Here is a 71,625-nt window from a genome sequence, read left to right as displayed (position 1 = left end):
AAAAGAACTACATATCCCACCTTCAATCTGATTGTGGCTCACAGAAAGGTAGACCACATTAACCATGTTGCCAAAAGATTCTGGAATTGGACCTTTCAAGTGGTTCCTTGAGAGATCAAGGAACTCAAGGTTGCTACTAACATTAAACAACCATGGGTATATTGCAGAAGAAGTGAGATAGTTACCAGACAGATCTAGGTCGGTGAGAGATGTAGAAGAGTTGACGAGGGAAAGAAATGAAGAAAAGGCACTTGGAAGATCACAATCTTTCATGGTCAATGATCCAAGGAAAGGAAGCTGGTTAACTACTTGCGACCAATCACTAGCCTTACTTAGGTTAGTGAAACTGAGATCAAGGTATTTTAAAGAAGTAAGATGGGAAAGCCACTCAAGGTTTCCAACACTCACTAATTTTGGATTGACAAAGTCACCACCCAGAGAAAGAATCTCCAACTTCGAAAGGTTTCCTAGCTGAGAAGGAATTGGTCCTCTAAAATTGGCAAGAGAGAGATCAAGGTGAGTCAGATTTTTGAGAGAACCAATGAAGTCGGGAATGAGAGTTCCATTAAAATCATTTTGACTGAGATCTAAAACACTCAAATGCTGCAGTTTAAGCAATGAAGGACTAATTGTACCTGCCACAAGCCAGAAATAGCCGCTAAGCTGGAGCATTTCCACGTAGCCTGTAAGGCTGTTGCACAAGACACCCATCCATGCACAACAATCCTTTCCGTCCCATGAAGATAGGCCCTCAAAGCCCGCCCGGTCTACAACTTGAAGGCTTTGCTTAAAGTCGAGAAGCGCTTGCCTTTCACTCTCTTTGCACATTATCGCGTCGTTAGCTGTTGTGGTTTCCCCTTGAAGAAGAAGACAAAACACTGCAACAAATAAAACTAGCAGGAGAAGCTGGGACCTTCCACCTGACATCATAACCATATCATCAAGCAACACCAGATTGCCTAAATTATGACAATGACAGTGTGATTGTGTTGTGTTTTTTTTGTTGAGACTGAGAGCTCAGGCAATGCCCTCCTTAAATAAAGCTGGCCTGCAAGTGTAAAACTGTGGAAGTTGTTTTTAATTTACCAAATAGTCTTTAGACCGTGTGGAATTCGATGTCACCGTCTTAGTCAAGATTTTATTTTCTTTTCTTCTGAGATTATATATATTTATAAGTAAAAATTAGAATTATTGCTTAGTCATTATAAACATGGACCCACACATGATAGGACCCTTCTTCGATATTTGAGATGAAGTTTCATGAGCACAAATTAGCTTTCTTGGGGGTAATTAAGTAAAAGAGTAGAAAATATAATAATATACAAATTAATCACATATTTTTCTCGATTTCCAGAAACATAATCATCTATTATGAAGAGACATCCAAGATATTATTTGCATTTTGGTTAGTTTTATATATAATGAATCATTATCCCTTTTTTGACCCTATTAAATTAATCTTTAAGTGGCGACTAGACTTGCCTTTTGGTTTTCTATGAATAATTAATTTGACTCCACTGAGTCCATTGGTAACTGTTTAAGAATATACTTATATTTTTTACTTTTTCTAAACAAATAAAGGAAATAGTGAAAAAAAGAAACAATAATAAGGTTACTTGTCATGAGTCAACTTTGTTGTTGTAAAGTGCAGGTCCGAAAACCCGTCCGCTAGATGTGATGTGATTTGGGAGTCGCCACCAATGTTTTTCTTAGGTGTGATTGGCCACTCTATTTTGTCTTGCTTCACGAAATCGTAAATTAATTTTAGATCTGTCGAAAGAACGATAAACTGGTCTACGTATCCTTTAGATTTGGGTTCGGGAGTACGGTTACCTACGGGAAAGGGTTAGCACCCCATGGAACGGTACCATTTAATCATATATTATCCTAACCCATTAATTTTACTCTTATGTTTTCTTAATTATTATTTATTTATTTCATCTTTTATTAGAATATTTTATTTTATTTTTACAGGTTTAACATGCACATGATGTACTTGTGAAATGCATGGCATAAAATTGGGATAATGCCAAACGAAAATCTTTTATTGAGTGTACTTTCTGAATATGCCCATTATACTGGTGAGATCCGGAAGTATTCTCACCTAAGGAAATACCTTAGCAACTCGCCTTTGCAAGTTTACTTGGCAAATCCCATCATCAGGATAGTTGTTTGTGAGTAAAAAATAGTGTTTTCATGAATGTAAATCCCAATACGGGTAAAAGCCTTTTATTAAAGATATTTTTCCAAATCCTCCTATCACACTGGTGGGATCCAGAGGTACTTTCACACCTAAGGAGTTTATCGAAGAAACTCGCCTTCTCAAGCTTCCTCGAAAAGTCCTATCATCGAAACTTATACCAGTATATAGAATATATCTATATGCCATGACATTTAACAATGCAACCATGATACATGATACACTCGTAAACACTAAGTTAGTTTCTTATCTTTCACAAAATTTACTACTTTTCTTTGTATGTGTATTTACAATAAACAAATATTTTACATTTACTTATTATTTTTGTATAACCATTTCTATTTCGTTATATATTTTACTACATCGATACTTATTTATTTTACTCTATGAAACTTCCCCGAAATCAAATTTTTGGACCAAGTATTTTTCATTATCTATAATTGTTGTTATTTTATGCATATGTATTTTATCCGTTTTTGAGTTATTATGATTTAAAAAAGTTATTGCCATCCTTAATTCATTGTTTCTTTTGTTCGTATATTTTGATTAATTGGTGATTAAATATGTATAGTTCTTTTTATTTGTTTAAAATCAAGATCATCAGAATTTCGAATTAAGACCGTTCCATCGTATTGGTGGAGTCTCTATCGAAATCCTTAATCTAAGGAAATTCACTCGGAATTGCGACCTCTCGCGTTCTGAACAAACATCCCATCATCGGTCTCGATCCCTAAACGATTATTACATTTTTCTATATCAATTTTTTTGTTGTTATTATTATTTATTATGATTTTCTTAATTATCATTATTACTATTTTTGTTCATTATTTTTATTTCATTTTTGTTGTTTGCTTTGTTACATACACATACATTTTTTATTAATTTTTATCATTATTGACTATTCATTTTTTTCTTTACTGTTTTACCATTCTTATATATATATATATATATTCAGCCTTAGTTAATCTACTTGTTTCCTATTTATATAAATCTCGCCTATTTAAATCCCTATTTTGTAAATAAATATTTATTTAAGTTTTAGTTCACCTAACATGTTTGAAACCATTTTTTATTTTTTTTAATATTCCTACCCTGCCACTAAATAATTCTTCTAAACATTTTATTTCATACTAGTTAGATTAATCATGTATTTATGATAACATATTTAAAAATAAAACAACCTAATATCTTAGCCCAAGCAAATTCACAAATGGGCCAAAGAGAAGTTATACCTTTCTTGGGCTAAAATAGGCCCAAGGCAATAAGCTCGCCCCACAAGTCTCTGCTCTTCAGTCAAAACACACTGTTTGGTGCTTGAATGGCCACCTCTCAGGGCCTAAAACGGCATTGTTTAACACACCTCCATAGGTTAAGTATATAAGGTCCCTTTTTTTTTTTTAACTTTCACCCTTCCTTTTCTCTCTGACCGTCCCTCTCCTTTCTCTCTACTCTTCTTTCCCTTTTTTCCTTTCTCTTCCTCTTCTTAGGCCAATCTCTCTTTTTTCTCTCCTTCTCCCTTTGCCTGCAACCTTTTTCCTCCTCTTTCTCTTTTTTCTTTTCTCTATCATTCTTTCCCTCTCTCTCTGCTGGCGTCCTCTTTTTTCTACAAACCAGATCTAGATTTTCAGGGTCCTTTCTCCCCAAATCTTTTCCCCACCGGATCTGGGTTTGGCCGAACCGGGGTCTTAACCCAAACCTCCCCTTTTCCTTCTTTATGAAAATCCCAAAGACCCCAACCTTAAAACCACTCTTAACTCAAAAAGAAAACCAAGCCCTTCTCACTGTGGCTCGGGTTGCATGGTTCTTTTTTTTTTTTTTAATTGTGACTTTTCTCTTGATTATGGCTTTCTGTTGTGATTTTGTTTTTTTTTTTTAGTGCTTGTGGTTAAGTATTTTTGGCTAGTAGAACTTAGGAGTTTTTGTTTTTGAAGATCTGTGCTTGAAAAAGATGAGATTTTTTGAAACGTTTTCTGCTCCCCTCTCCCTTCTGTTTGTTTTTGGTCCCTTTTTAAGAGTTGGATTGTCCAAAGATTTGGACAATCCATAAGTGAAATCATGCTCTTTTGAGCATGCTTTCACTAGACTCTAGCACAATTGTGGGCTGCTTGCCGGAGGTGGCTATCCTTGCCTAAACCCGATGGCTTTTTTAGGGGCATTAAATGCCCTATAATGATTAATGGGGGAAGTGTGCTCAGTCTTTTCCTTCTTCTTGTTTAAATATATTTCTTATTTTATTTTTTATTTATTTTATTTTTATCTTATTTTATTTATTTATTATTTTTTTTATTTTTGGTGAATAGGTGTCTACACTTGTATAGGTCTCTGGTAAGGTAGAATTGCATAGGAAATTAAGTCTTTTATACCCATAAGAAAGATGCCCCTCTTTCAAACATTGTAATAGCATTTGATGATAGTTCTAGAAATACTTAATAAGCCTTTAGGGGGAAGACCTTTAGAAAAAGAATGTCCCTATCTCAAATATTGTAATGGCTATTGATGGAATATTTGTAAAACTTCATCATCTCTTTATAAGGGGTGAGCAGTTGGTGAATTATTGGGCTACCTCACTAGTAAAGGTACGTTTGTAGTGAGTCATATAGGGTTGCCCTTATGGCCCGACGATGGAGTGTCCCAGTTTCTTTATACTTATTTCGATATTAATTAAACATTTTGCTCTATGTGGCTTTAGTGGTTACGTATATAGCATTCGTTATGCCCTAAGATTTGTGATGTTGCATGCCTTAATCTAATTTATGGCTATTATTGATGTTTGTTCAAATCTAAACAAGTTATTGCCTAGCTTACTAAAAGTGTCTACTCAAGCGTTGCTCGGACTGTCGCATATGTAAACAAGGAAGTGTAGTTAATGATAGTTGGTATCAGAGCACAAGCAAGACGTGCTAAGTAAAAAAGCAAACATGGTGACCACGTGGAGTGCACTAAAGGGCCATTAGAGAAATGATGAGTTAGAGGCCATGGTAGTTGCAATAAAAGCTCAAATGGTCCCACATGAGTAGATAAATGAAATTAAGACAGCCCAACAAGGTTTGTCTAAAATGATAAATACCTTGAGTGATGAGACCAAGGATGCATTAAGCACTCTCCAAGGCAAGCTTGGAGAATTAAAAGCTTAGGTAAACCTCTCGATTATTGCTGTAGGCATTAACAATGCAAACTCAGGAGATCGAGGGAAAAGGGCTAAAGTGCAAGAGCCCAAGCGATAAGAAAGGGCTAGAGATGCAAAGGAGTTGGAGAACTTCCTTTTTTATATTGAACAGTACTTTTGAGCTTTGTGTACTAAGTCAAAGAAAGACAAGGTGGCCATAGCTACAATGTATCTTACAAGGGATGCCAAATTATGGTGGCGTTCCAAATTTGTCAAAAGCAAGTGTTGCATACAAACATGGGCGGACCTGAAGTGAGAACTGAAAAATTAGTTTTTCCCTAAGAATGTGGAGTACATGTCTTGACGAAAGTTGCGAGAGCTGGCGCAAACTAGGTTAGTACGAGAATTTGTGAGGAATTTCTCTACCTTAATGTTAGATATTAGGGACATGACCAAGAAAAATAAGTTGTTTTATTTTCTCAAGGGTCTAAAGTCATAGGCGATGACAAAGTTACAACGCTAGAAGGTACAGGACATGACTCAGCAATGTTGGCTACTAAGCGTCTTATTGATTATAGTGATAACTCATATAAACAAAAGGAACCTCCATCAAAAACTAGTAGCTTGAGCTCCAACAGTGGGACAAAATTCCTAAAAGTTAGCAGACCCTCGAGTGGGGGAAGATAAAAGAGACTACTTGCTCGAGACACACCACAACCAAGAACAACTAAGTCATGGGGCTTTAAACCTCGAGCCCTAATATCTTGTTTTCTCTGCAATGAACTTCATCGGGTAGCTGAGTGCTCGATGACTCTTAGTACGATATGTACGACTAATGTAAATGCACCTTGAGCCCAAACCCTAATTAAGGAAGTCAAAGGGAAGCCGACACGTATGGGTTTTATTCGGTGCCTTAGTGCACTGCAACCATAATTAAAAAAGATGAAGAAAGAACTACAACGAGCTCTCATATATGTGGATGTGTAAGTTAATGATAAAAAGACCAAAGTAATGCTCAACACAAGGGCCTCTGATACCTTTATCACCCCAAGAGAGGCAAAGAGATATGGTCTCAAGTTTAACAAAGACTTTAGGCAGATAAAAGTAGTCAACTCACCAACTTCAACTATTATAAAGAACTCTAAAGATGTGAAGGTTAAGCTTGGTTATTGGGAAGGGAAGGTGAACAAGATTATAGCCATTATATATGACTTTGATTTTGTCTTAAGTTTGGATTTTATGACGAAAGAACATGCCATTTCATTCCCCACTACGAGTTGTCTAATGATTTTCAGGGAGCAACCATATGTGGTACGGGCTACAATTCTATTGAAGAGTGGGAAGAGAATTATATCAACTATCCAATTCAAGAAAGGGATCAAGAAAGGAGAGCCCTCCTATGTGGCCATGCCCATCTACAAAGACGGAGATAGTATAAACCCAATACCCAAGGGAGTGAAGCTGGTTTTGGAAGAATTTTAGAATATGATGCCAGAATAGCTACCTAAGGTCCTCCCACCTTTACAAGCTGTTGACCATGAGATAGAATTACTCCCAAGAGTCAAGCCACCTATAAACGAGTCATACAAAATGGCTCCCTAAAGTTAGTAAAGTTAAGGAAGCAATTAAGTGAGCCAATACAAGCTAGATTCATTCGACCATTAGAGGCACCTTTTAAGGCCCCAATATTTTTTTCAGAAAAAGCAATATGGGAGTTTATGGTTATGCGTTTGGATTACCAAGGCCTAAACAAAGTCACAGTCAAGAATAAATATCCAATTTGACTTATAGCATATCTCTTTGACCAATTGATCATGCAAAATACTTTTCCAAATTGGATTTGAGATCGATCTATCATCAACTAAGAGTTGTGGGCGGGAATGAACAAAAAATCACCTGCGTGACGCGATATGGTGCATTTGAATTTCTTGTTATGCCTTTTAGACTAACCAATGCTCCTGCCACCTTTTACACATTGATGAATCAAGTTTTCCATGATTATCTAGATAAGTTCATGGTAACCTACTTGGATGATATTGTGGTGTACAGTTCAACCTTAGAAGGACATTAAAGGCAGTTGCAACAAGTTTTCCAAAGGTTACGCGACAACCAGTTGTATGTAAACAAAGAGAAATGTGCATTCGTTCAAATTTGAATTCAATTCCTTGGTCACATCATCGAATAAGGGCACATTCGGATGGATGTATAGAAGATGAAGGCCATCAAAGAATGAGCTAGCCCTAAGAATACAATAGAGCTTCATTCATTCTTAGGCCTAGCCAATTATTATCGAAAATTTGTAGAGGGATATTCAAAAAGGATGATAGTACTCACTGAATTGCTAAAAAGGGACAAAAGTGAAGTTGGACATCATAGTGCCAAGAAACTTTTGAAGACCTAAAAACTATGATGATAATGGATCTTTTTTCGGCACTTCTCTATATTGAAAAGCCTTTCGAGATACAAACGGATGCATCAAACTTTGCCCTTAGAGGAGTATTGTTATAAGAAGAACACTTGATTTCATTTGAAAGTCAAAAACTAAACAACGCTGAAATGAGATACATGGCATAGGAAAAGAAACTACTGGTAGTGATTCATTGCTTATCGGCATGGTGACACTACTTGCTAGAATTGCAATTCATAGTAAAAACTAACAACATTACTATGAGTCATTTTCTCATGCAGCTAAAACTTACGGCTAAGCAAATAAGATGACAAGAGTTCCTAGTAGAGTTTGATTTCTCCTTCAAGCACAAAGTTGAAAAGGTGAATTATGTGGCAGATGCCCTCAACAGGAAGGCTAAGTTTGCAACTCTTAAGGTGATAACGCCAATGACAACTAGCAAAGTGACCACAAATATCCGAAATCTTATGGAAAAAGTATTACATTGAGATCATCAAGCAATCGCCATCATGAAGTTGGTAGAAAGTGAGAAGTCCAAATATTTTTTGGTGAAAAACGAGTTTCTACTAATAAAGGACCACCAATCTTTGCCTAAGAGTAAGGGAGCTGAAGCTTAAGTTGATGCAAGAATGCCATGATACTCCTTGGGCTGGACATCTAAACTGGTAGCAGACTGTTGCATTATGGAAATAAGGATATTACTAGCTTTATATGCGGCAAAATATGATGGATTATGCCAAGACAGGTCTCATTTGCCAACAGAACAAAGTGGAGAGATAGAAGTCGATAGGGATGCTTGAACCGTTACCAGTACTGAGCAAGCCGTGGGAAAGTAGTTCTCTTGATGTCATAGTAGGGCTTCCTAAAGTGGGAGATATGACAACAATTCTAGTGGCAATGGATCATTTTTCAAAGTATGCTACATTTATCCCAGTACAGAAGTTTGGTACTGCAGAAGAAACAACTCGCATGGTTTTTAAACATGTGGTGAAGTATTGGGGTGTACCTAAGAGCATTATTAGTGACAGAGACCCACGGTTTGCTGGTTTCTTTTGGAAAGAGCTTTTCAAGCTATTGAGGTTGGAACTTAACATCTCTTCTAGTTATCATCCATAAACCGATGGTCAGATCGAATGCTTCAATGCACTATTAGATGAATATTTACTATACTTTGTGTAGGTAATCTAGAAGAATTGGAAAATTTCATCGATGTGGCTTAGTTATGTTTCAATTCATAGAAGAGTTCCACCATGAATAAAAAAAACCCCTTCAAGGTCGTCATAGGGTAACAACCTAAACTTCCTTACACCTCAGTGGAGATCTATAATGGAAAGAGCCTTGGAGCATTCAACTCTGCTAAGGAGTGGAGACAAAATATAAATTTTTCTCAAGCTTTTCTAGAGAAAGCCTCTAATCGCATAAAAAATGGGCAGACAAAAGTTACAAAGAACAACATTTCAAAATAAGGGACCTGGTGCTAGTGAAATTGACCTGAACAACTAGTATAAAAGGCTCATGCAAATTACGGCCAAGGTAGGGAAGACCTCTTACAAGATTGATCCACCCAAGTAGATGAGAATGCATTCAATGTTTCACTTCAGTAACTAGAAATTGTTCCATGCAAATCCAACAGATGCAAGCAAGAGTCAAGCCACGAGAGTTACCATCACCACCAAGCCACCATTACAACGCCGAGTAGAGGAGATTCTTGCATAGAGGACTATCATCATCACCAATGACCAACATAGAAATATTTGGTGAAATGGAAAAATCTAGGGACGGATGAAATTACTTGAGAGAAGGAAGCTAACCTCCGCGCATTCAAACATAAGATTGAAGAACTCCAAGTCAACTGGTCAATGAAGATGTCAATAGATTGAGTGGGGCAAGATGTCATGAAACAACCTTGTATAAGGCTCTAACAGGGTAAAATTGCATAAGAGATTAAGTCTTTTGTACCCATAAGGGAGATGTCCCCCTTTCAAACATTATAATGGTTTTTGGTGATAGTTCTAGAAATACTTGTTTAATCTTTAAGGGGTAAACCCTTAAGGGAATGCCCCCATCTCAAACATTATAATGGTTATTGGTGGAATACTTGTAAAACTTCGTAATCTCTTTATAGGGGGTAAGCAGTCAGCGGATTGTTGGGCTGCCTCTAAGGTAAAGGTATATTTGTAGTGAGTCATCTAGGGCTGCCCCCATTGCTTGACGATGGAGTGTCTTAGTTCCTTTGTACTTATTTCGATATTAATAAAACATTTTTCTCTATGTGGCTCTAGTGGTTATATATATGGCATTCGTTAAGCCCTATGATTTGCGATGTTGTGTGCCTTAATCTAATTTTTGGCTATTGTTGATGTTTGTTCAGATCTAAACAAGTTATTGGTTGCCTTGTGTGGAAGCATTCACTCAAGTGCAACACAAACTATCGCATACTTAAAAGAAAAAGAGTAGTTTGTGACATTACTGAATGGCAAAGTTTTTTCTTATCTCTGAGTAATTTCCTATATAGCAAGGATTTGTGTCACTGTCTTAGTGTGGAACTATATGAATCCCACATCAAAGAGAATATATATTTTTAGTGGGTAAAGCCATAAGTCCCACATCGAAAAGAAGTTCCTAACAAGGAGCCAAGGGAATATGTTATGGTCGTAAAGGATAGCCATGAATCTCACATTGACTGTGTATTAAAGTAATATTGGACATTTACGAGTTTACATCACCTTCAACTTGTAAAGTGCCTTTTGTGGGACAAAACCATTAGACTAGCGAATCAAATTGGGTAATACCTCACAGAAGTTGGTGTAAAGTGGAGCAACGTTTGCCTCTCACTCTCTTGTAAACCACGGTCTTTAGACTTTAACACTTTACTAATTATGTTTTTAGTGCTAATAAAAAATACTTAATTTACCATTAAACTCTTCATATCTACCGATAATTACCTTTTGACGACCAGTACTAACTAAGAATGGGCTTTTTTTTTCTATGAAAAACCTTACTGTTCGTGTTTTTAGTGCTAATAAAAAATACTTAATTTACCATTAAAGTCTTCATCTACCAATAATTACCTTTTGATGACCAACACTAAGGAATGGGCCTTTTTTGCTTTGAAATTTTTTTCTTCACCATTATTTTCTTCTTCAATCTCTTACAATGCCAAATTACGAGGCATCAGAAAGTAATTAGTTAATTAGTTTTTCTTTGTGAGGTCCATTAAAAAAAAAAACTGACTTGTCTAACACAATGTGATCACAACAATTTCCACGAGTCCATTGGTAAGTCTTTAAGAATATACTTATAATATTATTAACTCCATTTATGTTAAAATTCCTAAAGGAGTAGAACAGAGGAATAAGGAAAAGATCGAGAAGCCACTGTGAAGGAAAATTGATTCATTCTCTACTGAACTCTGTCATTACAAGGGTATTTATACAAGTAGTCGTTTAACCAACTAACTAGCTGATTAACCACTTTAACTAACTAAAACAGTAAAAGTAACTATTAAACAAAAATAGTAAAACTAAACTTTACAATTTGTATAGTAATAAAATTACACGTGTGCAATTTTTTTTCTCATCACTCTAACAGATCTTCAGCTCCTTTAATATTCAACCACAGTCAAACTCTAATCTACCTTAAATATCAATTTCACCTTCAGCTTCCAATACTAACTCTCAAGATGAACTGTCTATGTTATGCACATTCATCTTGCTGAGAAGTCTTTAAAAGCTCTTTGGCTGCAAGGCTTTTGTAAGTAAATCTGCAACTTGTAGTGTTATTGAATTATGAATAGGAATGATCAATCCAGATTTTACTTTGTCACGGATGAAATGACCATCCATTTCTATGTGCTTTGTTCTTTCATGTAAAATTGGATTTTTACATATATGAATAGCTGATCGACTGTTTCTATAAAGCTTTATGGATGTAGAATGCTCAACCCCAACATCTGCAAGTAAATACTTCATCCACATTATTTCACAGCATGTCATAGCCATGGAATGATACTTTGCTTCTGTTGAACTTCTAGCAACAACTGACTGCTTTTTAGACTTCTAGCTTACTAATGATTCGCTAATGAAAACACAAAAACCAGTTATTGATCCGCGTGTGTTTGGACAACCAGCCCAATCACTACTAAATATGCAGACAATTGAAAATCAGACTTTGATTTCAAAAGAATGCCTTGCCCTGGAAAACCCTTCAAATACTTCAAAACCCTATATGCTGCCATCAAATGAACATGTCTAGGTTTATCCATAAGTTGAGAAAGTGTTTGAACTGCATATGAAATATCTGGTCTTGTGAAGGTTACGTATAAAAGCTTGCCAATAAGCTGTTGTTATACAATAACATCAGTCTGTGATATCTAACATCCCACATCTAATATGACTGTGATTGTTAAGACCTATATAACAATCAAGCCCACCACTACTAACAACTATTAACAACTTGAGCTTAAGCTTTTGAGGGCCATGTGGTTTAGGCCCAAAAAGTTACTGAGTTAGTTGTTGGACTTGAGTCTGGTGAGATCTTGGTCCTGTGAATGTGATGTGTGGCCTTGATGAGGACATCAAAGATTTGAGTGGGTGGGATTGTGATATCCAACATCCCACATCTAATATGAATGTGATTGTTAATACCTATATAACAATCCAAGCCCACCACTACTAACAATTTGAGCTTAAACTTCTAAGGGTCATGTGGTTTAGGCCTAAAAAGTTACTGAGTCAGTGGTTGGACTTGAGTCTGGTGAGATCTTGGTCCTGTGAATGTGATGTGTGGCCTTGATGAGGACATCAAGGATTTGAGTGGGCGGAATTGTGATATCCAACATCCCACATCCCACATCTGATATGAATGTGATTGTTAAGACCTATATAACAATCCAAGCCCACCACTACTAACAACTACTAACAACTTGAACTTAAGCTTTTGAGGGCCACATGGTTTAGGCCCAAAAAAGTTGCAGAGCTAGTGGTTGGACTTGGGTCATTACACAGTCAATTTTTCTTCAACAGCTGCTACGTCAAATTTATGATTATAGTCTCTATGTGTAGACACTGGCTTTGCACCAAGAAATTCATGCTCATCTAGCATATCCAGAACATATTTCCTTTGATGGATTGAAATCCCTTCTGTTGATCTAGCCACTTCCAATCCAAGGAAATATTTAACTTCACCAAGATCTTTCAGTTTGAAATGAGAACTCAAATACTTTTTAACATCTTCTGCTAACTGTAAAGAACTTGTACCAATAACAATGTCATCAACATAGACTAGAAAAGCTATGAATTCACCATTCTCTGCATTCATTGTGAACAGTGAATAATTTGAAAAAGATTGTTTAAAACCATATTGTATCAAGGCTACTGTAAATTTTTCATTCCATTGACGTGAAGCTTGCTTTAAACTATATAAGGATCTGTGTAATTTGCACACAAGCTTAGCATTAGGTGGATACTCCTCCTGAACTTTATAACCTGGTGGCAAGAACATATACACTTCTTCAGCATGATCACCATTGAGAAATGCATTATTGATGTCCAATTGAGATAAGGACCACCCTTTTGCAGCTGCTAAAGCCAAGAAAACTCTAACAGTGGAGTGATTGGCAACAGGACTAACTGTTTCATGGAAATCAAATCCCTCAACCTAACTATAAACTTTGGCCACTAAACGAGCCTTAAACCTTTCTATAGTGCTATATGCCTTCATTTTGGTTTTATAAACCCACTTACAACCAATAACATGAGAATCAACAGGTAGTGGAACTATACTCCATGTGCCAATATCCTCTAAAGCTACCAATTCAGCAGCCATAGCATCTCTCCAATGAGCATCTTTAACAGCTTGATGATAAGTACTAGGTTCAGGAATATGTGACAAAGAAGTAGTAAAAGCCTTGTATGCAGGAGACAACTAAGTAGTGGATAGAAATTAAGTGATTGGATATGAAGTAATAGAATTGGAAGAAGTAGGAATGTCAACATCATATGCTTCAAGATATTTAAGTGGCCTTTTAATTTTGTCACTTCTTTTAGGTGGTATAGAATCAGTAGGAATATCAAAATTGTTAACAAGACTTGAATAAAAAAAGTCAACTATAGAGTCAACAAGTTTATTAGAATTAGACTGTTCTTCAGAATTTGAAGGAGAATTAACAAAATGTGAAAATTCTGAAGTATTTGAAGATGTGGAAGACTGAATAGAAGGTGTAGGAACAAAAATAAGATCATAAGATGGAACAAAATGAGGTACAGCATCCAAAAAATCAAAATCTGTATCATGTACATGAGGTGTTTGATAAAATGCATGATCATATGAATTCTTATCAAAGGATCAAAATGGAAATACATGTTCATGAAAAATCACATTCCTAGATACTAGGACCTTGTTGGCAACTAGATCATACACCTTGTAACCTTTGACACCATTTGGATATCCTATAAACACACACTTACTAACCTTCGGATTAAATTTCTCTCTATGTTGACTAAGTGTTGAGACAAAACAAAGGCTGCCAAAAGCTCTAAAATGATCATAATAAGGTGACTGCTTATGCAAAAGTTCATATGGAGTTAAATTGTTAAGAATCTTGCTTGGTATATTATTAATAATATGAATAGCAGTGAGAATAGCATATCCCTAAAAATGAAGAGGTACATAAGACTGATGCAATAAGGACCTAGCAACCACTAAAATATGTTGATGCTTCCTCTCAACTTTACCATTCTATTGTGGAGTTTCAACACAAGTTAGATGATGAACAATACCTATCTTGGCATAAGATTTTGTGAGAGAAAACTCTTTGCCATTGTCAGTACTTAAGATTTTAGTACAAGTTTGAAACTGAGTTTTAACAAATTATTAAAACTAGAAATGATGGTTGAAACATCAGACTTGCATTTCATAAAAAATACCCATGTAAACCTTGTAAAATCATCTACAAGAGTAAGAAAGTATCTTTGATTAGAAAAGTATGAATTTCATAAGGTCCCCATATGTCAGCATGTACAATCTCAAAAGGACTTACAATTGCTTGTACATGAACAGGAAAAGGAATTCTTCTTTGTTTAGCCATAAGACAAACTTCACAAAGTAAACCTGATGAACTTTGAACTTTTGAACAATGCTCATGAATCACATTTATTCTTTCTAAAAGGGCATGACCTAATCGAAAATGCCACAAATCAAAATTTGGATGTGTAACTACATTGCTAAAAATTGAAGACACATTAATTGACTTAATGATGTTGTTAAAACTATACTTGGACAGATCTTGTTCATCTTCATTTGCTTGCATGAAGTATAAGCCTGAAATGTTTTTAGCTACCCTAATCACCTTGCATGAATTCAAATCCTGAACAACACACATTTCATCAGTAAACCATGCACAATTTGTCTTTAAACCAGTGAGCTTACTTACAGAAATGAGATTAAACTTGAAGCTGGGAACATACAAGACATCAGTCAATATGAGAGATGAAGTAAGTTTGACAGTTCCAACATGAGTGACTATAGCCTTTGCTTTATTTGGAAGTTGTACAAAACAATTAGACACTGGTTTAACAAAAACAAAATCATCTAAGGAATAAGAAATATGATATGTTGCCCCTGTATCTACTATCCAAGAATTATGATTGATCATGGTAGCATTCACATATCTATATTTAGATGGAAGATTATTGGAATTCCTAAAACATACAAGGCCAGAAATAATACCTGTAAATGCGGAATTGACCAAGGAGTGTTTGGTTTGTTGAGAGGTTGTAGAGATTTCTTTACCATCATCAATGTTAATGCCATTCTCATTTAAGAGATTCATTAGCTTGCTCACTTGTTGCTTAATGAGTGACATTTGAAACATGGTGCTATTTCCAGTAACCTCCATCATCTTGTGCAAGCTGTTTTCCATCAAAACCAGATTGTTTTCCTTCAACAGTAGACACATTATTCACAAACTTATCTCTCTTGTACGCATTTTTTCCTTTGTTGAATTTAAAATCCTCAAGAAACCCTATCAACCTATAGCACTTATCCTTTGAATGTCTTTTCTCGTTACAATGAGAAGAAATGACATCTTTCTTAAACTTCTTCTTGTCATCTGATACAACTACCATGGCAGAGGAATCTAACACTGGCTGCCCTTGAATCAACAGATTCCTTTGTGCTTCCTCCATTAACACCATGCTATATACCTTATCCAAGGTAGGTATAGGATCCAACAAAATTATCTGTGATCTAATGGCAAAATAAGAATCATTCAAACCGTTTAGTAACCTAAAAACCATATCCTTTTGATATTGGTTTGAATATTTTTTGAAGCAATTTGGATTGCATGTACCACATTCACATTGTGGTAATGGCCTGTAATTCCTCATTTCTTCCCAAATTCCCTTTAGTTCAACAAAATAAGCATCCACAAATCTAGTTCCTTGAGATATATTTCCCAAAGTGAATTATAAATTGCATTCTCTAGTGTCATCAAGCTGTGAGAAATTTTACCTCAAAACATTCCAGATTTCAGTAGCTGAATCTATGTAAAATACAGTTGAAGCTATAGGAGGAGTTAAAGATTCTAATAACCAGGCCACTATTAAATTGTTGCATCTTGTCCACGAATCAAAGAGTGGATCTGTTACAACTGGTTTAACAATAGTTCCATTTAAGAACACTAGCTTATTCCTAATTGAGATTGCTAACAGGAAAGATCTGCTCCATGGAACGTGATTGTTTGTGTTAAGTTTAGGAGAAATAACAATTGATCCTGGATGATCAGAATGATGTAAAAAATATGATGTTTATGGATCTTGAACCGAAGAAACAACAGATTTACTAACTGTAATTTCTTCCATGAAAGTTCCAGAAATTGCAAGAACAGCAACAGAAACTCAACAATTCCACCAAGAATGACTGGAAGCATATGGAAACCAAAAGCAAGTAAGAACTTTGAATTCAGGAATATCGAAATCCCTAACCTGGAAGAGCTCTAATACCATGTTAAAATTCCCAAAGGAGTAGAACAGAGGAATAAGGAAAAGATCGAGAAGCCACTGTGAAGGAAAACTGATGCATTCTCTGTTGAACTCTGTCATTACAAAGGTATTTATACAAGTAGTCGTTTAACCAACTAACTAACTGATTAACCACTCTAACTAACTACAACAGTAAAAGTAACTATTAAACAGTAATAGTAAAACTAAACTTTATAATCTGTATAGTAATAAAAATCTACTAGTTTTTGCTTTTCCTAAACAAATAAAGGAAATAGTGAAAAGAGAAACCAAAATAAGGCTACTAAATGGCAAAGTCTTTTCTTCTCTCTGAGTAATTTCCTATACAGCAAGGCTTTGCTTAAAGTGGAGCAGCGCTTGCCTCTCATTCTCTTTGCACCGTCTTTTCCTGGAATGTTTTGTTCTTGGTCTTAACCTGTAAACCACGGTCTTCATACGTTAACACTTTACTAATCGTGTTTTTAGTGCTAATCAAAAACTATTTAATTTACCATTAAATATTTCATCTACCAATAATTTACCTTTCGACGACCTGCACTGCCAAGGAATGGGCTTTTTTTGCTATGAATTTTTTTTCTCCCCTACTATTTTCTTCTTCAATCACTTACAAAGCCAAATTATGAGGTTAATCTTCCGTTTAGGGCATTTTGGGATTTGTTTATTCATTTTAATATTGATATTAACTTATACAAACAATGTAAACAATTTACAATTATTATAAAAAATAGAAATAAAATACTCAGATATTTGATTCAATAATTAGTGTATGATATTCTGCTCAATGAGTAAAACCCAAATCTCTTTTCTTAAACAGGGATGGATTCAGGAATTTTTTTGAGTGTTTCATAATTAAAAATATATTCGTACTTAAATTATAGAAGAAAATTTTTTTGTCTTTCCATATAGTATTTAAATATCAGTATATAAATTACTTTTTCATAAGTCCACTTTGATATGGAGTCTTGACCCCATTACCTATAAAATTGCAAAAAAATTAGTGAGTTTATTAGCATCATTAACTATATAAAACTTTAACATAAGTAATATTAAAGTTGAAGTAAACGGTGAGCATGTATTCACTACATGTGTTTCAACCCAATGAATTTATGGTCAAGATGGCCAAAAATCAAGCTCCTATCTTGAAAATATTTTGTCTTATTATAATAGTGTCGGCAGGTATATCCAGAAATATATTGTACATCCTAAGGGAACATGCAATTTACTGATCATGTTTGGTGTCATGCATGGCACCCTACCGGTGGATGATAATAAATATAATAACAACAAAATCAGACCACAATCTTGGTCTTCATACCTTTTAACACTTTCCTAATCGTGTCTTTAGGGCTATAAAAAAATTTAATTTACTATTAAAGTCTTGGTCTAGTAATAATTATTAAGTAATACAGAACGAGCTAAGTCATTTCACACTGGCTAAATGAGGTGTCATTTTCACCATCTTAGACTAGACAATTTCCTTCATTTCCTGCCTTTGCCTTTTTCCCATTTCACTTTACACAGTATATCTAAAACTGAATCCTGAAACTGTGTTTTCGCTTTTCCCCTTTGTTTATTCACATGGGAGGTTATCACCCAGCTCCTGAAATGGGTCCTGGTGCAAGTAGCAGGATGTTGGACTATGGGGTTCTGACTAAATTTCATTTCCTTTTGGGCATGGAAAATTAATTTAGGGACTGTGATTTTTGATTTTTTGTGTTTTTTCATGTTCATACTTGCAATTTTAGCAATAATGGGTGGATAGTTTGCTTTCCAGTCATTTTTTTTCTTTTCATTTTCTTGTTTTACATTATAAAAGAAATCAAAATTGCTTTTCGATCCCAAATAATATATGATGTATATTTTAATATAATAATGTGATTGCGTCAGTATGAAAATAAACCACAACATACAAGTTTGGAAAATCAAATTGATTTTCGTTAAGTACAAAATTATTAATTCTGAATTTTAAAAAAAAAATTATCCATTACAATCACAACTACCTATAAAAATTAATAACTTGTTTTTTTTTTTTTTGGAGTGAATTAATAACTTGTTTTTATTACATAAAAAACACAGTTATGGATGTCAAATTTTTAATTAATCATCGTGAGATCGTTTAAACAAGAATCATGTTCAACTTAGTCTGGCTCAAATTAGTAAAAGATAGTTTTATTGGGGGTGGATTAAACATCATAATTAACTAAAAAGTAAGAAAATAGTAAAAAGAGAAGAAAAAATAAAACAAAATACAAATTAATCCCATTTTTCTTTCTCAGTTTCCATAAACAGTCACATTTATTATTGTAAGACAGCTAAGAAATTATTTTCGTTTTAATTACTTTATATCCTAATAACGGAAATAAGCCTCTAAAGTCTACACCTACTAATAGACCTTGTTGGGTGTTGACTCCTTCATTTGTTGAAAGTTTTTGTTATATAAATATATATAAGCAGAAAATACCTTTTATGTTTTTGGGTCCTTTTTCCATGCCCAAAGGAAATTACTTGAGGATTGGCTCTAATTAAGGAATGTGACGAACACTTAATTGGTATATATATATTTATTATAAATATATATTTTGCTTTTAATTGGTATGCGCCACTTTTTTCCTCTTCAATCAATTACTTTGTAGGCCGAAGGAGGCTAATCTCTCATGACTATGAAATTGCAACAACAGACACAACGAACGAGGAGTAATTTTGTCAAATTTAAGGTAAAAAGGTTATTTGAGTTAAAATTTATATTCTTTTAACTCTAATTTGTCTTTCTGTGTGGGGCACACCAAAAATTAAGAAGAAAAAGAAAATTGACTTATCTAACATGATGCTGACACTGATTTTCTCGAGTCCTTTCGTAAAATCAACTTGTTTTTTTATTAGTAAACCAATGACCAAAGGTCTCATTGTTAATTAAAAGTCTAAATTCTAAATTCCGCATATCTTAAACCCTTTGATCATCTACAAACGAAAGATAGTGAGAGAATGGTTGAAGTATTTGTTTGTCCAACAATTAAAGAAATCACAAAACTAGGCATTTTACCACCACCAACAACACTTGTATTCCTTGGAGGATGAAATTCTTAATCTCATAGAGAGTTACAAGAGTAATATTGTAAGCACCTTTAACCAATAACCGCATTTTCAAGGAAGCCAAACTCAATGATAAACAGATTGATGAACCCAGGGGTGTTTTGTCTAAAGGTCTCTCTGCCTTTTTGTAAAAGACATATTTAAACTCATAATGGTGTTTTCAAGTGCTGTAAAGTAAAACTCTTAAAGTTGTTTTTAATCTAACAAATGAAGCCTTGAACAAGTTTTTTTTTGCTTCTTATATATAATAAATTGTTATCCTTGGAGCAAAAAATGAAAAGAAATTGTTATCGTTTTTTCTTGACCTTATTAAATTAATCATTTAACAACGACTAGACTTACTTTTTAAGTTTAATAATTTAATTTGATTCCCTCACTAATTTCTTCCTCAATCTCGATGAAGCACGAAAAAAGGTGTGATCACACCAATTTCCACAAGTTCATTGGTAAGTCTTTTAAGAATGTATACTTATAATATTATTAACTCCATCTACTAGTTTTTGCTTTTCCTAAACATATAAAGGAACTAATGAAAAGAGAAACCATACTAAGGCTACTGAATAGCAAAGTCTTTTCTTGTCGCTAAGCAATTTCCTATACAGCGAGGCTTTGCTTAAAGTCAAGCAGCGCTTGCCTCTCACTCTCTTTCATACTTTACTAATCGTGTTTTTAGTGGTAATAAAAAATATTTAATTTACCATTAAAGTCTTCATCTACCAATATTTACCTTTTGACGACCAGCACTAAGGCATGGGCTTTTCTTGCTATGAAGTTTTCTTTTCTCCACCACTACTTTCTTCTTCGACCACTTACAAAGCTAAATTATGAGGGTAGACTTCCATGTAAGGTGTTCTGGGATTTGTTTATTCTTTTTTATATTAATATAATTTATACAAACAATGTAAATAATTTACAATTGTTATTTTAAAAAAATTTAAATAAGATATCCAAAATTTAATTCAGTGGTTAGTACTTGATTCCTTACTCAATGTTAATCTCTTGCTCAATAGCAAAAGAAATTGAAGTAGGATTAACATTGTGTTTGGAAAATAGAGGAGTGCGTATTGAAGTTGAAGTAAAACAGTGTGTCATAATTAAGGAATTAGGTCAATTAGTAAATTGTTCGTTTCAATATTAACTAGTGTTGGTTTTGTTTGGTTTTGCATACCAGCATCGAATCGGATTTTTATTTCTAGTTCTAAATGTAAATTCATTAGATCTTGAGTAGGAATATAGCATGCTAGAAGGAATAGTCTTCATCTACCTTCTCGATCCTAAATTATAATAGTTTTTTTTTAAAAAAAAAAAAAGCAATTTATTAAGCCACATTAACCAGCAATCTCATTGCAAGTCTATTGCTTGATTAGCATAGACTTAATTGATCCTATGGCATAAAACATCTTGTATGGGCAAAAGAGCTGTACATTTACATAACCAAACACCGCTCAATAAGAGGTTGGCGGCACACAAAGACAAAATGAGCTTGGAAAAGAAACAAAGGTAGTTCAAGCAAACACATGCAAAAACCGAGCTTCTAAGAAGCACAAGATGAGACATCAAAAACCAAAGTGGCGAGGTTCAAAATCAGAAACCAAAAGCATTAAAGAGACACAAGCCATGACAACTCTTAATGAATCCTTCTACTGCCTTGGTTGCTTCAGTCGTTCAGGCCACCTGGATCATCAGTGAAATTCATGAGGCCATCGAGAAACATTATCCACCCACAACCTTGATCCCACATCCGAAAATTGTACAAATTAGAATATAATTTTAACATAATTCGCCAAACAAGAGAAAAACATTGATTAGCTAGAAAGATTATGAAACTCAAAAATCTAAATTGAAATGTGTGTCGAAGATTAATAAAACGCTGTGACATCTATTGCCTTCAATCTCACTTTTCTTGTATGGTCCTTTTCAAATGGTTAAATATAGATTATATAGTAATTCTTAATTGCTTGGGAGCAGATGTTAGTCACAACTAAAAAGAGCTCGAAGGGCAAAGCACTGGATTCTTATAGAGTCTGAAGATTGAAGCAAACAAACGCAGAATATATGCATTTGAACAAGAATCAAGCTGAAAAGGAAAATGAAATTTTGTTCGCCCCTTACTCTTAAGAAAACAAACACTGTAGCCATCAAATTTTTCCTTCTATTTTATTTTGTGAACCGAACTTGTCATAAATGGGAACTCGAGAATCCAACTTAAAAATATCAAGTCACCGGCATCTTTGGATAAATTTTAGAAAATATTACATATGGAATAAAAAAAGGAAGAAAGAATTGAGATAACCTGGCCAAAAATCAAGTCTTATATCTTGGAAATATAATTTATCTTATTATGATAATATCGGCAGGTATATCAAGAAATATATTGTGGGGTGGTAGAAAGTGGGGTCATGCGTCTCTACTGTTCCGTGATGCAGGATTGATTGGATACTTAAAGCATTTATTTTTATTATTTGATTTTGCTGTGGTGTATTGATAATTAGGATCATTTTGTGCTGCTTTGATGGGTACTGCCTATGGTGTCATTGTTTCTCAGGTTTGCATGTGTAGGCACTGGTGATGTCGTATCTTTGTATGGCATCTGTAATGAACAGCAAATGTTCCTCTGTGCATGATCCAGTCTTGTACCTGTACTTGGAACCTAATAACATGCCAGTTTGATTAAGACAAAAAGGAAGTGTGGCACTCGTGGTTGTGACAAGGTCGTTGATGTGTGGAATCTTCCTCCAAGGCAGAAAATTAACTGTCAGTTTAACTCTTAAGGTGTCATTGGGAAAGAAATTGAGTAATGATAAAGTTGAGTTAAAATTGTAATGTAAATGAATTAAATGAAACCATAAGCACCAACATCCAAAAAATGTTAGTAGTAATAGGCACTTAACTTGCTGCAGCTAGCTTCGTCCATAATAAATGTATACAACGTCCAATACGGTAAGTAAATCCAGAAAGACAGAAATATAAAATAACTAAAAACAAAGCAGCAATATGTGAGAAAAATGCTTCAATTTCATGAACAGCAACTCCTCAATCAAACAAGGTCAATAAGAGAAAGCCATCAGTTTAGGTATACAGTAAAAATTTTAAAATTAATTATAAATAACATTTTTATATGTAAAATAAATAAAAAATTAAAAAATATTATACTTTTTTACAAAAAATGAACATTATATGATGTAAATTAAAAAGATAATTATTTTTATAATTTAAACATTTAATATATTCTTTAATAATATAGATTTTTAAATAAAATATGCATTTTATCATATTAATTTATTAATTAAAAATTCAAAAACATTTATCATGTTAAAATTAAAAGGAATTCAATTTTTTAGTATTTTTTATTTAAAATCTAAAAATTGAAACTCATAACTATAATTTTTCATGTTTCAACTCAAACAATTAATAATAAATTAAAATTTTTAATAATTAATTAAATATAACTTTATAAAAAGTGTGTCAACTATATCATATGATAAGTTCCGTATTATAAGATACATATCACGTATCATACGGTATACTTCGATACTTAATCAAATATAATACAGTTATAGATATATATATTTTTTACTAATATCGTATCATATCATACGATATGTATTGCGTATTATATAATAATAATAACTATGAAACAATCATTAATAAAATTAAATAATTATTATAAGAAACCAACGAATCAACTAACAAATTGATTAGTCATTATAAATATGGACCCACACATGATAGGACGCTTCTTCGGAGATGAAGTTTCATGGGCACACATTAGTTTTCTTAGGGGTGGATTGAACATTATAATTATGTAAAAAGTAAGAAATCGCAAAAGAGAAGAAAAAAATAAAATAATATACAAATTAATCACATTCTTTTCTCATTTTCCAGAAACGTACACATCTGTTATTATGAGACAACTGAGAAATTATTCGCATTTTAATTAGTTTTATATATAATGAATCATTATCCATTTATGATCCTATTAAATTAATCTTTAACGACAACCAGACCTGCTTTTTTATTTTTATATATAATTAATTTGATTCCCCCATTGTTTTCTTCTTCAATCTGGTATGATGCACGAAAAAGTTCATTATATCTACGTAGACTTTGTTGGGTCCTTGAATTCTTGGAAAAAAAATTTTCTAATATATCCGATCCTGACTAATTAAGAATATGGGTCTGTTTTGCATTTAATTTAATTATTCTTGGAATGAGTTTAATCTCTCGTGACTATCATAGTTTGAAATGGTTGAAATTGCATGAACAAAAATGACAATGATAGGGAGTAATTTTGGGTCAAATTTAACGGTAAAAATGTTATATGAGTTAAAACTATAAAATCTTAAAATTAATTAACCTATTCGTCTTTCTTTGTGAGGTCCATCAGAAAGAAGAAAACTGATTTGTGTAATACGGTGTGGTCACACCAATTTCCACGAGTCTATTGGTGAGGCGTTAAGAATACACTTTATTCTTTTTCTAAATCAATAATATAACTTATATTATTAATTCCATCTTCTAATTTTTCCTTTTCGGGAGTAAATTCCTAAACAAATAAAGGAAATAGTGGCAAGAGAAACCAAAATAAGGCTGCTGAATGGCAAAGTCTTTTCTTGTCTCTGAGTAATTTCCTTTACAGCATGGGCTTTGCTTAAAGTTGAGCAGCGCTTGCCTCTCACTCTCTTTACACCGTCTTTTCTTAGAATGTTTTTTTCTTGATCCTAACCTGTAAACCACGGTCTTCATACTTGAACACTTTACTAATCGTGTTTTTAGTGCGAATCAAAATATATTTAATTTACCATTAAAGCCTTCATCTACCAATAATTTACCTTTTGACGACCAGCACTGACTAAGGAATGGGCATTTTTTGCTATGAATTTTTTTTTCTCCACTACTATTTTCTTCTTCAATCACTTACAAAGCCAAATTATGAGGTTAATCTTCTGTGTAGGGCGTTTTGAGATTTGTTTACTCTTTTTTATATTGATATAACTTATACAAACAATGTAAACAATTTACAATTATTACATGAGAAAATAAAAAGGAAGTATTCAATCATTAGAGTATGATCTTCTGCTCAATGAGTAAGACATGAATTTCCTTTTCTTAAATTTAAAAAAAAAAAATCAAAGTAGGATTAATATTTGTTTTGAAAATAGAGGAGTGAATACTGAAGTTGCAGTAAATGGAGAGATTGTATTCAGTATAGAATTTACTGAATTTGCTCTCTTTTTTATTAGCATATAGTTGTTCTAATTTTCGCTGGTTCGTCATCTTTTGCGTTTGTGATAAGTTTAACTTGATTTTAACAAGGAATAAAAATTTGATACTATGATCAATTTGTTGCATTTTGAAAGACAAAATAGAGGAAGGGAACCTAGTCTCCACTCCATCAGTTCAACAAATTAAGCTAAAGCTACCCCTTGATTGCTTTTCAAACCCTTGACTGGAGAATAATAGATGAGCTACTCATCAATATATATAATCGGATAGATTAATTAAGTAGGCCTCTGTTAAGTTAAAAAAAAAAAAAAAGAAATTGTAATGTAAATGAATTAAATGGGACCATAAGCACCAACATCCAAAAAAATGTTAGTAGTAATAGGCACTTAATTTGCTGGAGCAAGCTTAGTCCATAATAGATGCATACAATGTCAAATAAGGCAAATCAATCCAGAAAGACAGAAGTATCAACAATAACTAAGCAGCAATATGAGAGAAAATACTTCAATTTCATGAACAGCAACTCCTCAATCAAACAAGGTCAATAAGAGAAAGCCATAAGTCTAGGCTTGATTAATCGCTAACAGAGGTTGACAATATTTGTACAGAGATCAAACTGAAAGGAATCTTACAAATAGCGAAATAAGTACACCCCTCAAACCGTTACATAGTTTTCTTCAAAAATTTATTGATTTACTTTTGTTCCTCACAACCATGAGGAACTAGCTTCAGCTGTAGTTCCAACCATACCTGAGAACAAAAGAATAATATAGAATTTTATTATTTTATGGGAGCATAATTTGCTACCTGTGTAAAGTCATGCTAATTATGAGATTAAAGAATAAAAAAAAAGAAAGAGAAAATAAATGTCATAAGCATTTTACCTTCTTGAACTTATTGAAAGAGTTGTACCTTTTAGGTCTGAATTCTCCTCTCCAACCTTGCTTTCTGCAGAGCATATGTAACATAGAGCCAATCTTTCACCTTGTCCAAGAAACGGAAATAGGAATGCCTCCACGAACTCTTCAACAAGAAAGCACCACAAAATCCCCAAAAACCCACTACAAATCCAAGTCCCATGCCAGCATAAAACCATTTCATGGATTCATCAGAATCATCGTGACCTCTTTCCAGTTTACCTCGAGGTGTTTCCATTGAGCAATTTGGTGTAACTGGAGGACCGCAAAGTCCGTTGTTGTGGGAAAATGTTGAAGGATCAAAGAGTTGTAGTTGAGATCCTGCTGGAATTTTCCCTGACAAATAATTAAAAGACAAGTCCAAGCTACCCAAAAATGTCAACTCAGACAAGCTTGGTGGGATGCTACCTGAAAAATTGTTTCTTGATAGATCAAGCGATTGTAATTGTCGTAATTGCCCAATCTTTTGAGGGATTTTGCCAATTAAAAGGTTTCTTGATAAGTTCAATGCAACCAATTCTTGAAGACTTGTTATTTCTTCAGGAATCTCTCCTATTAATTTATTACTGGAGAGATCGATGACTAACAAAAGTCCAAGAATTTGTGCATACATCAGCTTTGTTCCTTTCCATACAAGCAACGCCTCGTCAACATAGTTGAGCACAATGGACCTGCCCATATATATTCCACCTTTTTTAAGACGATCTACATTAAGGACATGCTCAATGGTTTGATCTAAATTCACCTTTTGGACCATAAAAGTGAAATTATTGAGACATCGTGGTATGGTACCTGAGATTTTATTTACAGAGAGGTCCAAGATTCGAATATATTTCAATCTACAAAGTTGATTGGGGATCTTCTCGTTGAATTGATTGTTTTGAAGGCTAAGAAAAACCAGCGATGATAAACTTTGACCAATCCAAAAGGAAATTGTTCCTGATAATCTATTATTACTTAGATCCAAAAATTTGAGCTTTACACAATTCTGTAAAGATGAAGGTAAATTTCCCGAGAATCTATTACCATGTAAATTGAGCATTTCAAGAAAAGCCAAGGATCCCAAAGAGCTTGGAATTGGGCCTGAGAAATTGTTTTCAGCCAAATTCAAAGCTATTAAATTTGGGAATTGTGCAAAACAGTCAGGAACCACCCCAGAATATTGATTATTTGAGAGATCTACCAATTTCAAATCTTCGGTATAGGAAAAACTGCACATTGAAGAGATTGAACCGAAAAACTTGTTTTTGGAGAGGATTAAGGACTGTAAACCATATGAGAAACCAACTGGAGGAAGTGGCAAACTGTCGTATGTTCTTTGATTAGAGGTATTTGGCAAAGTGTCATGGATCTGGTTAAAAGAGAGGTTTAAGTATTCTACTCTGCCAAATAAGTCCCAAAACCAAATGGGAAGGGAATCCGATATTTTAGCATCAGAGATATCAAGGACAAAGACTTCAGCTTGAGTCTGAAGCCATTCTGGGAAACGAGGCCCTAACTTGCAAGAGCTAAGGAGTATAACATTCAAACTAAAAGGAGGGATCCAGTCAGAGTTGAATTTTAAGGTCAGCGAACTGTAGGATAAGTCTAACTCCCTTAATTTGGTGAGATTTGAGCAATGAGCTTCGGAGATCACAATATTATCAAAAGAATTCCCAGCAAGCCGTAAAACACTCAGTTCGGACTGTTGTCCAATGCTTTCGCTTATGGTTCCATTTAAAAGGTTGTACCCAAGATCTATTTCAATTAAGGATGACAGATTTGCCATTTCATTCAGCACAGAACTCGTCAGTTGATTCTCAGCTAATCTCAACTGCTGGATCGAGTCACTTTTGCATAAAGATGTATTCTGAATAAATCCGAAGGCACTGAGATGGTTGGACTCCATTTCTAAAGTAACCAAACTACACATACTCCAAAAAGATCTATATATCCCACCTTCAAGCTGATTGTGGCTCAGAGAAAGATCCGTCATGTGAACCATATTTCCAAAAGATTCTGGAATTGGACCTTTCAAGTGGTTCCTTGAGAGATCAAGGAACTCAAGGTTGCTACTAACATTAAACAACCATGGGTATATTGCAGAAGAAGTGAGATTGTTACCAGACAGATTCAGGCCGGTGAGAGCTGTAGAAGAGTTGACGAGGGAAAGAGATGAAGAAGAGGCACTTGGAAGATCACAATCGTTCATGGCCAAAAATTCAAGGGAAGGAAGTTGATTAACCACTTGCAACCAATCACTAGCCTTACTTTGGTTAGTGAAACTGAGGACAAGGAACTTTAATGAAGTAAGATGGGAAAGCCACTCAAGGTTTCCAGCACTAAATAACTTTGGAAATTTGTTGCGAAAGATCATATTGTAGTAGTAGTAGTTTTGATCGAAAATGCCACCACCCAGATAAAGAGTCTCCAACTTGGAAAGGTTTCCAAGCTGAGAAGGAATTGGTCCTCCAAAATTAGCATGAGAGAGATCGAGGTATCTCAGATTTTTGAGAGAACCAATGAACTCGGGGATGCGACTTCCATTAAAATCATTTTGACTGAGATCTAAATAACTCAAATGTTGCAGTTTAAGCAATGAAGGACTAATTGTACCTGCTACAAGACAGTAAAGGCGATTAAGATTGAGCAGTTCCACGTAGCCTTTTTTCCAACCACCCTACTAATTTAATCTCTTATCAAGGACTAGACTTGCTTTTTCCACCCTAGTAGTAAAAAGGTTATTTGAGTTAAAATTTATTTAATTTTTAAATCTAATTTGTCTTTCTATGTGAGTACACTAGAAATTAAAAAGAAAAAAGAAAACTGACTTATCAAACACGGTGTGATCACACCAATTTCCACGAACCAACTGGTACTTATATTATTAACTCCATCTGCTAGTTTTAATTTATAGTATATAATTTTTATCCTTTTTCCACGCTACAAATTCTTGCAAAAGGAACCTTTTGACGAAGACTGGGCAGTCTAGGCTTGCTTTTAGGTTTAAATTCCACTATTTTCTTCTTCAATCAATTGGCTGTAGTCATCTATGGAGACCTTGCTGGGACCTGAGTTCATGACAATTTTATAACCAGGAAGTCCTAATCACCTACCACCAAATGGATTAGAACCTATAAATTAAAAACAAAAAACTATAAATAGATTAGAATATATAAATCCTGGTCCCTTTTCCATGCCGAAAGGATTGCCTTTCGACAACCTGCACTAAGTAAAGGTATGGACCTTTTTTGGTTTTAATTTTCCCCCACCATTATTTTCGTCTTCAATCACATACAAAGCCTAATTATAAGGCTAATTATTTCCCATATTTTATAAAAGTTGACGAGCAACTTAATTATATGCAAATGTAAAAATATTCTCAAATGTTAGAGGAAGAAGATAGAATTAGGATTAACATCTTATAGTGAATGAAATAGAGATAATGGAAAAGGATTGGGCTAACCACGGTGGGATACCATCTATCTCTTCTATCTCTTGTTTAATTACTCCTATTTAGCCATAAGAAATGGAAATAATGGAAAGGGATTGATTGGAAAAACAGTAGATCAGCTACTGATCAATATGATCGGATAGATTATGTAATTTGTAAATGAATTGAATGAGACCATACACATCAACATCCACAAAAAGATATTAAGAATAATATCTAAAAAAATTCTTAAAGTATCCAAAAAAATTCAAATAATCTTTTATTCTTTTATTACATTCAATCAAGTTTTTATATTTTTGTTTTGAGCAAAATAAATCTTAATACTTTTATTTTGAACCAAATAAACCCTTATAACTAATAGTTGAAATAATCAATATGTTACTTGTCATTTTATGCCATTTGACATTAGCGCGGTATGCTGATATGTTAATATGACATGTAAATGATGTCATAATGGATGATCAGATGGTTATGTGGTATTTTTACGCTCCATATCAATACCATGTCAGCATTATATGAACATAAAATAACTAGTGGTATTTTGACAAATGAAAATTAATCTACCATTAATTATAAGAGTTTATTTGATCTAAAATGAAAACACAGGGGTTTAGTTGAACTCAATAAAATAATAAAAATTTATTTGAATCTTTGTAATAAATTTAGGAGCTTTTTTGAAAATTAAGTTAAAATACTAATAGTAACAAGCACTTAATTTGTATTTTCAAAAGGAACCACGAACTTAATTTGCTATAGAAAGCTTAGTCCAAAATAAATGTATGCAATGCCTACTAAGGCAAATCACTGCAAAAAGAAAGAAATACATGTAAAGTAACAAATACACAGTAGCAATATGTGAGAAAATCAAACAAGGTCAAAAGAAAACCATTGCACTAATACGTAGAAAATCATATAGGCCTAGGCTTGAGTATTTGCAAACAGAGATTGACACCATTTGTACAGGGATCAAACTAAAAGGAATTATGAACCCTTCTATTGGCATCTTACAAATAGCGAAATAAGCACAACCATCAGACCGTTACACACATTTCTTCAAAAATTTATTGATTCACTTTTGTTCTTCAGAGGCATGAGAAATCACCTTCAGTTGTAGTCCCAGCTACACCTGAAAATAATACAACCATATAAAAGCTAAATCAATTTTAAAAAATAATAATAATCCCTAAACCCTAAACCCTAAAGTCATGCTCAATCAATTTTTTTTTAAAAAAAAAAAGAGCAAGTAAATGTGATAAAAAGTTTTTACCTTCTTGAACTTATTGAAAGACTGGTACCTCTCAGGTTCGAATTCTCCTCTCCAACCTTGCCTTCTGTAAAACAAATCTAACGTACAGCCAGTCTTTCATGTTGTCCAAGAAACGGAAGTAGGCGTGCCTCCAGGAACGCTTGAACAATAAAGCACCACAAATACCCCAAAAACCCACGATAAAACCAAGTCCCATCCCAGCATAAAACCATTTTCTGAATTCATCAAAATCATCCTGACCTCTTCTTGGTTGACCTTGAGGTGTTTCCGCTGATCCTGAGCAATTTGGTGTAACTGGAGGACCACAAAGTGCGTGATTATGGGAAAATGTTGAAGGATCAAAGAGTTGTATCTGAGTTCCTGTTGGAATTTTTCCCGATAAATAATTATAGGATAAGTCCAAGGTAGACAAAAATGTTATCTCAGACAAGCTTGATGGGATGCTTCCAGAAAAATTGTTTCTTGACAAATCAAGTGATTGTAATTGTCTTATTTGCCCGATCTTCCAGGGGATTTTGCCACTCAAAAAATTTCTTGATAAATTCAATGCAACCAATTGTCGGAGACTAGTTAGCTCTTCAGGAATCTCTCCTGTTAATCTATTATTCGAAAGATCAATGGCTAATAATAGTCCAAGAATTCTTGCATACTTTTGCTTCTTTCCTTTCCATGTAAACAGTGCCTCGTCAACATAGTTGACATCAATGGAAAATGCATTCGGATCCATTTTTCTTGAAATGCGATGCTCAATTGTTCTGCTTAAGTTCACGTCTTGAGCCATAGAAGTGAATTTATTGAGACATCGTGGTAGGGTACCAGATAATTTGTTTACAGAGAGATCCAAGATTTGAATATTATTCAAGCCACAAATTTGATGAGGTATTGTTCCATTAAATTGATTGTTTTGGAGGCTTAGAAAAATCAATATTGAGAAACTTTCCCCGATCCACTCAGGTATATTTCCTGATAATTTGTTATCACTGAAGTCCAAAAATTCCAACATAAAACAATTCCCTAAAGATGAAGGAAATGGTCCTGAGAAGCTATTGCCGCGTAAACTGAGCATTCGAAGAATTCTAAGAGATCCAATCGATCTTGGAATTGAGCCTGACAAATTGTTCTCAGCCAAATTCAAAGCTTTAAGTGAGAGCCGCCATCTTGCCAAGCAATCGGGAATTACTCCAGAAAATAAGTTATTTGAGAGATCAAGCAACTTCAATAATTTAGCAGGAATGTTGCAAATTGATTTGATTGAACCAGAAAATTTATTTTTGGAAAGGTTCAAGGTAGACAACCAATTTGTCATTTGTGGCAATGGGCCTGTTAAATTATTGGAGCTTAAGTCAAGAAAAAGGATAACAATCCTGTTACTGGGCAAAGTACCGCTGAGCTGGTTGAAAGACAAATTCACGCTACACGTGGGAAATGAAAATACGTTCCAAAACCAACTTGGAATGGAATCCGAAATCTCTGCAGCAGAAATATCAATTTCAAAACATGCATTTTGAGACCGAAGCCATTGCGGGAAAAGAGGCCCCAGCTTGCAAGAGCGAAGGAATATAAGTCTCAGTTGAAAAGGAGGAATCCAATCGGACTTGAATTTTAAAGTCAAACAAGTATCAGATAAGTCCAACTCCCGTAAGTTTCTGAGATTTGAGAAATGTGCTTCCGAGATTACAACTTTATCAAAAGAATTCCCGGCTAGCTTTAGAGTCGTGAGGTTGGACATTTGTCCCATACCTTGGCTTATGGTTCCATTTAAACGGTTGTATCCAAGGCCTAGTACTTGCAAGGATGATAGTTTTGTGATTTCATTAGGCACTGACCCCGTAAATTGATTCTCAGTTAAATCCAAATTCTCTAGAGAGTGTGTTGTGCATAAAGATGTACTTTGAAGAAATCCAAATACATCTCCACCGAGATTGTTGGATTGCAAGTCTAATGAATGCAAACTACAGATATTCCATAAAAGTAATGGAATCCCACCTTGAAGCAGATTGCGGCTTAGAGTAAGTTCTCTAATAGCAACCAAGTTCCCAAAAGTTTCAGGAATTGAACCTGTCAACTGATTTGATGAGAGATCAAGAGTGACCAATCTCGAAAGGTTTCCTAGCTGAGAAGGAATTGGTCCAGTCAACTGAGATTCAGAGAGATCGAGATAGGTCAATTTTGTAAGAGAACCAATGAACTCAGGAATTGAACTTCCCAACGGATTTGATGAAAGATCAAGAGTGACCAATCTCAAAAGGTTTCCTAACTGAGAAGGAATTGGTCCAATAATATGAGAATTAGAGAGAGCAAGATAGGTCAATTCTGTAAGAGAACCAATGAATTCAGGAATACGACACGAAAAATTAAAGAAACTGAGATCTAAGTGATTCAAATAACGCAGTTTAAGCAATGAAGGACTAATTGTACCTTCTACAAACCCAACGACGCCAGACAGATCGAGCTTTACGACGTGGCCGGTACTGTTGCTGCACTCAACACCATTCCATGTACAAAAATCTCTTTTGTCATTCTCACTTCCCCACGAAGAGATACCCAAATCGAGCAGCGCTTGCCTCTCACTCTCTTTGTACTGAACTAAAACGTCAGCTTTCGTGGGTTTCTGAAGAAAAAGGACAAGTGCCAGAAATGGAACTAGGAGGAGATGAATGGAGTAGTTATCACCTGACATTATAATCGTCCTGCTGCCTTACAACGATTATGTCTTGTGTTTGAGTGCTGAGAGTTTAGACAATCCCCTCCTTAAAAAGAGGTGTTGCATCACAAATTGTTAATTAGTTTGTTGTGGAAAGCAATATGTCAGGCATATGGTTAATTTTTTCTCGGTCCTAACCTGTAAACCACGGTCTCCGTACCTTTAACACTTTCCTAATCGTGATTTTAGGGCTATAAAATATATTTAATTTACAATTAAAGTCTTGGTCTAGTAATAATTGTTAAGTATACAAAACGAGTTGAGTCATTATCACACTGGGTAATGGAGGTGTCATTGTCACCATCTCAGACTGAGACAATTTTCTTCATTTCCTGCTTTTCCCTTTTCCCCATTCATATTATCCAATATTTCTGAAACTGAATCCTGAAACAGTGGTTTCCTCTCGCAAGAGCACAGTTTAATGAACAATAGACACCATTTTTCGCTAATTTAAAACTATAATGATTAATTTGTTTGTATGTTCAGATGATCACTAAAACGACACGGCCTGCAAAAACTATAACTTGTTTTCATTACAAAACAAACACAAATATGCATGTCCAATCTCTAATTAATTATTCTAAGATAGTTTAAGAAAGAATCATGTTCAACTTTGGCAGGCTCAAATTAGTTAACGAGATGAATCAAAACAAGACACAGAATACCAAAGTCTTTCTCTTGTCTTTGACCAATAAAATCTGTAAGTCAAATCATTCAATCCTACACTGCAAAATTTTAACACCTACGAGGCTTTTAGTTCTTAATTAATTTGATTTTCCTCTATTTTCTTCTGCAAATCACGTAGATTACTTTAGTTGGTCCTTTATTTTTTTTATTTTTTTTTGGAAGCCAAGTGATATATCATTTCATCAAATATGTTTACAAAAACTAGCATTATATATCATTTCATGAGAAACAAAAAAAGATTCGGATATATCATCTAGTGGAATCCATTAGAAAACAGCTTCCTAGAGACAGACACAAAACTAGATAAAACTGTGCTATCGTCCTATAAGCACCAGTTTCCATTGTCTATATTGTCTATACATCCACAACAAAGATCAAGAAGAGCAGGGTGCACATAACAGGTTGCCCAAAACCATAAGATTAGACTCTCAGATCACAAACAGGAACCAAAGCCACCTCGCAGAGTCTCCCTCGAAAGCATTGTCCAGATTACTAGAGACAGAGAAGGAGTCCTTTTCCAGAACCGAGCCAACACAGCACTGCAAAGCTGGAAGTAGTGGCACCGGCCTGCTCAGGAAAGGAGCAGCCAACTTGCGTAAACCTACAGGACAAAACCCTTCTCCTATTGCCGGTTACGCAAATCTATATGGTGAGCATGTATTCAATTCATGTTTTCAACCCAATGATTTTACACTTAAGAACTCGAGAATCCATCTTAAAAATATAAGCCACCGCCATCTTTGGCTAAATCTTAAGAAATATTACATATGAAATAAAAAAATGGGACAAAAAAATTGAGATAACCTGGCCGAAAATCAAGTCTTATATTTTGGAAATATAATTTGTCTTATATCCGCAAGTATATCAAGATATATATTATCTTAAGGGAACATGCAATTGACTGATGTTTGGTGTCATATGGGAACACAATCTTGGATAATAATAAATATAATAAAAAAAAATTTTATTTTTTTTGTCCAGATTATTCGCAATTTTTTTTTGTTCTTATTTTTGTTTTATATTATTTGATTAGCATAGTTTTGTCTACAACCAATTTTTTAATTCATTCCTATTATTAGGATTAAGTGCAAAATGTACTTGAACAGAGTCATCGTTTATGTTATGAAAATGTAGAGATGAATAGTATGTTTTGACATGTGATATAAATTAATAAGTGACCTTTTAATGAAAGATAATTAGTTAATCATTAATTATAATAAAAGCAAAATGTAATAAAAATAAATATTTATTTGATTTTTTTAAAATAATTCAACAGTTTTTTTTAGGTACTATACCTACACTTTTCGCTTCTCAATGAAGAAAAGTAATTTAAGAAGAATCCAATTGCCAACTTATAATGCCTAAATTGAATTTTTTTTTTTTTTTTTTTGTTATGTATATCTGTCTCTTAGGCAAATTAACAGCTTGTCCTAATTTATTAGCAAGAGTGAAGACTTGAATGTTAGAATATACTTTATGGTAAATAGTGAAACATGAACATTCATTTGTCACAATACACAAGAAAAATAATTAATTAATCAGTAACGGTTACGTCTCTTGATTTGATTGTTTATTTGTAAGCCAATGAACATGAAAGTGTGTAAGAGGTAACTTGTTTGGCGTGGCTTCCATTAATTTCATTCAAGGAGAAGCCATGGCAGAAATGGTAGAGACAGAAGAGAGGAAATGCGCAATGAGTTGGGGCGGATATGTGGAAGAGCTGAAGAAGGCAAGCCGCATAGCAGCGCCGATGGTGGCGGTGACAGTCCTGCAATACCTTCTGCAAGTTGTATCAGTGATAATGGTTGGACATCTCGGTCAGCTGTCTCTCGCTAGCGTTGCCATTGCTACATCCATCACCAATGTCACTGGCTTTAGCCTTCTTGTAAGTATACTCTTCCTTCCTCCCTCTCTTTTCGTTCTGACAATATATATCTCGAACATCGAGAAAAAAGAAAATAAGCAAACTCCATTGATGGGCCTCAAACTTTCACATCTGAACTTTTGATTGTTGTAATTTTAGTCTAAACAGAAAACAGACGGATAGTAATAAACAGAGGAAGTGATATCCAAAATGTTTTGAATGTTAATTCCCTCAATCCTCATCACTCTGATCAATAACTAACGACAAGAATTACATGCCTAGTAGTCAGGAATGGCTGGTGGATTGGAAACTCTATGTGGGCAAGCTTATGGATCGCGGCAATACAAAAAACTTGGAGTGTATACTTACAGTGCCGTCATCTCCCTCATCCTTGTTTGCCCCCCAATTTGCATACTATGGATATTCATGGACAAACTGTTTCCTCTTGTTGGCCAAGATACACTAATCTCCCACAAAGCACGCCAATATTCACTTTGGTTGATCCCAGCACTGTTTGCAAGCGCGATCCTTAAGCCATTGACACGATATTTGCAGACACAGAGTTTGATTCTTCCGATGCTCCTAACTGCATTTTTCATATTGTGTTTCCATGTGCCTGTATGTTGGACTCTTGTGTTTAAATTGGATTTAGGAGATCTTGGAGCAGCGATAGCCTTTAGTTTATCAACTTGGTTGAATGTGATATTGCTTGGGATTTATGTCAAGTACTCGTCCAGTTGTGAGAAAACTCGTTCACCATTGTCCAAGGATGCTTTCCTTGGTGTTTCTGAGTTCTTTCGCCTTGGTGTTCCTGCAGCTATAATGGTTTGGTAAGTGTTCTGTTCTTCGCAAACTAGTTTTTAATATAGAAAGATTATCAAAACCCATGGTTCCTTTTGTTATGTTTTGTCTCTCACAAATGTTTTCCTTTGCCATATATTAATTAAGCCTTAAATGGTGGTCGATGGAGCTGCTAACTCTGCTATCAGGCCTTTTACCAAATCCAAAGCTAGAGACATCGGTACTATCGATATGGTAAAGCTTCCATTTTGGTATCTTTGTATTGACAAATTGGTCATTACTTTGTATACCAATGATTCTGATTTCTTGTAGTCTTTTTGGTCAGCTTAACTCTATCGACATTGCACTTCACTATACCATATGGTTTTGGAGCTGCTACAAGGTATTCATTAAATCTTGTCTCATTGACAAACATTAATCCAAGTTGATGTGTCCCTAAAATCAAGGTTGTGTTGATTAATTCACAGCACAAGAGTTTCCAATGAACTAGGAGCTGGGAACCCTGAACTAGCTCGGATGGCGGTCAAGGTTGGAATGTCCATGGCAACCACAGAGGCAGTCATTGTGAGCACAGCTCTCTTCTTCAGTCGACACATCATAGGATATGCTTACTGCAAAGAGAAGCCAGTGGTGCACGAGGTTGCGGTCATGGCTCCTTTGCTTTGCATCTCACTGGTTACAGATAGCATGCAAGTTGTTCTTTCTGGTTAGTAAGTTCTTATCAGTCTCTTCCATTACTAATCTTAGAAAACAAAAAACCAAGATTATCTTTTGTTGGAAGATTTTCATGACAGAAGAAAGGTAAGATTAATCAATTAATTCGATAAGATGATCTATTAAGAAGTAATGATAAAGCCTAGTGGACTGATATTAATCTCTTATTAAATCGTCCCCCAGGAGTTGCTAAGGGATGTGGATGGCAACACATAGGGGCCTATGTAAATCTTGGTGCATTTTATCTAATTGGATTGCCAGTGGGAATCATGCTTGGTTTTGTAGCAAATTTAAAGGGAAGAGGCCTTTGGATTGGAATAGTAGCTGGTTCAATTGTGCAAACAATCCTTCTTTCTCTTTTTGCTATCTTCACAAATTGGAAAAAACAGGTTGGTTCTCATGTTTTTCTCTCGCTCTCTTTTTTTTAAAAATTATCTATTATGGTTGGACTAGCTTTAAGTGATAAATGTTCCTACATGTGGGTGTTGTTACAGGTAGCCAAGGCCAAAGAGAGGATAGGGAGATCTTCTATGGGGAATTAGTCATCTTTCCCCTTTACCAAAACAACACCTACCAAAGTAATTAAGAGTTAAAAGTCTAATTAGAAGAGATAATGGTATGAGAAAAGTGACAATTAAACATAATCCAAAATCACTCACAAAAAAATTAATTCTCCATGCTGCTGGGAGTCTCGAGCTGATAAGGCCACAGGCTTGCTCTGGCATTCCGACTATGAGATTAATAAATTCACTTTTCAAAAAAAAAAAAAATTATGATCAGTCAACTCATTTACTCTCCATGGTTGAGTTTGTGAAGCAAATTTAGAGGAACAAGCTTTCAAACTTCAAAGAACACTTTTGAAGTACTAATATTCAGTTTGTGTATGTATATATATGCATGTTAAATTTAAATATAGCTATTCAAAGTGCCATTTTTAGTTTTTTTTTCCTTGTTTTAATAAAAAAATGTTATTATAAACCGTGTTAATTACATAATTGGCACTTAAATTACTGCAAAATGTTCAATATAAATTCAAAAGGTAATAAGTATATAAGAGATTCAAAGTACTTCGCCATTAATTAAAATCAAAAGGTAATAAGAATTTTTCAGTTTCAAAATTAGATACATTTATTCTTAATGAATTTCAGTTATTTTTTTCTTAATTAACTAGCATTAATTTCCATTTTGTCAAGAACCTAACTTTTTTTAGCCCGAAAAATTGAGGAGAATTAATTGAGGGATTGGCAAATTCCCTCAACATCTCACGTTTATGGAAAAAAATATGAAATTTTATTATGTAAATTTGAATTTAATATTTTTATTTAAATTAGTATTTTACACCAATACAACTAATATGAAATAAAATATCATAAAATTCAATTTTAATCTAAAAAAATAAGAAAAAATTATCATGCAATGAAATGAACTTAACAGTTTCAAATATTAAAAATACTTGAATTCGACTTCACTTGTTAGGTATGCTAAAAGAATCCATGTTTGATAATTCTACTTCATCTCAATCCAATAGGGGTAATTTTTTTAAAAAAATTTGAAAATCGAGGTAGAGACTAGATTTTAGAGCTAAAATAGTCGAGTTGGATCAAGGATGGATATAAGTAGCTCCTCCTCTCCCCTATCATTACCATCTCTACAAGGTTACTTGATTTATTCAAACTCAATTTTTCATTAAATCAAATATGATTAATTACATTTGTCAATTTTGACTTGTTAATTTCATGACTTTATTCTATAAAAGACACCTCATTTAAAGATGATATGAACTTTTAAATACTCTATCTCATTTTAGTAAACAGTCAATATAAGATGATTTCTCGTGAACCATGACATCTTCCTCGATATGAGATTAATGGTTTCTAGATGCAACTGTGACACTATGGATATAATTTTTTCCCAATTAGTACTTTGTTAATAACTTCAATTCCCACATAGAGTTAAGCTATTAATTTTATTCAATAAAGTTATCAAGAATATTAATTAAAAAAAAATCATAATGTGTTTAATGTCACAATTCTAGCTAGAAGATATTGATCTTTCATCGAGGGATGTCGGTCTTAGGAGGAGTGATGAATTCCAAATCAAATGTATATTAAAGTAAGATTACATTTAAGAGTTTATACTATCTATAAATTGTGAAATGCATTTTATAAGGATTAAATTGTAAATTCACTAAGCTGAAATAGTCAATGATATTTTAAAAGTTAGTGTAGACCGTGATAATCCTAAAATTGGTTGTGTACTAAAATGGTAAGTGGAGTTTTCTCGTAATTTTATTGTAACTGCCACCGTGGAGCTGTTGTATTCCTTAAGCGCCTACACCCAAGAATATCCACCTGACAAACCAATCAACGCCGTCCACGCACTCCCTTCCCCTTCTCTCATCATCCAAACGTCCTCCTTTTATTAACTATAATCCAAACAATCCCCATCTCCCCGCAAAAGGTAACAGAAACATTTCCAAATCCCTCGCTCTCCCCATGGCCGCTGCTACGCTTACTTTCTCTCCAATTACTGCTGCTGCTGCCGCCTCTTCTTCTTTGGTTTCCGATCGTAGTATCTGCATTAGATTACCGGAATTTCGAGGTCTCAAGATTAAACCGAGGGCAGCATCGGCGACACAGGCATCCAGATCGGTGAGTCGGGACCCGCGTCGACTCGGTCGAGGTGGACGTGTTGTTTGTGAGGCCCAGGAGACCGCTGTTGATGGTCAGTTTCGTTGCTTCATTTCATTCGGCTAAATTAATTTGTTTTCTGTTTTTAATTTTGTTCTTGTATTTTTAGTTTGATTGTTTGGTGGGAAAGTGAAGGAAAGCGGAAGCAAAGAGAAAGGATTATTTGGTGTAAAGGAAAAAAAAATGAGATTTATGCAAAAAGTGATACCTTTCTTACCTGAGACTCTCACAAAGGCTTAGAATTTTATTGCTTTGTAAAGCAATAAACGAGCTGAGCGCAACTTTAAACTCGGTTCGTTTTCTAGGTAAATTCACTGGTTGTGTTTGTTAAAGGTGGCAAATTTGTATAAGGTTTAGGGAGGGAAGTAACTCTTACCCATCCTATAAATCCCTAATTCCCCTCTTCAAGATTTGAAATCGAGAATCGGTTGAAAGTCTCAAGTTCTAACCATTGAGGTGTCTTCTTAGCTGTGTTTTGGTTGAGTTTTAGAGGAATTGATTGGCTCGCATTTTGTTTAACAGTGTCGATGGTTCATCTTTTAGCAACAAGCATGAGGGAGTTTGAAACTCTTTTCTAGTTTCTTTTTGGCTTGTTCACAAATGAACGAGGAAAGGAACAACAGAGAATTCATATTATTGTCTATCTTCAAACTTAATGATTAATGGACATTCTTGTTTTCGTGGATTCTATCTTGATTGATGTGGCCTTGTCATTGTATTGAGAACTATTGTTTCATGAAATATTTATATCTTTTTGCTTGTTCTTGAAACCTGCAGTGCCATCTGTCAAGGATGATACATGGCAGTCTCTTGTACTCGATTGCAAATTGCCTGTTCTAGTTGAATTTTGGGCTCCATGGTGTGGGCCTTGCCGTATGATCTTCCCCATAATTGAGGAACTGTCAAAGCAATATGCTGGGAAGCTCAAATGTTTCAAAGTTAACACTGATGAGAGCCCTTCCATTGCAACTCGATATGGGATTCGAAGTATTCCAACTGTAATGATCTTCAAGGGTGGGGAGAAGAAAGATGCAGTTATCGGCGCTGTTCCCAAATCCACCTTGACAACCTGTATTGAGAAATTCTTATAGGGTGTTAAGCAAATGTCACTTTTTCTGGAAGTCAAGCGCTTTCTAGTGATTTCTTCTTTTGTCAACTTCCAGTGGCTCATGTTAAGATACTCTGCGTCTGAAATAAACTCATCTGCCCCTGTATAGTTATCAGAAGAAGCTGTATTTTCTCTCTTTAAGTTAATGTTAATTAGTTATATGCTTATTGTTTGAATGATTATTTTTGTAGTTTGTTCTCATGTTTTCCAAATTACCGGTTGATCTTGAAGTTTACCAAGTAGGAATGGGCCTCTGGGCTACTTTCAACATGGATAAATTTTTAGTGATCAGGGAAGCAAAGTATCTGCTTGCAAGTTGACCTCTTGATTTGCTCATTTCCCTTGTCCACTTGTGTAGGGAGCAACAGCCCTGAGATTAGAGGTGCCAATATTGATTGGCTTGGCTCAGCCCAGCCCAAACTCTTGTAGATTGAAAAAATATGAATTGGGTAGGGTCAATTTTTTTATATGAATCATCCAAATTTTAACTCAGTTCACGGATAGTGTTGGGTCAACTAACATTTTTTTTTTTAAATTCATTTTTACAATTTTAGTTAACAAATTCTTTATTAAAAAAAGTGTTTCATGATTAAATTTATAAATTGAATAATAAAAATATATTATAAATAAATAAATTACATCAAATATAAATAAAATTTCAATTATTAACACAAACTACAATCTCATAGATATAAGTATATAATTAAATAAATAAAAACTTTAGGACTCATTTATATCCTCATCAATTCTTATCTTCAAGCAAAACATTTGAATTTTATTTGGATAGCAATGATGTCTTAAGGTCTAAATCATTGTCAATTTATCACTTAATATTCATTGCCATAAGAAAAAGATATAGATAGTTTCAAGGTTAACTAAAATTATTAATTTGACAAGTAAAAATTAAAGACAGTAAAATATACAAAATAAGTAATATCATTAGTAATTAAATTATTAATTTTATATAATTAAATATAAAAATTATTAATTTTTTTCTTCTGACTTGTAAGGTTGGCTCGCCCAATTCAAGACCGCTCACTAATTAGATGAGTTAACCCATTTAGATCCAATTCTAATATGGGTTTGAAGTTTTCAAACCCAATCCACTCCACTTTCAATAAAAAATGAACCGGTTCAATGGATCAAAGTCCATTTTGACAAATCTACTTGAGATGTTCTGGTTGAGACTTGATGCTGGCTTTAAGTTTCAACCAGTGGCTGAAATGCTGATTCTCCTTTAAGAAAAGGTTTTTTTTTTTTAAAAGAAAAAACATAAGAATAGAGGCAAATCTTGTCCAAATAATCTTGACTTTAGAGAGAATGATAAGGCGTTTGGTACTATGATTAATTAACAACTAACGGCCAATCGGCAATTGTTCAAATTGTCATGTATGAGCAGATCCTCTCGTTATCAAGATCAACCATGTGGAGTAAAGGCCAGGATGGTGGTAACAGATTTTAGGCGTAGGAATTATAGGACCAGACACTTATTAGTTTCTTTTTCCCTACTCCTCGTCTTCTGGGTTTATGTGCAGAACATGAAGCACATGTGCAGAACATGAGATGTTCAGGAATTTGTTTAATATTTATACCACTTGATTGCTTTGCCCAATTCATACACTTGGATGTTCTCATTAGACATCTCTTCTAGGGATTAATCCTACTTGATAGGCCCTGGATTTATATGGAGAATCCTGAAGCTCTCCCCAAAATAGTACTAGTGATTACCTATTAGCACTGTCTATTCTATTATAGCTACCATCAGAGTGTTGATTCTTCTTGAAGACAAATTGTAAACATCTCAAACTACTAATAACCATGTCTGGTTAATGGTGTAAGTCTGACATCCTGATTACTATATAACCTTTAATTTCCTGTTTTGAATTTCCCAACAATATTTTATCTTTTATGTATGTATATAGGTACGTATGATAAGTAAGTTATATCAAAGCTTGATCACATAACCCTCTATCAAGTTTATTAGCAGCTTGATGTTTTTGTATCAAATCAAGATTCATTACGAAGACACAGAGAAGATGATCAGGACAATTGTAGATTTCACAAAGAAGAGGGGGCTGGTGGGGTTGGAAGGGAAAAGAGGTGGCGGAGGGGGAAGAAAATAGGTAGGAAAATTTAAATGGAAAAAGAACACAAGATGCTTATAGCTTTTAGAAGCCTGTTTATGAACACATTGGGTCTTATAAGCCCAATTTATATAGAATTAGAAAGCACTTCGAATTACTGGGCTAATCTTTCTCTAATTTATTAAACTAATTTTCTTATCATTTAATTCTTGTAAAACAGCCGTATTTCCATCCATGTTTTCCTCATTTCAGCTTGGGGTTTGGGTTTGACACGGCGGTGGTGACAGGGCTGTACTGCTTTAAGATAATCATCCCACGTTCTTATCCTTTGAATTAGGGAGACGTTGACATCAAATCCCAAATTTCTCTACAATCGAAATCCCTATGTTTGAAATCTCTCGCCTACTTGAACTTATCAAAGATCAAAACAATAAATGAATTTGTAGAATCTTCTTCACACTTCACTGTTGTGTTATAGCCTACACTAAATTATATGACAATACCAACTTTTTGTTTTGAAGATTTACCACCTCTTGCTTTTTCTTTATTACTCATCTTATTTATATCCATTCCATTTGCTTGAAAGTAATGTTATAGTGGCTCTTGTTTGTAAATTTATCATTTTGATAAAATATAAGGATTAATTGTATAATTTAACTTAAAAGAATATGAAATATATATAATTAAAGCCAAGTCCACATGGTGTTGATTCCTTGATTGAATAAATATCCTAAATATATATGCTATAGTTTTAGTTCTCTGAGGCTGCAGACATCTCCATTATTATTGAAGTTGATAGCTACTTTACTATTAGTTTCGTGTTCCAGGCCTCCACAGCAACTAGTCAACATCAAAACAAACCAGGGAAACAGCTAAGAAAGAAAGAAAAAGAAAAATGAAACCATTTAAGTGATAATACTTGCTCTAGAAAAGTCTATGTTTAAATTAATGGTTGATCCCTAAACTATTAGGCTGCATGTTAGGCCTTTAAAAACTTAATAATTCAATTTCAACCTTGCGCATATTTGGATCAAGTTAAGTTGGTTTGATATTTTGACAATAAAGGCATGAATTAACTTTTTCGACCAAACAATATTTAATGGAGAAAGTCATAATATAAAATTAGACTAATTAATCACAATATATAGTAAGAATTAAATATGGTAGTTGAACGTTTTAGGAAGTACTTGATATCATTAAAAAGGTTTTATCTGTTTTTTAATTAATATACTTTAATGTATAATAAAAAAATTAAATATTCAAATATTTAATTTAATAATAAATATATATTTTTTAAAACAAGTGCTATTCCCCAATGACAAAGTGTGGCTTGAAATGCATCTAGAATATATGAAAAGAAAACGAAAAAGAAATAAAAAATCCAATAAACTTATTGCCACGTGTAACTCACATGGCTGTCTATTCATGTAGTTTTCTTGTAACTCAAAGATTGCTTTAGTTGTTGGATATGATCGTCCAGTCAGCAAAAATCAGAAAAAAATAATCTAAAGAAAAAATAATTATTATTCCAACAAATAAAAATTTTTATTGTTAACCTTAAGGTCAAATTAAGCTATTTTATTTTATGTTGTCACATTCTTCTGGATAGTCACTAGCTTCTAGTTCATGACCCAAAGCTTTGATTTTGTTTTGATTTTTTCTTCATTGCTGTAATTAGTCAAGTGAAAATTGCAGAATTTTTCTAGTAGAATGAATGCATAAAAAATCCAAGGTATGATCTCACTTCAATTAAATATCGAATTAAGAGTCAAATCTCACTATAAATGGTGTGTCAGTATAACTTCAAGGATAATTCTCACTCATATTCTTTTCCAATTGGAATAATATATTTGCTTGTGAAATTTGGGGAAAAAAATCGAAAATGTCACTAGCTAGATATTATAATAAGTAGAAAAACAAAATTGTAATTAAGTCATATACATTTATATACATTAATTATGACTTTGAATTTTTATCCAGTTTGGTAAAGAAATATTTGTTGAGGGGGTATTAGGTGAGTGCCAACTAATAATTATGTTTAATCACTCGAGTTTAACTAAAATGAATGGGAGAAATTTGGAATTTGTATATTGACTTTAGGTAGGTATCATTGTTACGGGTCTATACATTTAATTCAAAAGATATAATTATTAGATGAAAAAATGATTCTTATATATAATTGCAAGACCTATATCTCGTATTTATAGATGTGGGCTACATTACATTTTAAGATGTGGGTTACATGACATTTTATCCAACCACCTAATTATGCAATACTCTCGTTGTATTGATTCTTTCACTTATGGAAGAGAGAAACATACTTTGATGTAGATCTATTTTGATCTTAATATCTCTCATGGGAGTCTTATATTAATAAAAGCTTAGATAAGCTTTAATACAACTTATCACAGGTTCACATTTTTAATTTGAAAGATATACACATTAAGTTTAGGAAACTTCTTATAAGCCTAAAACCCATCTTATATGTTATTGACGTGAATACACGACAGCATATGTCTAAAACCCATCTTATCTATTACTAACGTGAATATGTGATAACAATACGCTTCTAAAACTTATCTTATCTATTACTAATGTGGATATATGATAGTAATTCACCTTTAAAAACTTATCTTATTTGTTATTGACATGGATATGTGATAACAATACACCTCTAAAATCCATCTTATTTGTTATTGATGCGGATATGTGACAACATATACTTAAAACCTATTTTATCTGTTATTGACATAGATATATAACAACAATATGTTCTTCAAACTTATCTTGTCTGTTACGAACGTGAATATGTGACAGTAACGCTCCTAAAATCCATCTTATCTGTTACTGACGTGGATATATGATAACAATATACCTAAAACTCATTTTATCTGTTACTGACGTGAATACGCGACAACATGTTTATTTTATTAAATATTTATACATTTTTGGACTTAGTAATATTTGGTAAAAAATCATATAATGATTGTTTATTTTTTTTAAATAAAATTAGAATCTAAAAATGGAAAATGGCAAGGAGGTGCCTGAAAAGTAAAAAAATAAATAAATAAAGAAAAAAAAAAAAGAAGAAGCAAATTCCACACAAAAACAAAGGAGGACGCGGCAGCTGTTTCATTTTTACCCACTGAAAATCCAACCCGAAACCAAAAAACATAACAACACGTGTGCCCAATTTTGCCTCTATAAATACAAACACGTCTTTTCTTCTTTGTCTTCTCCTTCCCCTTCATATCACCCTCATCAAAAAGCTAAACACAGAAACAATCCAATCTCTTTGGTTTTTTATTGTCTCTTGAAACAATCCTGGTTTTTGATTAAGACCCATTTTTCACTTTGGTCTGTTTCAGCTTCTTCTTTACTGGTAAGTTCTATCTCCATCTCTCTCCCAAGTTCTCATGCTTTCTTTCTTCTTTGGCTTTTTGTGGGTGTCTGGTTAGATCCTGTTTTGGGTGTTTTTGAAGGGGTGAAATTTTTTGTCCTTGGCTTGATTTTACATCTGGTTTGTTAAATGTGGAGATATATAATGATGGAGGAGGTTTTTTTTTTTATTTAATTTGGGTTTCGGGTTCTTGAATTAATTGCGTAATTTAAAGATTATTTTTTTCTTGAAAGGGAATTGATTGAAAACAAGGATGTGATTTGGTAAAATCTAGCTTAGATTATTGATGCTTGTTATATTAGTTTCATGGTTATTAGCTCAAGAATATTAAGTTGACTTTCAAAAATAAAATATGTAAACTTTTTTCAAGATTTTTTAAAAAAATTTTGATTTAAGATTTTCTGTAGAAAGATTGTAATTGGAGCGATAGTATTTTGATGAGCATAATTAATTGTGATTACAGCTTCATTTTCAATTTTTTTGAGTCTCGAAATTGTAACAAAAGCCAATTCTTATTGCATAATGTATCTGTTTTACATTGGTTCCTTTTCTTTTGGTTGCATACAAACTCTGTTTTTTTTTTTTGTCATATTTGACAGAATGAATTCTATATATGAAGTTGTCCATTTGATTTCATATATTTAGTTGATTCTTCAACTCTGGTAATAATCCTTAATTTAACGAGAATTGTTTCCTTTGTGTATAGAATTCTGCCAATCTTAGAATAAAATGTCATGTTCTGTGATTTGGTGACTATTTCTTGTAATTTGATAGCACTTCCTTATATTTGCTTCTTCTAGTATGGGAAAAGAATTAGAGGGAACAGGTATTCTGCCTTTTCAATAGAGAGTTGTGTTTGATTTGGTTGAAGAGCAAATAGTTTTTCGATAATTTATTAAATTGGGGGAAATTAGCTTTCTCATCTTTCTCTAATAAGATATGAGGAAAAGATAAAGTTGTCTGCCATCTGAAGTTCCTAATCGGGAATCAAGAAATTGTTTAGTGGATCAGCTAATAAAAGCAGTTGGCTTTTTTTCCTCTTAAGCTAAAAATATTTAAAATTAACCATGGTTATCTGGATCTTCAACTTAAATATTTAAGATCTAAAGATTTAACGGATGGAGAAAATCAGAGTAATTTTCAGTTCTTAAAAGTCCCGTTCCTTGTTCCATTTGTGATCCTTAGACGTGTGTGGGTGTCTCAAATAACAATTGCATTCAACAACCTTTTGGTGCTCTGGCTTGAGGGGGAGAGAGAGGCAGCACCAGCTCATAGGGCCCATCTTAATTTATGCTGCTGGTATTCTAGGCATCATTCTCTACCTTCCTTTATTGTGGTTACATGAAGGTGGAGGGCTCTTTATTATTATTTTATTTTTTGCATCTTATTGATGATTGGTGGGTGAGGAACCCCTACCTTCTGCTCAGTAGTTTATCTATTTGAAGCCAATCTGGCAGGATCATATCTCTATATCCTGTTTTATGATTAGTTTGCTTAGAACACTGTTCTTATCTGTTTTGCTGGATGCTTTAGAAGTTCACTTTTATTTAGGAGCACCCTGATAATCTTTGCTTTTAGACATTTTTCTGTAAATAATTGTGCTTGTTAGAGATAGTTTCTGCAATCTACTGAACATTTTGCTTTCATATTTGATGTATGGAAGTGATATAATCAAACCTCTTTCTCTTGTCTGTGTCTGTATTTCAAATTATCCTCTTTGTGATTGTTTTACCTGTGTATACTCACATCTAAACTGTTTACATCTTAACAGAATGGCTATGGAACCAAACTTCTTTGAGCAAGAGGCGAACTTTGAGTCTGATGGAGATATTTTACTCAAGCAGAAATGGAATCAAATATCAGCACCTACAAAAGATTCAGAGAAGGATGCTGGTGGCTTTGATTGCAATATTTGCTTTGACTCAGCACAAGATCCTGTAGTCACCCTCTGTGGTCATTTGTACTGCTGGCCATGCATTTACAAATGGCTTCAAGTCCAAACTTCTTCCCTTGATGCTGACCAGCAACACCAGAACTGCCCTGTGTGCAAGGCAAACATCTCGTCCAACTCATTGGTTCCACTCTATGGCCGTGGTACATCTTCAGACTCTGAATCCAAGAATCCTCACTCCGATCTGGTCATTCCCCAAAGACCACCTCCTTCTGGATTGAACTCTATAATCAGCTCCTCGCATCAAAGTCAGCCACTTCGTGAAAATTTTTTCCATTCTCAGTCTCAGTCATTTCATCACCAGCAATACTTCCCTCATGGAGGTTATGCAACCTTGGCATCATCTAACCTTGGTGGCATTGCGATGACAAATTTTTTCAATCCAATGATTGGGATGTTTGGGGAGATGGTCTATGCTAGGATATTTGGGAGCTCAGACACAGGCTTGGTTGCTTATCCTTACCAAGCTTCTTACCCTTTCTTTGGGAATAACAACAATCTTAGGATGAGAAGGCAGGAAATGCAGTTTGACAAGTCCCTTAGTCGAGTATCTATCTTTCTTTTCTGTTGTCTTATTCTTTGTCTTCTCTTGTTTTAAAAGAATTAGCTTTGAGCTTGTATAGTTGTAAAAAGATAAGTCTGATGAACAAAACCAAACAGAGTTATTGTTAGAAAATTTGCAGGGAACTCACTTGTGAGCTTTCTCCCTGAGATCTTTGTATGTATATGGTAGTATCATTTTTCAAGAATTGGGAATGAACATGCTTCCTATGATTTTATCATACTTCTGCTTGTGCTTTGTCAAATTCGTTTCAATAACTAGAAGCAGGTGTAGCTAATCACGTTCCTTGATGGTTGTTGCATACACGGAAGGTAACAAGTTAGTTTACTCTACTGTTGCAGAAGTTTAAGCCTCAGGTTTGGACACCACCATTTGCATCCTCCATATAGAATAGGAAAGCTCCCTTAGTGGAGTTTGGAACATTCACTTTTTGTGAAATTCTCAAGCAAATCAAATATCATTAAGTCTTTTATAGGAGACGAACTCCCCTGGCCACAGGTTTAGTGTCACTACTCACTTGGAATATGCAGTCTGTATGCCACTTGGAAGTTTCCACCATTATACCATATTCCCCTATTTGATTAGCTCCGTTCTTTAATTTGTTTTCGCACATGGAATGGAATGGAATATGGCAAAGAGGTTCGCGATTGGATTTGTCACATAGGGAACAAAGTGAAAAAGGGGAACAATTCAACTTGAAAGAATGACTTTTATTCAAAATTGAGACCTCTAGATTTTCCACCTAAAATTTCGTCACTAAAGCACTCAAGCCAAGCCCTTGATTATAAAAACTTTAATGGATGAAGGGTTTCTTTCTTTCAATCTTTATTTATTTGGGGTGGTTGTGTTCCCCCTCTCAATGGGAACCAAAGGTTCAACTTGGACACTACTTCAAAAGTATCTATTCATATAGTGTACTAAAAAAGAAAGAAAACCCAGCATAATTGGTGCCATTGTCAAACTTATTTAGGGTAATAAAAGGGGAACACAGTTCAGGTTTGACTGGTTTAATCTCTGTTAACTTCAAAGACGTATTCTTTTCCTTTGATATCTTCTTCTTGAAAGTCGTCTTTCAAACGACCTTTTCCACATGACAATGACGTATACAAGTTAGATGCCAACTCTGATTTTCTTCTAGTCGGTGATGCATACTATTGTCAAATTGGCAGACTCTATTGCCTATCTTTATTTTCCCTTTCCCTTACTTGATGAAGTGATTCACACGAAACGAATAGGAATTTAATACTCATTTCTGTTCCATTGATTTGCCATTGCAAATGACTCATACTTCCTTGCCATTATAAATGACATATATTCTTCGATTTTGTGCTTTCTTTTCAGCAATTGCAGCCAACTTTCTCAAGATTAGACAAAAGAGAGAAAATGGGGGGAAAGTCTCACTCCCTTTCCCACCACGTGCTTATCCAACATGAATCATGTACCTGTTTTATTTCTTGGTATTTTAAGTTATATAAGAGAAACATATCATATCTTATAAAATTTTTATCCAAAACATTTTAAGTAATAAGAGCATTTGGTTAAAAACCCATAATACAATTCACATCATAGCTATTTTTCCAAATCAAAAAATCAATTTCAAGATTATTACTATATTGATTAATGAAATTTTATTTAAAATTATGATAAAGTCTATTTTCAAAAACGTTTTAGGCATGAAATCTATTTTGAAAAAAGCCCTTTATCTTATTACATCATAATCTTATCTTATTTTATTTTTTTCAAAATACCAAAAGTCTTTACATTCATGTATTACTCACCTAACTATCAAAAACCCTAAGTTTTTTTTTTCAGGTTTACATGCTGTCCAAAAATCAATAGAATAAATATAAAAGTATATGTAATGATATGCTTTGCACATTCTGCTGCTTCCACCAAAAGGAATAGAAAGCTCTTAATCATAACATATTATTTATTCAAATCAACCTTATTGTATTCTTCTCACATTTGCGTCAGTTGTGGGCCTTTCATATTATATATGTAATCATATTATAATTTTCAACTTTGATTATATATTAATTATTAGTATATATTATATAGTTTCCAACTTCGTCATGGTTTATGAGCGGAGAAAAGTATGTAAACTATATTTAAAGAACAACTAGAGAACATAGTCCAGAACTCAAATAGCAGCCATTGACTCAACAGATAGATGCAACCAACCAGTCAGTCAACATAATCAGGGGAGTATCTTATTTCTACCTAAAAACCATAGATGCAACTAATAAAATTTTCTCAAGAACCAAACAATATCATATGGTCCTTAACAATTTTTTTATTGCTTTATACGTAATTTATTACTGACTATATGATCATCTCGTATAAATTTAGAGTCACACTCTAATCTTTAACATTTTGAATGAAGTCTTAAACATTCTTCCTCTACCGTATTCCGCTAATGTAACATACAATAAATATATATTACGTAATAATTGTATCTATCTCACAAGACTTATTTAATTTTGATAACAAAGTTAATATACGATCATATTTTAAAATAAAAGTGATTACATATTGTGTGATCAAGATTATCCAATCATAAATATTAATATAGTAAAATATATTATGCTACAACTAGGTCTAGTGGGATTGATTTTCCAATCATAAACAATAATACCAAATGAAACTGTCATAAATTCCAAACAGTTCATTAATCTTGACATAAGAACTAAGTTTATCACCGACAGACAGCCTTTTAAAAAAAATAAAGCAGTCCTAAGACAAAAGCATATCATCATTAACCATCACATGCACTTGTTCTCCTTTTGTCTCGTAAGATTTGTCACCCCTCAACGTACAATCCTTCCGTACTTTACAGGACGTGCAAAACCGCGTTATTTTTCATATAGTTTCTTTCTTTTTTTCTACCCCATTTTTAACCAATTCTTTTGAAGATAATGCAATTGAGAAAAAAATTAATTAATTAAATTTTAGATCACCGACAAACATCGTTTGGAGTCTATAAAATGGAGGTTCTTGCTTCAAGGAATCATGTGTGTCAAAGTTTGTTGTTCATTTGTTTGGAGAGAAGAAGAAGAATGGGGCCTGTCATCATTCCTTCTGTTTTGCTTTGGCAGTACAATTCTTGAAGGAGTCAATGCTCAAGTTATGGTTGGGTTAATGCTCATGCAACTTTCTATGGGGCTGACCAAAGCCCCTTCTCTCTTGGTAAGCCACACTTTCTCTTTAGTGTGCCCGCCTAATTATTAAAGTGTTTCGAATCATGCACACATTTGATTTGGTTGCATGATCATGCATGCCATGAGCCTATATGGTTTCTTCAACTTTGGTCTTTACAATTTATTTTATTCGATATTGATATGTTATTATAGGAGGAGCTTGTGGATATGATAACACCTTCCATGCTGGATTTGGAGCTAACACAGCCGCGTTGAGCGCTGCACTTTTTAGAGAGGGTGAGGCTTGTGGTGCTTGCTACCAACTAAGGTGCGATTATAGGGCTGACCCCAAGTGGTGCCTCCGGCGTGCTAGTGTGACCATAACCGCCACCAACTTTTGCCCTTCCAACAACAATGGTGGGTGGTGCAATCCCCCTCACCATCATTTTGACATGTCGATGCCTGCCTTCCTTCGCATTGCCTGGCAAGGCAACGAAGGCATTGTTCCGGTTCTTTATAGGAGGTAATTTTCAGTTTGTTTGACGAGTAGGAATTAATAGTTATTAAGTCAGGTGATTAATAATCTCAAAAGTTTAAGTTGATAAGAAAATGTCTGATATATTATATTAAAATTTTAACAGTCTCTCACATGCAAATTAGATGAATGATTTATGAGTTTTCACGTGAATTCAATTGCTTTGATACTATATTAAATTAGGTAGTCCGTTTTTTAAAAAAGTTAAGTAGATTAGAAGAACTCAACTTTATATTTTATTGTAACAATTGATTTTATTATGATGATAGGTGATTTCCTAACTATGAATATATATATATATATATATATATATATATATATATATATGTTACTAAAATATAAGAGATATTGCCAACAATTATGTAAAATACCAATCATTTCATGCAAATCTTACAAATTTCATACTTTAATCAAGTGGTTAATTTGATTATCATACATAAAATGGGTGGTTTAGGATTCAATAGGGAAGTATATATTCTTTACATGACAAGTTTTTGTTCTTTGTTTTTGAAGGGTTCCATGCAGGAGGAGAGGTGGAGTCCGGTTCACCTTGAAAGGGCAATCAAGTTTCAACCTGGTGATGATCTCCAACGTTGGTGGCAGCGGCAATGTGAAGGCGGCATGGATAAGGGGCTCGAGAACAAGAACATGGCTACCTATGCATAGGAACTGGGGTGTCAATTGGCAAAGCAGCGTTGATCTCAGGAACCAAAGACTGTCTTTTAAGCTGACTCTGGTCGATGGCAAAACGTTGGAGTTTCTCAATGTTGTTCCTTCTACGTGGAAGTTTGGACAAACATTTGCTTCGCCACGACAGTTCTACTAGCTGCCTAAAGAAATGTCCTAGAAACCATTACTTTTTACATTGATGGTTTTAGGCTAAAAATCATAATGACTTAAAACATGTCATTGAAGCTTGTCTTTATCTTATTGTACTTTAAACAAGCAGGCATGGCTCCAAAAATTGGGAGCAATATGCTTCATTTGTAATTTTTTTCTCCATACTTTCGTCATATATTGGGGGGACAGATTGTATTTTTTATTACCAAACATTCTAAATAAAAAAGATTAGCAAAGGGCTGTTAAAAATAGTCCTTTAACTTCTTTATAAGCTCTCCAATCTTTGCTATATTCAACTCAATTCAAAACTTTTAGCTTGAAATTCAACTCAAAACATCAACCAGATCCCATTACTCAGAATCAAAATCTTTAGCCTCTTCTTCACCATAAAAAGGCCACTGGATAGCACTAGCAACTAGTGGTTAAGACAAAATATGTTATACCTTGAAAGAATCGTGTATTTTAAATTTCTATCAATAAAGAGTTGTTAATAAAATTCTAATTAAAAATCAATTATGTTGAGATAAAAACGAACTTACCAATTGAATTTCTTATCTGTCCATGTATATGCTAGACTAGTAATTCTAAACTTTCAGCTATGTTAATAATGAAAAACCCCTTTCACCAAAATTTGATGAGTCTTACACCTCAAGATTTGATTGCATGCATTTTAATATTTGACTTAATGACAAGTATATGTATTTTTTACTCAATAAATCAAGTCTAAATCTTCTTCTCGAAATTCAAATATCTGGAAAACGACTTTAACATCGAGTAACACATTAACTAAGGTTCTACCGGATACCAATTGCTCAAAAAGACAAAAAAGAAAAAAAAAAAATCTTCCTAACCATAACTCTTTTAGATGTTTTAGGACAAATGAGATCTTTGAATTTTTATTTTAACACTGTTATGCTAGTGATTTATAGTTAAACATGCAGGCATGGCACCCGGAAGTGGGAGCAATACTAGCATCCTTTTGGCAATAAAGACATATATAGAAATATAAATTGATTGAAAGGTTTATAATTAGCAAGTAAACTTGAATATCAAGGGCCATAGACTGAAATTTGATTCAAAGTTTTGAAGCAATGTGCAATTCAATATTCCTCAAGCATATAAGTACAAATTTCCAAGATATTAAAACTGACTTATCAGTAAAGATATCAAGAATATATATTGTTGGTCTTACCAAAGGAAAAGTTAAATTTTCCTTGTGCATTCTTTTATGTAGTGTTTTGACTTTAATGAAGCATTCACACCCATAACAACAGAATCAAGCGAAAAAGCAATATATTTTGTGCCAACACCAATGAATAATAAGAATATCCATAGCAAACATATCATAGGATTTTTTTCATAATAAAAAAAGCAATGAATAAAACAAGTCCAGAGGGTACACTGTATAATAGCTAAAGATCTCAGCCACCTGGCTGCCCTCCCTATTTAAAAAAAAATGCAATTTGAACCTGTTCAAGCCAGTTCATAGAGCGAGGCAGTCCCAAAGATGCAGCTAACCAAAAGGTATAAAGGGTGTCCTATAAAAAAAGAAAAGGAGAGCAACTGAAATCAGTTTCAATTATAAGGTTCCTATGATAGTTTTGCTGTAATGTAAGTAAATTCCAATTAAGGCTATATATGTTATACCAACACCAATTACAGAATAAGAATATCTTCTGTAGCATACTTCACAAGAATTTTTTTAGTTAAAGTATTATAAGCATCAGAAAGGGGAATTATTACGACTTACGGCGTTGGAACATATGGTTGACATTTGAATTCAAGTTGACAAGTCTTGGAGCACCTTGGGATCGTTGATAATTTCTCGTCAACGAGGAAAGTTTCCAACAAGGAATCATAGGCAGAGATTGTCATTGTCTTCAACACTCTAGCATTAGTTAAAATGTATTCTATCAATTGCAGCTCATGTTCAGACTCTTCAAATGCTCTCAAACAAACTGTTTCGAGGCTTGACAGAAAACATATGGGAACATGCTTTGGCAGTGTCACGGTGTTTTCATATCTAGAGCCAAACGAATTCTGGAAGCAGACAAAATATGCTAACGATTAGTATCATGATAATTAGTTAAGCAACCATTAACCAGTTAGTATATATATATACTGACCTGAGTACCCTCACTGAGAGTGAGTTCAAGAAATTGAAGAATATGAGAATTTTCAAGGAAGAGCAATAGCAAATTCCAGTTCTTTAAACCAACATTTAGCTCCAATCGAACCAGATTAACGAACAACGGATTACAGTCCCGGTACTGACAGAGGAGACATATATATGACAATAAGCATAAACTATACCCAATTAACTAACATTGTTATAACAAGTCTTACCAGTTCATTGGGCCAGTTAAGCACTGTAAAAGAAAGAGACTTGACACCGGAAAACACTCTTAAGAGCTTGTTTGCGTTTTCGGGTGAATGAACAAGCATAACTGGTCTAAACATCCAATAATTCCTCCGTAGGATAACATCTTTAAGGTTCAAACGCTCGAGAGCTGGAGCATTAATCTCGAATGAGTGGTCTCTAAGTCCTGAATCGTACTCTATGGACAAAGTCTTCAATGTAGATATCGAAATATTCATATGGATCCCATCATTACTGTAAATTCTTTTTATAAGCAATTCCTCAAGAACTACGCAACCAGAGAAAAGATTGGCAACAGAAGGATCATCCGTGTACTTAACCGACGAAAGATGCAGGGTCTTGAGATTTGGAAAGGAAACTCCGGAAGGAACATCTACCAACACTCCATCACCCAGTTTCAAAACCTTTAGCGTCTTGATCCGATTGAAGAAGTCTCTTGGTAAATGGAAAGTGTCTGTTTCGAAGGAGTAGATATCCAATTCTTGCACATCTCGCTCTGTTGCAGTGCAAATACATGTGTGAGCGCACGAGGCATAATCTGGATTGCATTGGATGCGGAGTTTTTCAAGAGAAACTGCTTTGTTAAACCGTAAAACATTCCTCACAAACTCAATGAACAATTCCTGAATGTCGCTGCTGTCAAAATCGAAATCGGGGAGATCGATAATAGGAACCAAAGTCCAAAGAGGACGCCATCTTTTTGACAGAATGGAGGTGGCCACGGCCTCTTCCATTGAAACAAATGATAATATGCGAACAATGATATCATCTGGCAGAACACTGATTCTGTCAGATGATCTCTGGCGTTTCCTAGTTGTGCAGGTTTGATCAGGGGAGTCGGCCATCAATGGCAAATGGTGGATATGAAAGAGAAAGATGTTTGCTAGGGTATTTCTGCAATTAGACTAACAATTCAGAATATAAACCCTAAATCTGATCATTACTCCTTGTAGTCTCACGATCATCATCACCCTAGTAAACCTTATCAAGTTCAATTCAATTTTAGATATATTTAAGTTATAGATATATGGTATTTTTATAATTAATTATTAAATTATTATTATGCATATTAAAAGTAGGAGTAGCTTAAATTGCAATATAAAAAATTTTATAATTCATAATTTTTATCAATATAAATAATTAAACGTTTATCGAAAACCAATTTAATGATATATTTTTATCCTTATCTTTTCTTTATGTATGATGCTTATCTATCAATCTATCTAATATATATATATAATTTGTAAATATATAAGATTTCTTATCCAAAACAAAAATATCAAATTTGAGTTGAAAAGATATCTCATATATATACCCAAAATCCACTTGGTTCTATATCAAATATTATATAAGTAAAGTATGAATTTTTTTTGATACTAGGAAATAAAATAAAAATTAATTATATTATTGTAGGCCAAGATATACCTAGATTATCTACAAGGGCGGAGCTAGTCAATTTTTTTTGAGGGGGCCAAAAGCTAAGAAAAATAAAAGTTAAAATTTTTTAAAACTAATATATTGAACTTAATCAGTAATAATCAAAATATTTATAATGGATAATAATTTTATATAACATGTAAATCAAAAGAAATAAAAAGAAAAAAATTTATAATAGTGCTCTAGGAAAGTTTTGTTCGACGATAGCAATATCTTTCTTAATATAAATAGCTAAATTATCTGTAAGAAACTTATCATCCATTTTGTTTCAGAATCTTGTCTTTTTCAATATAAAATACTAAAAAAATTAATGTAGTCAACATCCAATATTCTTATTTTATTATACTTAAGCTTATAATACTAAATATTAAACTACAATCCATAAAATATAAATAGTTAAATACGATATGTAGAATTAATAATTTCTTCTTATACTTAAGATAATTTCCTTTCAACTAAATATAAAATGTAAAGCATATTATAAATATATACTCCACAGAATTTTTTCTTATGTAATAAGGATTAATAAAAAATAATATATTGGTGAAATTTTAAACAATAACCAATAATGTAATGCTAGAACTTATATTTGAGAATTACATATACAATAATTTTTTAATTTTTAAAAATTAAAATAATTAAAAATAAAATACACATAACAGAAAAAAATATGACAAATAGAAGATAGAACCTACATAACAAAAAAAAAGGGTTGATGATTCATAGAAATTTAGAAAAGAAAATCTATAAAAACTTAAAAATTGACAAAAATAAATAATAATAACAATAATAATAATAATATAGATAGAAAAAATTAAATAAAAACTTTATCTCTTTATAATTTCACAATATAAGGATAGAAAAGAAAAGAGGAAAAGATGGGTGAAAAACTTAAAAAATTTTAAAAAATTTAAAATTTTGAATAAAATTGAATGAGGCTTGTAAAGTGATTTTATTATTTTTAATTATATTAATTATTTAATATAAAATTATTTTAAAAAATCATTAAAAAATATATAATATATAAAAAATTTTAAAATTTATGGTGGCCCCCCCATTACAGAGGGATGCTCTGCCCCTGATTATCTACAAGTAAAAAATAAATAATCTTAGTGGGCAGAGAATTAAAAATATGAAGACTTGTAGGTAAATCCCTATTATGAATTTTTTTTTGAAAGTAGTAAAGTATGAATTTTAAAACTAGGTATATTATCAATCCGTTTAATTTAATGAAAAGGCCATTCATTGTGAAAATTGTGAGTTTGTCACAAGATTTTGCTATGACCAATATTATACCTGAAAAACAGAAAAGGTATAATAAGAGATCAATTGGTTTATCATTGAATTTATTGAAATTTCAACTTAATTAAAACTTAATTATTCAATTTTTATTTAAATTTGATTAAAAGTTATTTTTTAATTCTTGATTTTAATTATTAATATTTATAAATAATTTGAATTTAAAATAAAAAATTAATTAAAATTAATATTTATATATTAATAATGAAAATGAAATTAATATTAATTCATAAAAAAATAAATTGGAATTTAAAATCATATTTAAAATAATTAATAAGTTTTAATAATTATTTATTAATTATAAATAATAAAATAAATTAAAATAAAATATAAAATTAAAATTTAATATTAAAAATTATTATTTATAATCAAGGTTCAAATTGTGAATATTATATAATTATTATTTGAATTTGTGATAGATAATAATTTTATTATTTAAAATTTATTGAAAATCATATTTTATATAATTGGATAGAATATTATAAGATATCGGATTATAAAATACTTATTATTATTGTAATTTATCACGTGAAGAGGTCTGAGTTATTTTTTTTTTCTCAAAAATATAGAATAAGTTGGAAAAACATTCACAACATTTATTGATAACGTTTGGGCTCAAAAGCTCACGTTAATTTGCTGGCCCATTGTATTCCATGAACTTCATTTGTCGAATCAATTTCGGCACCGAAGTGCCTTCCCAAACCTGTATAGAGCTTAGAACCCTTTGCTTCAATGGCAGCAGGAACCTTCTTCACAATCTTAAACAACACCAACATCAAAGCTTTAACAGCGAATGTAATCCTGGCAAAAACAAGAACATACTGTTTCACACCAAATACAATAAAAAGTAACCACCTTTATGCAAGAATCAATGCTGTAGGAGACCCAAGTTGCAGTGTAGCTCCGGTTCTTCAACAGTGGGTTAAAGAAGGAAGAAATGCCAATGAATTTCTTCTGCAGCGTATCATACGTGACCTACGTGCCCGTAGGCGTTATAGTCATGCCTTGGCGGTAAAGGGAGTTTATTGATTTGAGTCACTGAATGAGGTTTTTCTGGTGCATAGATTACGTTTTGTTGGTTAGAATATGGAGAATGATTGCTAAACTAATGAAAAGGGAGGAAAAGAAAGTTTGGGTATTTTGTTTTTTTCTGTTTGGTCATTGAAAAATATTGAATCGAGGTCAATTAAGCTTATTTTTAGTCGTTGTGAATAGTTAGGGAAATGTAAGGAAAAGAAAATGCTTTGTTTTTGTTTTTTAATGGACAAGTGATTAAGGTTAGTGAGGTTTCGTTAAGTTGGCGTTTTAAGACAGAGTAGATTAAAACTCATGATTGTAGTGCTGGCATTTTCTTTGGAAACCTTATTTGGTAGGAATTGATCTGAACATTTACTAAGGGCTACAACTTGCTTTGGACTGCAATGGAGAAGTTGAATTGGAATTTATTGAAGCTGTTCTTAAGCTGTAAGCAGCAATTAAAGAAGAAGAAAGAACGAAATAACCGATCACACTATCTAAATCCTCAAACTAATCAGTGACTCCAACTCTGATTTAAATCAACTTCAATACTTGTAGGTTGCTAGTTTTTATAATCCCTCTAGGTTTGGAAGTGGGGACTACCATCCTAATAAGGAAAGTACTGAAAGTTAAAACATCTGCACCAAGATTTACAAAAAAGCTAGTTAGATCTTTAGCTGTAGATGTGCAAATATATTTATATTTATAAGCTGCAAATGCCTTTTTTTTTTTGTTCTTGCAACTATTCATTTCCATGCATGGATGCAGTAAAGTAGAATATCCTCTGTCCTATTACCAAATTGTCTGCCAATATGAACGAGTTTCAACTTTGCATGTTTCTTGTATGCTTATGTTGGATTCTTGGCAGAGCAGGTTTCCAAATGGATGAGTAACAGTGGCCTTGAATTTTCATCAAGTGACTGTGCCGTGCAGTTGGATATAATTGGTAGAGTTCATGGGCTAACGTCTGCAAATGCTTTCTTTAGTAACATGAGAGACCAAGAAAAAACAGTCAAGACTTATGGTGCTCTTTTAAATTGCTATGATCGAGAAGGCCTTCTTGATGAGTCCCTTTGCCTTGTGAAGAAGATGAGTGAGATGGGTTTCCTTTCCTCTCCTCTCAACTATAATAAACTTACGCTCCTCTACACAAACACGGGTCAGCTTGAAAAAGTGTCTGATGTATTGTTAGAGATGAAAAGGAATGGTGTCTCCCCTGACAAGTTCAGCTATAGCATTTGCATCAATTCTTATGCGGCAAGAGCTGATATTAACAGCATGGAGAATGTTCTACAAGAAATGGAAAGCCGATGGCACATTCAAATGGATTCAGTTACTTATTCAACAGTGGCAAACCACTACATAAAAGCAGGTCTTAGAGAAAAGGCACTTTATTTTCTAAAGGAATGGGAGATGAATGTAGGTAAAGATGCATTAGATTACAATCATTTGATTTCATTCTATGCTACGTTGCGAAAAACAGATGAAATGAAAAGGTTGTGGGACCTTCAAAGGCCCAAATGTAGGAAGCATATCAACAGAGAGTACATAACAATGATGGGTTCAGTGGTGAAGCTTGGTGAGCTCGAAGAACTGAAAAATTGCTTGAGGAGTGGGAGTTGTCTTGTAAGACTTATAATTTCCGACTGCCAAATGTTCTTCTTATTGGATATTGTCAGAAAGGTTTAATTGAAAAGGCTGACGCAAAGCTACAGGATATAATCAAGAGAAGGAAGACTGCAACTCCAAACAGTTGGTCCATTATTTCGGCAGGATATGTGCATAAGAACAATATGGGGAAGGCTTTTGAGTGCTTTAAGGAAGCTCTAGCTGTTCAGGCACAAAATAGAGACCGGAGGCCAAAAGAAAGTTTGATTTCTAGCATATTGAGTTGGCTAGGTGAGAATGGAGAAGTTGGAGACGCAGAAGATTTTGTGAAATTATCGATGAGTAGGTTTCCACCGAATAGACAAACGTATCATGCCCTCTTGAAGGTATACATCAGAAATGGCTAAGAAGTAGAGGGTCTTCTGGAGTGCATGAAGGATTACAAAGTAGATGAAGATGAGGAAACAATGAAGATCCTTAGCCTCTGAAAGCAAAACTCTTAAATGGTTTTTAATTGGCAGCATCCACCATACTGGCACATTAAGCCACCTTTAGTCACTGGTGGAGTTGCAATTAGAAGCAGTTGAAGTATTGGTTGTGGATGGTACAGAATCTTTTAGCTCTCAATCTGACTAAATGATGATCTATGACTTGAACTTGCTATATTGAAAGTTTTGGAAATATCCTTTTGCCCTTCCGCAGGGGGCAAGTTTTGGCTTATTTGTTCATGCCAACAGGATGGGGGTGAGGGGAGGGAAGACAGATTAGCACATGCATAGGATCAAATATTCTGTATTTTCTGGTTGAATGATCCTGTGTCATTGTGAAGGCAATATACCCAAATATATTCCAAGGATCTAGTAATAACTATTAGGTTATACATTAGGAAATGATCTGAGTAATTTACAACTATTAGGTTATAAAGATTAGATGTCACTCATACATGTTTTGAACATTCAATCGAATCAATATAAGTAAGAAGTTATATAAAAAATAAATTAAAATATGATCATATTTTAAATTTAAATCAGCATAATATTTATTAACATAAAAGAGCAGCTTTTATATATATCTTATCAATTCAGACATTCATTATTATTTATAAAAATATAATATACTTACGCTCAAAAATTAATTTTAAACAATGTCCTAAACAGTTTTCATACAAAATACTTAAAAATATTATTATTAAAAGTTTTATATTTAATTTATTAATGTGGAATTTTTCACTTAAATTGAAACTTGAAATAAGATTGTTTTTCTTTCACAAGAAATAAAAGTGAGAGAAAAGAAAAAATAAATGTTAAAAGAATCTTAAGTAGCAGGTAAATAAGTTGAGTTGGACTTGTGCTTCGAGAAAGAACAAGCATTCCGTATAAATACTATCCCCCTCTCCCTAAAAGAAAGAAAGAATTATAAGAAGCTGAAACCCCCATCAAAAAGAAGCAGAGAATAGCACTGGTGACGAAGAAACAGAAGGGAAAATCTAGGTACAACTTTCTGATAATCTAATCATTGAGATAATGGTTACACTTCCATACAAATCTATAATAAGTTTTCTATGTCTTTCCAAATCCTAGAGCGCTTTATTTACAAGCCCTAACTTTGTTAGGATGCACCTCAATCATGTCAAAGAGAGCAAATCCAATGAGATGCAGCGACTTATTCTTTCTTCTACTTAATCTCTTCGATCAATAATCTGAGAAGCACATAAGAAATCATCGTCCAAGCTTGATTTTTCCCTAATACATTTAGAGAAGAAGCAGAAACATTATCTTGAACTTTTAGGCTCTTACAACGGCTTGTTGTGGATAGTTTTGCTAAGGAAGACTCTTATCTTATGAAATCTAAGTGTAAGGGACTTTAAGGAATTACCCTTCTCTTGCGTTTTGGATCAAGGTATGAGGGACACCTTGGATTCGGCTATGTTCACTCTTTTGATGATTACAAACTCGTAAAATTTATTTATGTTATAAATAGGAAAGATTTATCAGAAGTTCCTGTTGAAATATATTCACTGAAATCTAATACTTGGAAAAGAATCCATAACTTCCCTCTTTCTATAATCTTTTTTAGATATACAATTTTGGCGACTCTTGTTGATGGGGTCCTTTATTGGAATGTTATATATTTTTGTTCGGGTATTATTCGATGTTGGACTCTTGGATTTGATCTCACATCTGATAAGTTTGAGGCCTTGCCACCTCCTAGTGATGCAAAAGAGAGACGTGATTTTACATTGTTGGTGATTGGAGGATGCTTAGGTTTGGCTCAAAATCTTACAGGGGGTAGCATAGAGATGTGGAAATCGGAGAAGGATAACACAAAACAAAGTTGGATAAAGTCCATGACAATTATGAATCTGAAAATATTGCCATATCCACATAGTTTGGTGCCAATATGCATTATGAAAAAGGGTGAAGTCCTCATTGCTTATAGCGAATATGTGCGTGTCTTTGTAATGGTTGGAAAGCCAAGAAAATATCAATTGTATGATTCGGACAAAGGCACATTTAGAAGACTAAAAGTTGGTGGTAAAAGGCATCGAGTAGTAACACATATGGAGAGTTTGATTTCACCAAATTCTGACGGCTTGTAATGGCATGAGAGTAGGCAATTGATGAAGTTCAAGATTGCAGTACTTGAAGATGAAGGTGTTTACTGACATAAGCAATGGATCCCTGTACAAGACTTGCTTCAAGATTTTCGGGAAAGCTTTTGGGGTTAAATTATTAATTGGTTTCTTTATAGTTTTTTTTCTATTGCCCAAATGTAGGAAAAACTTCTTTTCATTTTCTTATATTAGATATTGTCTGATACATTAGTAATAAATCGATGAAGACGGTTTTATATCATATTGTACAAGTAATGATTTAATTTTATTGCAGAAAGTTTGGTTTCTTTTAATATCCTTTTTTATATGCATCCGGTGTTTTGATTTCTTATAGTTTGTTTACACCCAGGTATCCCTTCTTTAATATCATGGGATACACTACAAATGACAAAGGTAATATATTTTTTAAATATTTATTGATAAAACTAGATTTTCGACCCTCCTAATAAGCAGAAGGAGAGGGCGATACATCTTTGTTAACTAAAGTGCACTTATTCCATACTTTCGCACCCCTTGATAAGATCACCAATGTATCATTATTTCTGAATAGAGGATTTTGAAGAGTTTTCTTGATTAATGCATAATGGCAAAATTGACCAAGTCCTATAAGCTCAATGCAACAATTATCTGTAACAATTCCCGTTTTGAATATACTTGCGAAAACTTCAGTGACACAATGCAACGTCATCTTAGTTTCACAATTATTTGCCTTGACGGGATCAACTTCATAAGCCATGACCGCTCCACTTGCCATGATAGTCAAAACTCCAAAAACAACATAAACATTGAAACTTGCCATTACGACTCAAGGAGTAATTGTTGTCTCTCGTTTTGGTTGGCAGAATACTTTGGTACTGCTGCAAGAATTAGTTTGCCTGGAAAATGTATATTTATAGGATAACCACGAGGGAGGAGTGAGTAAGATGCATTCAAAAGAGTTTTAATGAGATTTCAGGTTCAATAGCATTAAGTTTTTCAGTTTATGAATTAATTTGCTGAAACTTAAACTACAAGGGTTTCTTTATTTGTGACATTAATGCAGCAAATATAAAAGTAGTATAGTTAGCATTCCATGTTATTATTACAATTTTTCATTAAAACAAAAGGTTATAGTTAATATACTAATTAATTAGTTATTAACCTATACTTTTTTGGGCACATACAATCTTGGATGATATAATAAGAGATGATCATCTTTCGTCTTATAAATCATATTCTTTTTTCAATCTTCGAGCTCAAGATTAACTTTTTATCAATATTCGAGCTTGAGATTTTCAAGTACAATTTCAAAATGAGGCTGAAAGCTAATATCGTCTAGGGTGGGTTTCACTTGGTAAAGAGGGGATTTTGGCAGGTTTTGAATAAGGTGGTTATGTTTGGGTCAAATTCAATTTAATCCTGTTAAATTTTAGCTGGCATATGTAGAATATTAGTCAAATTCAATTAACGAGTTAACTGAAAAGATGCAGAATTCTCAGTACAATTATTAAAAGGTGACAAGGTTTAAGACATTTATCATAATCTTTGTCCAATTCTAATTCCTTAGCAAACCAGCTGCGGTAAGCAGAATGCATTATGCTCTAGTTTGAGGATGGAGCTTTAGAGTCCTTTTAGAGTGGCTGTGGTAGCTTTGTTATTATATAGTTGTTGTTGGTCTTTCTTAGGATTAACAATGAACACATTAAATTAAGAAACAAAAAATGAGAGTTATATATGGAGAATCAGCAAATAGTCGAAGAAAGGATAATGTAATAAAATAAGATTATAAATCTCATCTACACATTCTATAAGAAACGAATATAATTGGAATTATTAAGAAACAAATATAGTTGAGAGTTTCTACCCATTAGTACCTGATCAGGTGAAATACTTATAAATGCTATTGAAGCTTAAATGTCCTTAAGATTTTTAGAACGTCTTTTCTCCTTTTACCCTATAAATGAACATTTTCTAGGCCAATAAGTTCTTGCAGCAGTACAAAAGTATTCTGCCAACTATCAAAACAATAGAAGTTAGTATTCCTTGAGTGTAATGGCAAGTTTCAATGTTTACATTGCTTTTGGTGTTTTGGTGATTATGACAAGTGGAGCGGTCATGGCTCGTGATGTTGATCCGATCAAAGCAAACAATTGTGAAACTAAGATGACAACACATTGTGTTATCGAGGTTTTTGCCAGTATATTCAAGACTGGAATCGTTTCTGATAATTGTTGTCACCAACTTATAGGACTCGGTCAATTTTGTCATAATGCATTGGTGAAAAAAACTCTTCAAAATCCTCTATTTAAAAATAATGATACATCAGTGATTTTATCAAAGGCGGCGCAAGTATGGAATAAGTGTACTTTAGTTGGCGAGGATGTTTCGCCCACTCCTTCTCCTTGAGAAGGTTAATAATTTATTTTATCAATAAAAGTTCTAAAGAAATAATGTAATTTCGTTGTCGTTCTTTTTAGGATGAAGGCGAATCAATTTCATTATAATCTTCAGTTTGTTCGCTTATGCCATGATAATGAAAAGTAAATTTTTTTTTTCTGAATATAGTTTTGGGTCATGATGATGTTCATAAAAACAAAAAAAGTATTTAAATGATATACATACATATCTTAGCACTTTTATTCAAATCTTGATATAAAATAATATTTGTAGAGGATCCACTTTACTTAGGATCATTTTTGTAAATTTTGAAATTAAATTAAATTTGGACTATTTTTTTATAGGTAACTAAATATTTTAATACTACGGAGAAACTTTTCGTTTTCCACGACAGTTTTCGTAGGGAAAAATCAAATTTTCATACATATCATAGTATTTATATTCAAATCTTGATAAAAATAATATTTGTAGACACCCCATTTTTGTCAGGGGTCATTTTTATAGATTTTGAAATTAAATAATAGTAAGGCCATTTTCAATAATTAATCCAACTTTAACGCTACAAAAAACAGCTTTTCCCAACCAAAAATTCCCAAGAAAAAGTTCATCAAAAATTTCGTCATTGAAATTATAGTAAGGAATGCCGATGGTTGAAAAATTAAAAAATTTCATCAATAAAACTTTGAAATTTCCAAGGAAAAATTTCATTAAGAAAGGCGAAAAATGGTCTAACTAGCATCAAATCTGTCGAACGTTATTGAATTTACCTATGGAATCTTTTTGGTGATGAAGTAATTAATTATCTATGGAATTCCATCGATTTTACAATCGATAAAATTAATAAAAATCATCATAAATAACCTCTTCCTCGTCTCGACTCAAAATTCAAATCCACATTTCACAACAAAAGTTAGCATTGAAAAATGAAATTGAAATTTAAGTTGAAATTCAAATTAAAATACATAAGTATCGATTCAAGTCTAATACAAGGACACCAGACGTCACATTGATGTGAGAATGGCCTCTGTACCAATAACGCCAGAGAAACACCCAATTCAAAACTGTACACGACAAAAACGCCTTTGTGACATAATTGCCCCGATAAAAAGAAATCAATATATATGAAACACTTCTGAAACAACCCCATAAACATGAAAGGCATTGTATGAAGCACTATAAACACACAGTTACACCTCGACGCAGCCAACAAGCACAAGAAAAAGAAGCTGCAATAGAAAGGCATCACAGTTTTAACATTTCGTTATTATTTTTCAAAACATTTTGTTATGTAACATTAATTTCTCTACTCTTTGAAGTATTCTCATTCCAAATCCTAAAAACCCAACAAATGCATTGGAATCAAAAGTTTAGGATAATGATTTCTTTAATACCATGGGATACGCTGCAAATGACAAAGTTAATTTTTTTTTAAATATTTATTGATAAAACTAGATTTTCGACCCTCCTAATAAGCAGAAGGAGAGGGCGATACATCTTTGTTAACTAAAGTGCACTTATTCCATACTTGCGCACCCCTTGATAAGATCACCGATGTATCATTATTTCTGAATAGAGGATTTTGAAGAGTTTTCTTGATTAATGCATCATGGCAAAATTGACCAAGTCCTATAAGCTCAATGCAACAACTATCCGTAACAATTCCCGTTTTGAATATACTTGCGAAAACTTCAGTGACACAATGCAACGTCATCTTAGTTTCACAATTATTTGCCTTGACGGGATCAACTTCATAAGCCATGACCGCTCCACTTGCCATGATAGTCAAAACTCCAAAAACAACATAAACATTGAAACTTGCCATTACGACTCAAGGAGTAATTGTTGTCTCTCGTTTTGGTTGGCAGAATACTTTGGTACTGCTGCAAGAATTAGTTTGCCTGGAAAATGTATATTTATAGGATAACCACGAGGGAGGAGTGAGTAAGATGCATTCAAAAGAGTTTTAATGAGATTTCAGGTTCAATAGCATTAAGTTTTTCAGTTTATGAATTAATTTGCTGAAACTTAAACTACAAGGGTTTCTTTATTTGTGACATTAATGCAGCAAATATAAAAGTAGTATAGTTAGCATTCCATGTTATTATTACAATTTTTCATTAAAACAAAAGGTTATAGTTAATATACTAATTAATTAGTTATTAACCTATACTTTTTTGGGCACATACAATCTTGGATGATATAATAAGAGATGATCATCTTTCGTCTTATAAATCATATTCTTTTTTCAATCTTCGAGCTCAAGATTAACTTTTTATCAATATTCGAGCTTGAGATTTTCAAGTACAATTTCAAAATGAGGCTGAAAGCTAATATCGTCTAGGGTGGGTTTCACTTGGTAAAGAGGGGATTTTGGCAGGTTTTGAATAAGGTGGTTATGTTTGGGTCAAATTCAATTTAATCCTGTTAAATTTTAGCTGGCATATGTAGAATATTAGTCAAATTCAATTAACGAGTTAACTGAAAAGATGCAGAATTCTCAGTACAATTATTAAAAGGTGACAAGGTTTAAGACATTTATCATAATCTTTGTCCAATTCTAATTCCTTAGCAAACCAGCTGCGGTAAGCAGAATGCATTATGCTCTAGTTTGAGGATGGAGCTTTAGAGTCCTTTTAGAGTGGCTGTGGTAGCTTTGTTATTATATAGTTGTTGTTGGTCTTTCTTAGGATTAACAATGAACACATTAAATTAAGAAACAAAAAATGAGAGTTATATATGGAGAATCAGCAAATAGTCGAAGAAAGGATAATGTAATAAAATAAGATTATAAATCTCATCTACACATTCTATAAGAAACGAATATAATTGGAATTATTAAGAAACAAATATAGTTGAGAGTTTCTACCCATTAGTACCTGATCAGGTGAAATACTTATAAATGCTATTGAAGCTTAAATGTCCTTAAGATTTTTAGAACGTCTTTTCTCCTTTTACCCTATAAATGAACATTTTCTAGGCCAATAAGTTCTTGCAGCAGTACAAAAGTATTCTGCCAACTATCAAAACAATAGAAGTTAGTATTCCTTGAGTGTAATGGCAAGTTTCAATGTTTACATTGCTTTTGGTGTTTTGGTGATTATGACAAGTGGAGCGGTCATGGCTCGTGATGTTGATCCGATCAAAGCAAACAATTGTGAAACTAAGATGACAACACATTGTGTTATCGAGGTTTTTGCCAGTATATTCAAGACTGGAATCGTTTCTGATAATTGTTGTCACCAACTTATAGGACTCGGTCAATTTTGTCATAATGCATTGGTGAAAAAAACTCTTCAAAATCCTCTATTTAAAAATAATGATACATCAGTGATTTTATCAAAGGCGGCGCAAGTATGGAATAAGTGTACTTTAGTTGGCGAGGATGTTTCGCCCACTCCTTCTCCTTGAGAAGGTTAATAATTTATTTTATCAATAAAAGTTCTAAAGAAATAATGTAATTTCGTTGTCGTTCTTTTTAGGATGAAGGCGAATCAATTTCATTATAATCTTCAGTTTGTTCGCTTATGCCATGATAATGAAAAGTAAATTTTTTTTTTCTGAATATAGTTTTGGGTCATGATGATGTTCATAAAAACAAAAAAAGTATTTAAATGATATACATACATATCTTAGCACTTTTATTCAAATCTTGATATAAAATAATATTTGTAGAGGATCCACTTTACTTAGGATCATTTTTGTAAATTTTGAAATTAAATTAAATTTGGACTATTTTTTTATAGGTAACTAAATATTTTAATACTACGGAGAAACTTTTCGTTTTCCACGACAGTTTTCGTAGGGAAAAATCAAATTTTCATACATATCATAGTATTTATATTCAAATCTTGATAAAAATAATATTTGTAGACACCCCATTTTTGTCAGGGGTCATTTTTATAGATTTTGAAATTAAATAATAGTAAGGCCATTTTCAATAATTAATCCAACTTTAACGCTACAAAAAACAGCTTTTCCCAACCAAAAATTCCCAAGAAAAAGTTCATCAAAAATTTCGTCATTGAAATTATAGTAAGGAATGCCGATGGTTGAAAAATTAAAAAATTTCATCAATAAAACTTTGAAATTTCCAAGGAAAAATTTCATTAAGAAAGGCGAAAAATGGTCTAACTAGCATCAAATCTGTCGAACGTTATTGAATTTACCTATGGAATCTTTTTGGTGATGAAGTAATTAATTATCTATGGAATTCCATCGATTTTACAATCGATAAAATTAATAAAAATCATCATAAATAACCTCTTCCTCGTCTCGACTCAAAATTCAAATCCACATTTCACAACAAAAGTTAGCATTGAAAAATGAAATTGAAATTTAAGTTGAAATTCAAATTAAAATACATAAGTATCGATTCAAGTCTAATACAAGGACACCAGACGTCACATTGATGTGAGAATGGCCTCTGTACCAATAACGCCAGAGAAACACCCAATTCAAAACTGTACACGACAAAAACGCCTTTGTGACATAATTGCCCCGATAAAAAGAAATCAATATATATGAAACACTTCTGAAACAACCCCATAAACATGAAAGGCATTGTATGAAGCACTATAAACACACAGTTACACCTCGACGCAGCCAACAAGCACAAGAAAAAGAAGCTGCAATAGAAAGGCATCACAGTTTTAACATTTCGTTATTATTTTTCAAAACATTTTGTTATGTAACATTAATTTCTCTACTCTTTGAAGTATTCTCATTCCAAATCCTAAAAACCCAACAAATGCATTGGAATCAAAAGTTTAGGATAATGATTTCTTTAATACCATGGGATACGCTGCAAATGACAAAGTTAATTTTTTTTTAAATATTTATTGATAAAACTAGATTTTCGACCCTCCTAATAAGCAGAAGGAGAGGGCGATACATCTTTGTTAACTAAAGTGCACTTATTCCATACTTGCGCACCCCTTGATAAGATCACCGATGTATCATTATTTCTGAATAGAGGATTTTGAAGAGTTTTCTTGATTAATGCATCATGGCAAAATTGACCAAGTCCTATAAGCTCAATGCAACAATTATCCGTAACAATTCCCGTTTTGAATATACTTGCGAAAACTTCAGTGACACAATGCAACGTCATCTTAGTTTCACAATTATTTGCCTTGACGGGATCAACTTCAT

The 71,625-nt window shown here is 33.3% G+C and overlaps 8 protein-coding genes and 1 pseudogene across 8 annotated transcripts in view; 5 read left to right on the top strand and 4 right to left on the bottom strand.

The window, feature by feature from the left end:
• LOC18593930 (receptor-like protein EIX2) overlaps positions 1–1,037 on the bottom strand; it is a 3,350-nt gene extending 2,313 nt beyond the window's left edge. Inside the window, exon 1 of the mRNA XM_088808448.1 lies at positions 1–1,037. This exon is cut by the window's left edge and continues 1,924 nt beyond it. Within this exon, the coding sequence (XP_088664574.1) occupies positions 1–936 (936 nt within the window). The 5' untranslated portion in view covers positions 937–1,037.
• A 24,557-nt stretch (positions 1,038–25,594) lies between these two features.
• On the bottom strand, positions 25,595–30,544 carry LOC18593929 (receptor-like protein EIX1). The gene is made up of 3 exons (XM_088808616.1): positions 30,502–30,544; positions 25,934–28,609; positions 25,595–25,799 (listed from the first exon to the last, which is right to left on the bottom strand). Exons 1-2 carry the CDS (start codon positions 30,542–30,544, stop codon positions 25,965–25,967), a joined length of 2,688 nt encoding a protein of 895 aa, XP_088664742.1. The 3' UTR covers positions 25,595–25,799; positions 25,934–25,964.
• LOC18593928 (receptor-like protein EIX2) lies at positions 30,199–33,422 on the bottom strand. Its single transcript, XM_088807862.1, has 3 exons — positions 33,085–33,422; positions 30,667–32,979; positions 30,199–30,525 (listed from the first exon to the last, which is right to left on the bottom strand). The coding sequence occupies exons 1-2, from the start codon at positions 33,344–33,346 to the stop codon at positions 30,698–30,700; spliced, it is 2,544 nt and encodes an 847-aa protein (XP_088663988.1). The 5' UTR covers positions 33,347–33,422; the 3' UTR covers positions 30,199–30,525; positions 30,667–30,697.
• A 2,301-nt stretch (positions 33,423–35,723) lies between these two features.
• Positions 35,724–37,978, top strand: LOC18593927 (protein DETOXIFICATION 2-like). Its single transcript, XM_018124624.2, has 7 exons — positions 35,724–35,942; positions 36,207–36,751; positions 36,870–36,956; positions 37,048–37,104; positions 37,190–37,428; positions 37,620–37,825; positions 37,931–37,978. The coding sequence occupies exons 1-7, from the start codon at positions 35,751–35,753 to the stop codon at positions 37,976–37,978; spliced, it is 1,374 nt and encodes a 457-aa protein (XP_017980113.2). The 5' UTR covers positions 35,724–35,750.
• Positions 37,979–39,797: 1,819 nt separating this feature from the next.
• Positions 39,798–41,410, top strand: TRX-M4 (thioredoxin M-type 4). Its single transcript, XM_007021351.3, has 2 exons — positions 39,798–40,160; positions 40,904–41,410. The coding sequence occupies exons 1-2, from the start codon at positions 39,932–39,934 to the stop codon at positions 41,215–41,217; spliced, it is 543 nt and encodes a 180-aa protein (XP_007021413.3). The 5' UTR covers positions 39,798–39,931; the 3' UTR covers positions 41,218–41,410.
• A 5,131-nt stretch (positions 41,411–46,541) lies between these two features.
• Positions 46,542–49,453, top strand: RMA3 (RING membrane-anchor 3). Its single transcript, XM_007021350.3, has 2 exons — positions 46,542–46,700; positions 48,490–49,453. Exon 2 carries the CDS (start codon positions 48,491–48,493, stop codon positions 49,265–49,267), a length of 777 nt encoding a protein of 258 aa, XP_007021412.3. The 5' UTR covers positions 46,542–46,700; position 48,490; the 3' UTR covers positions 49,268–49,453.
• Positions 49,454–49,859: 406 nt separating this feature from the next.
• EXPA12 (expansin 12) lies at positions 49,860–53,977 on the top strand. The gene is made up of 4 exons (XM_018125175.2): positions 49,860–49,870; positions 52,341–52,417; positions 52,582–52,891; positions 53,417–53,977. The coding sequence occupies exons 1-4, from the start codon at positions 49,860–49,862 to the stop codon at positions 53,727–53,729; spliced, it is 711 nt and encodes a 236-aa protein (XP_017980664.2). The 3' UTR covers positions 53,730–53,977.
• A 1,512-nt stretch (positions 53,978–55,489) lies between these two features.
• Positions 55,490–56,968, bottom strand: LOC18593923 (F-box/FBD/LRR-repeat protein At4g00160-like). The gene is made up of 3 exons (XM_088808615.1): positions 56,090–56,968; positions 55,870–56,013; positions 55,490–55,783 (listed from the first exon to the last, which is right to left on the bottom strand). The coding sequence occupies exons 1-3, from the start codon at positions 56,966–56,968 to the stop codon at positions 55,490–55,492; spliced, it is 1,317 nt and encodes a 438-aa protein (XP_088664741.1).
• Positions 56,969–59,591: 2,623 nt separating this feature from the next.
• LOC18593922 (pentatricopeptide repeat-containing protein At4g21705, mitochondrial-like) lies at positions 59,592–61,987 on the top strand (annotated as a pseudogene).
• The last annotated feature ends 9,638 nt before the right edge of the window (positions 61,988–71,625 follow it).

This window comes from Theobroma cacao, chromosome 7, assembly GCF_053813885.1.
Source record: "Theobroma cacao isolate CCN51 chromosome 7, ASM5381388v1, whole genome shotgun sequence".
Lineage (NCBI taxonomy): Eukaryota > Viridiplantae > Streptophyta > Magnoliopsida > Malvales > Malvaceae > Theobroma > Theobroma cacao.
This window is presented reverse-complemented; position numbering and strand designations above follow the sequence as displayed.

Bases quoted from the DNA above. Each gene is read 5' to 3' on its own strand.
- LOC18593928 (XM_088807862.1), bottom strand. From the start codon at position 33,346: ATGTCAGGTGATAACTACTCCATTCATCTCCTCCTAGTTCCATTTCTG. The intron at 32,980-33,084 runs GTACAATTAGTC...GTTCTCTTACAG, and splicing joins CGTCGTTGGGTTTGTAGAAG to AATTGACCTATCTTGCTCTC.
- TRX-M4 (XM_007021351.3), top strand. From the start codon at position 39,932: ATGGCCGCTGCTACGCTTACTTTCTCTCCAATTACTGCTGCTGCTGCC. The intron at 40,161-40,903 runs GTCAGTTTCGTT...TGAAACCTGCAG, and splicing joins CCAGGAGACCGCTGTTGATG to TGCCATCTGTCAAGGATGAT.
- LOC18593927 (XM_018124624.2), top strand. From the start codon at position 35,751: ATGAGTTGGGGCGGATATGTGGAAGAGCTGAAGAAGGCAAGCCGCATA. The intron at 36,957-37,047 runs GTAAAGCTTCCA...CTTTTTGGTCAG, and splicing joins ACATCGGTACTATCGATATG to CTTAACTCTATCGACATTGC. The intron at 37,429-37,619 runs GTTAGTAAGTTC...ATCGTCCCCCAG, and splicing joins CATGCAAGTTGTTCTTTCTG to GAGTTGCTAAGGGATGTGGA.
- LOC18593929 (XM_088808616.1), bottom strand. From the start codon at position 30,544: ATGGTTGTATTATTTTCAGGTGTAGCTGGGACTACAACTGAAG. The intron at 28,610-30,501 runs GTGATTTCTCAT...GTTGGAAAAAAG, and splicing joins AGCTGGGACTACAACTGAAG to GCTACGTGGAACTGCTCAAT.
- EXPA12 (XM_018125175.2), top strand. The intron at 52,418-52,581 runs GTAAGCCACACT...ATGTTATTATAG, and splicing joins CCAAAGCCCCTTCTCTCTTG to GAGGAGCTTGTGGATATGAT. The intron at 52,892-53,416 runs GTAATTTTCAGT...TTGTTTTTGAAG, and splicing joins GTTCCGGTTCTTTATAGGAG to GGTTCCATGCAGGAGGAGAG.
- LOC18593923 (XM_088808615.1), bottom strand. From the start codon at position 56,968: ATGGCCGACTCCCCTGATCAAACCTGCACAACTAGGAAACGCCAGAGA. The intron at 56,014-56,089 runs GTAAGACTTGTT...CTCCTCTGTCAG, and splicing joins TTAACTGGCCCAATGAACTG to TACCGGGACTGTAATCCGTT. The intron at 55,784-55,869 runs GTCAGTATATAT...GTCTGCTTCCAG, and splicing joins CTCTCAGTGAGGGTACTCAG to AATTCGTTTGGCTCTAGATA.
- RMA3 (XM_007021350.3), top strand. From the start codon at position 48,491: ATGGCTATGGAACCAAACTTCTTTGAGCAAGAGGCGAACTTTGAGTCT.